Source organism: Coregonus lavaretus (genome assembly GCF_964263955.1).
Source record: "Coregonus lavaretus genome assembly, chromosome: 13".
Lineage (NCBI taxonomy): Eukaryota > Metazoa > Chordata > Actinopteri > Salmoniformes > Salmonidae > Coregonus > Coregonus lavaretus.
In genome coordinates this window covers 45,766,678-45,837,641 of record NC_140000.1, presented here as the reverse complement: position 1 = coordinate 45,837,641, position 70,964 = coordinate 45,766,678, and the positions used below count along the sequence as shown (strand labels likewise).

General features: G+C 44.5%; 6 protein-coding genes and 1 pseudogene across 9 annotated transcripts in view; 4 read left to right on the top strand and 3 right to left on the bottom strand.

Moving 5' to 3' along the window:
• LOC311139412 (netrin-4-like) overlaps positions 1-4,275 on the bottom strand; it is a 32,319-nt gene extending 28,044 nt beyond the window's left edge. The window contains exons 1-2 of the mRNA XM_084174287.1: positions 3,843-4,275; positions 2,543-3,084 (exon numbers count right to left, since the gene is read on the bottom strand). Of these exons, the coding sequence (XP_084030413.1) occupies positions 2,543-3,084; positions 3,843-3,900 (600 nt within the window). The 5' untranslated portion in view covers positions 3,901-4,275. The remainder of the gene's footprint in view (positions 1-2,542; positions 3,085-3,842) is intronic.
• A 12,825-nt stretch (positions 4,276-17,100) lies between these two features.
• Positions 17,101-19,722, top strand: LOC311139670 (small nuclear ribonucleoprotein F). The gene is made up of 4 exons (XM_084174591.1): positions 17,101-17,210; positions 18,276-18,401; positions 18,831-18,895; positions 19,418-19,722. The coding sequence occupies exons 1-4, from the start codon at positions 17,208-17,210 to the stop codon at positions 19,482-19,484; spliced, it is 261 nt and encodes an 86-aa protein (XP_084030717.1). The 5' UTR covers positions 17,101-17,207; the 3' UTR covers positions 19,485-19,722.
• Positions 19,723-19,911: 189 nt separating this feature from the next.
• On the top strand, positions 19,912-23,846 carry LOC311140251 (putative imidazolonepropionase). Its single transcript, XM_084175213.1, has 8 exons — positions 19,912-20,145; positions 20,411-20,517; positions 21,345-21,409; positions 21,694-21,971; positions 22,152-22,377; positions 22,531-22,749; positions 22,908-23,068; positions 23,400-23,846. The coding sequence occupies exons 1-8, from the start codon at positions 20,015-20,017 to the stop codon at positions 23,503-23,505; spliced, it is 1,293 nt and encodes a 430-aa protein (XP_084031339.1). The 5' UTR covers positions 19,912-20,014; the 3' UTR covers positions 23,506-23,846.
• A 1,921-nt stretch (positions 23,847-25,767) lies between these two features.
• LOC311140252 (tetraspanin-9) lies at positions 25,768-30,521 on the bottom strand. Of its 3 annotated transcripts, XM_084175215.1 has the most exons (10): positions 30,292-30,521; positions 29,672-29,720; positions 28,723-28,788; positions 28,400-28,479; positions 28,056-28,247; positions 27,892-27,966; positions 27,667-27,768; positions 27,424-27,555; positions 27,211-27,294; positions 25,768-27,118 (listed from the first exon to the last, which is right to left on the bottom strand). In XM_084175215.1, the coding sequence occupies exons 4-10, from the start codon at positions 28,460-28,462 to the stop codon at positions 27,047-27,049; spliced, it is 720 nt and encodes a 239-aa protein (XP_084031341.1). In that variant the 5' UTR covers positions 28,463-28,479; positions 28,723-28,788; positions 29,672-29,720; positions 30,292-30,521; the 3' UTR covers positions 25,768-27,046. The 3 variants fall into 3 exon arrangements, with proteins under 3 accessions (XP_084031341.1, XP_084031340.1, XP_084031342.1); XM_084175214.1 differs by lacking the exon at positions 28,723-28,788 and having other exon boundaries at positions 30,292-30,520; XM_084175216.1 differs by lacking the exons at positions 28,723-28,788; positions 29,672-29,720.
• A 253-nt stretch (positions 30,522-30,774) lies between these two features.
• Positions 30,775-42,200, bottom strand: LOC311139214 (endosome/lysosome-associated apoptosis and autophagy regulator family member 2-like; the record flags this gene model as incomplete). Its single annotated transcript, XM_084174119.1, has 22 exons — positions 30,775-31,244; positions 31,329-31,491; positions 31,613-31,791; positions 31,960-32,086; positions 32,739-32,840; positions 32,957-33,053; positions 33,288-33,477; positions 33,566-33,739; positions 34,169-34,444; positions 34,580-34,717; positions 35,491-35,593; positions 35,763-35,853; positions 36,105-36,233; positions 36,377-36,557; positions 36,689-36,777; positions 36,861-37,010; positions 37,226-37,331; positions 37,437-37,526; positions 37,837-37,984; positions 38,325-38,514; positions 38,728-38,848; positions 42,096-42,200. The coding sequence occupies 22 exons, from the start codon at positions 42,198-42,200 to the stop codon at positions 31,173-31,175; spliced, it is 3,021 nt and encodes a 1,006-aa protein (XP_084030245.1). The 3' UTR covers positions 30,775-31,172.
• Positions 42,201-45,394: 3,194 nt separating this feature from the next.
• On the top strand, positions 45,395-47,724 carry LOC311140766 (kelch-like protein 42; annotated as a pseudogene). The gene is made up of 3 exons (XR_014615506.1): positions 45,395-46,273; positions 46,561-46,823; positions 46,943-47,724. The product of XR_014615506.1 is annotated as a kelch-like protein 42 (transcript).
• A 12,502-nt stretch (positions 47,725-60,226) lies between these two features.
• The window catches only part of LOC311139622 (nuclear receptor-interacting protein 2-like), a 21,599-nt gene continuing 10,861 nt past the window's right edge, over positions 60,227-70,964 (top strand). The window contains 1 exon segment of the mRNA XM_084174533.1: positions 60,227-60,463. Within this exon segment, the coding sequence (XP_084030659.1) occupies positions 60,308-60,463 (156 nt within the window). The 5' untranslated portion in view covers positions 60,227-60,307.

The window sequence follows — 70,964 nt, the reverse complement described above, 5'->3', positions numbered from 1 at the left end:
CCTGACAGACAGACAGACAGAGAGAGCTGTGTGTGTGCGTGCGCGCCAATGTGTGTGTGTGGCTGTTTGGACGGCTCCCTCCCTAAGGAGGTCACAGTCTCTATAACAACACACACACATTCTTCCAGCCCAGCTGACCTCATAAATAACACAAGGAGCCCTGAGCTCACCAACAGAGAGACTATTTAGACCTCTTCAGCTAGTACCTGAACTCACAAGCCTCTCATGTTTTCCCCCATTCAGACGAACATGTTCAGCTCTCAGCACAAGAGATGACATGCTTTTTAATGTTCATCAGATAAAGGAGGGGGAAAGCTGAGAATACCTGCTCCCTCACTGTATCGCTCCAAGCTAAGACACTCCTCCTCCTCCTTCCTTGTTGCTATCCATCACAGCTAAACACTTATCTGATTGCAGGAGCCCAAACACTTAACACTGACTAAAAACACACACACACGTGTGGATATACGCAAACACCTACACACAGTCACCTACTCGACACATAATTGTTACACCAGTTAAGCTCAAACACTCAATACGTGTCACAAACACAGTCACACAAACATGCACTTGACACATTGAGCTAGTAGGTGAAAGACAGGGTAAGGCATATTTGCGTGTGCACCTTGGCCTCTGTATGAACATAAGGACACAGAGCACAGCTCTCAGCTCCCAGGGTAAAGCATACACACACCGTTCTGTACATGCCTTGCTGTCATCACAAACAGGCCACAGACAGTTGAGCTGTCAGTTGGCATTATGGTTTTACTTAATGATGAACATCACAAGATAAATACAATAGCCATAGCGATAGAGAGAGTGGATGATGGTTTAGTATAGCAGGCTCTGTGATGAGGAGCTGAAAGGACTCTGGAGTCTTGACCCCTCCCCTGACCTTAGGGTCATCAGACAGAGGTTAGAGGGTAAAGGTCATGCTACTATCACAGTGTCTCGCTGCTTCCCTCACACACACAAAAACACACAAGCATTCACACACATACATGCATTGCACACACATCACAACATGACACAAGTATCTTATAGTAGCTGGCTCCCTCAAACAAACACACACACTTTCACATGCTCACAATTGCATGGACACACACACACACACACACCACTCACAGGGGAAGACTGCTTTTGGATGTACGATAAAGCGGGTCATAAAAGATGACAGGATTACATGTAGGGAATCCTACCGGGGGAAAGCCTGTGGAGCAGTGCCATTACAGAGTCAACATGCACTATATCAGGGATCATCAACTAGATTCAGCCGCGGGCCGTTTTTTTCTTAAGTGGATGGTCGGGGGGACGGAACATAATTGGATATAATTTGTAGACTGCAAATTGACAGCAAGAAGCCCAAACAGATATAATGTTTGACTAAAACATAATCATTTCAAACCTTGCTTACATTTGTTTATGATCACGTTGTCTTTCTATTATGTGTGGGAATACTTGGGAAAAGATTTCCAAAATAAAAATCACTTGGAGCTGATTTCCTGTTGTTTTTACAGTCTTCTATGTCCAACCAAAAAACAACAACAACAACAAAAAATATATATATATACTTTTTTTTGTAATTCATGTTCTTTATTTTTCAAAAACGTCCAAATAAAACCACCAAATTCGGCCCGTGGTCCGCCAGTTGGGGAACCCTGCACTACATGATCTCCCTACACTGCCTTGGTAGGAGCTGAAACCCCTCACACACTGTTTCAGTTAGACATCAAGAAGCTGCCAGGGACCCTTTCGTGCCACATAATCCCCACACCCACCTGATAACCACCCTTCTGTAGTAGTAACACTATCCTCCATAGTGCTGCTGCTAGCTTGGGTACTATGGACTACCCTGGCTGTAGAGAGCTGTAGAGAGGTACTGTGTGTGCAGACTGGAGTTCCAGCCCAGCACTAACACACCTGATTAAACTCATCACGGTTTTGATTACATTTACATTTACATTTTAGTCATTTAGCAGACGCTCTTATCCAGAGCGACTTACAGTTAGTGAGTGCATACATAATTTTTTTACTTTTCATACTGGCCCCCCCGTGGGAATCGAACCCACAACCCTGGCGTTGCAAACAACATGCTCTACCAACTGAGCTACATCCCTGCCGGCCATTCCCTCCCCTACCCTGGACGACGCTGGGCCAATTGTGCGCCGCCCCATGGATTAGTACCTGTATTTAGATTAGAGACCCATGACTTAGACACACAGGGGAATATGCAGGTTAGCTTTATGAATGGGGGGAAGTGGAGTGGACACTCCTGTGTGTAGTACAGTAGCCAACATCTATCATCCTTCCTTCCAGCAGTTCATCCGTCCATAAGTAAGGTGCCATGACAGGACACATCCTGGACAGCTAGAGGTGTGAGTCTGAGCTGCTGTCTGGACTAACACCTGGTTCTGTCTCAGACAGTCCTGTCTGTCTGTCTGTCTGCCTCTGTACACACACACACACACACACGCACGCCACACACACATGCACACACGCCACACACACACAAACACACAAGCCCTCCTCAATCCCTCCTTACCTCTCCCCTGGTACAGGGGTAAGCTCCAGAGTATTTGGAGGTGCAGGGGGCCCCGTCCAGCTCTGCCTTTCCCTCCTCCAGTCCAAAGGTAGCGCTACAGTTCCTGGCGTAGTACTGCAATGTCTTCCAGGTCTGCCCGAAGTCCTGCGAGCGCTCCAGTGTCATGGCGGTGGGGCGGGGCGAGCGGAACACCATGATCAGGTGGGTGAAGATGAACTCCGCCTCCAGATCCAGCTGCAGAGTCTCAGACTCCGCTTCCCCCGCCGACTGCCACCAGGTGTTGGGGTGGCGGAAGGAGGAGTCGGCCATGGCTGCAGCCAGGTGGGCCTGCAGGGGGAGGGCCGCGTTGCACTCCCCACACCTGGCCGGGGGGCAGGGCTCTCTGGAGGAGGAGGGGTCAGAGTAGGAGCAGTAGGGCTCGGTGCCCTTGTAGCCACATACGGTCTGGGTCAGGACCCTGCGGCCTAGTACCAGATTGCCCATTCGGGGGTTACACGCCTGGCTCTCACAGTGAGGGGCTACACCCCCTACACGACCCACATCTATAGGAAGGGAGAGAGTACAGGTTATAGGAGGAGGATGAGGAGAAGGAGGAGGAGGGTGAGGGTGTGTGTGTGTGTCGGTGTGTCTGTAATCTAAACTTGAATCTAAAATCTTACAAGAGAGTTAGACAGAACCGGGGTGGCATTGTGCACCTGCTGTTGACTTGAATGCTTCAATGTGGACTTTGACACAGTTAAAGTTTTGGGCAGCTATGGGAGAAGGATGTGCACTCCAGACAAGTTCCAGATGCATTGCACATCGGATTTAAGAACACCCCCTGGGCAACACTGCCATCTTTAAGAGCCATCTCCGCTGCCAACATGCACACAGGGGCTGTTCTGTTCACAACGGGGGTTTCATGTTTTTATGTAACACAACAACTCTGTTTATAATGTGGGCAGGTATTCAAAATCCATTTTTGGCAGTCAACAATGAATGGTAGCTCACAGTAGCCTTCATTGTTATCGGTCTTTTTAGGTTATTACATAGTTATAAAAACATATCGGTATCATTATGCATGATAGATAACATCTCTATGATATCATGAGACACGGGTTTCACCTCCACACAAATAGAATGTTGACCAGAGGTGGTCAACAGATCGGGGCGTGAGGAAATACTTTTGTCACGGTTGCTGCACTTGTCACGCGTATTGTTCGGAGACAGCGGGAACGCTACATTGTTGCACACAATGCATACACTGCCTTTGAATCAAATTCGACTAGGAGCAGGGTTTTTTTAAAGAAAAAGTACAAACCTGCAAGAATACCAGATAGTCCAGTGCAGGTAAAAACAGCAAACAAAGTCCACATCATAGTTCCGACCCAAGAGCAAGTGTTACCAAGAAGAGGTTAGCCAATGAGAGAACTCGAGAGCAGCCCTGTGAATAGGCAACGCGACAGCTCGTTTGAGTTTTACAAGTGGCAAATAGATGCAAAATTTCCTCCGCGAATGTAAAGCCAAGGTTCAAAGCCAATGTAGGCTATACTTTCCCTTTCAACAACAATCAGATATGATCAAAGAAGAACAAAGACCCCAGTTTGACAACACAGCCGGTTCAGACACCCAGGGAAAAGTATTCCATTATGCCGCATTTACTTCTGCAAAAGCCAGGACTGATCTGCGTTCTCTCGTATTCGTCGGGACCTTCTACCTTACAGTTGATTTGCTTGCTAATAGCCTGAAGATATACTGTGAATCTACTATGGAATACTGAGAGAGTGACAGCGGGCTTGCGGCTCCGCCCCGTCTCTTTGCATTTTTCTCTTTAAAGGAACATTCCTGCTAGTCAGGAGCCAGTTAGTGTCAGGTCAGAGCTGGTACACTACTGTCATCCAAACCTCTCCAATCCACAGACACTCATCCGGATTAAAAATTAAGTGCGGTAAAGTTTATTGACACTTTGCGTAAACAAACCAAAGGAACGCAGAATAACAAAGCCCAGGGTCCAGAATTATTGAGGCTCGTGAGCTGAACAGGATTCACATTGGGGGAAATAATTGCCTCCTTTTAGAAAGGAGACTCTAACCACGTTTCCATCCAACCTTTTTATGCGAGTAAAGTAGGCTTATATGTCCGATAAAAAAATTCACAACAGGCCTGATGTCAACTAAACAAAATAGGTTGGATATTTTTGTGTAGGTAAAATGTATTATGCGAGAAATGGAGGTGGAAACGCTTTTATGCGCAAATATTGATATAACTTGGAGTCACGGGATGACATGTTTGTGTAGTCCTTCTACGACTCGGGAAAGCATGGAGATTATTAGGCTACAGATGAAATAAAGTATGATGAACTTCACAGGGTGGTGAAAGTGCAAGGTGATGAGCTTGATCCTACTTTCCAATAAATATTGAGGATCTTATTCTGTTGACTTGATGTTTCCATGCTTGGCTGCCGTTTAACAAATTAAAATAATCTCCCTCTTTTGTCCATAATAATCTCATAATGTAGGCTATACCCACACTGTATCTGCGAGCTGTTGGCTAGAGCGCACATGCCAATACCAGAGTGGGCACATTTGCTATATAACGCAACATGTTTTGTGACATCAGTAGAGTTGAAAATACAATGGAAACCCATTTAACTTGTATTTTTTATTATGTACATGACAATTTAACCGCAACAGTTATTTTTATGTGCACTATGTCATCACACACATACTTTTATCACAAGTTAATATGATGAAAACACATCAAATGCGAATATTTTATTTGTGCAGATTTTAGAATATTCACAAGAAAATCTGTCACCAATTGGATGGAAACCTAGCTAGTGACTCACTTTAAACTAAAGTAACTGCCCAGTGTTTCCAGATTTCTATGAAATATGAGCTATAATTACTTACAATATGAGTGAAATCGTTTTCCTTCCAAGATGTTTAATAAATTATGTTAAAAAGCAACTTTTCTGTGTTGGAATGGTGTGGGCATACCCCAACAACAGAATGGTGTGTGTGTAATGGACATTATAAATATTCACGCAAGTAGACGGCTGATTGGCCAGCTCATCCTAATCTAGAACGCTGATTGGCCAGCTCATCCTCCTCAGGGAGATGACATCATCTTCTATGAGGAAATAGCAAGCATCTGTTTGAGATACAAGTTTGAGGTGGGGGTTTTGAGGAGTTTTTTCTCCAATTTATGCTTTGGCCACAGTAGGACGAGTCAATGCCATGAATATTAACTTCTAAAAGTGAAATTTTCACTGGGCAGTTACTTTAAAATTGTGGAGTTTGGTCACTTGGCTGAATACACTTCTGCATGGGCTATGTTGACAATATGCTACTGATGGCCTATCCCAACAAAATCCCAGATAATTGGAGTGGAATGCAAGCCAACTGAGGTTTATGAACTGATCGGTTTCTGCAGTACCAATTAATTAATGAACTACGCTGCCCTGTGCAGAGCAGTTTATACCAGGGGTTGGCCTTTTAATTCCTAGATTAATTTTTAATAGCCTACCAAAGTCCTGCTTCCCGTTTCCAAAGGACTCTTAAAGGGATACTTTGGGATTTTGGCAAAGAGTTCCCCAGAGTCAGATGAATTTGTGGATACCATTTTTAGGTCTCTGTGTCCATTATGAAGGAAGTTAGAGGTAGTTTTCGAGCCAACTCTTACTAGTGTTAGCGCAATGACTGTAAGTCTATAGGTATCTTCTAGCATGCAGATACCCATAGACTTCTAGTCATTGCACTAATGCTAGTTAGCAAGCTCCACTAGCGCTAGTTAGCAACTTCCTTCAAACTGCACGCTGAGACATAAAAATGGTATCCACGAGTTCATCTAACTCAGGGGAAGTCGATAAAGGGCATTGCCAAAATCCTGAAATATCCCTTTAATAATGACCCCAATAAATCTTATTGTCTAACATTATAGGCCCAATCTCAATAATAATATAACTTCTCATCTTGTCATTAGGCCTATATAAAAGTGTAGTTGGTGACAGTGCTGCTGAGGATATGGGGTTTGATTGTAGCATATTCTCTCTCTGCAATAGGCTACAAACTTCCAAATATTGTGAATTTTGAACTAAATCAATACATGTTGCCCCCGTGTGGTCAGTGCTGGTAATGAGCATTATACAGTAGTACAGTAAAGTCATGGAGCTGCATTGTCCTGCTCTAATTCTTTGACAGGCCCTCAACCTGCCTCATCTTTGCTGCTTTCTGCTTCACCTCAATGAGCCCAGCATGGCTACTCTTCATGGAGCACACCAGAGCAGACATGCTGTCTAATATCTCTCATTCTCTGTCTTGCTGAGAGCTCTAGTTCTCCTGGATCATATGCTGCACTTCTGTTTCCATCTTCCCCATGACTCTTCATCCCTGCACATCTATTACACATTAGACAATGGAACATGTCAGTGTTATCCTAGGTCATGCATGTAGCAGCTCATGATTAGTGATAGTTTAACTATCCTTTAACAGTATAAGAGTTTTCCCATGATACATCCCTAGGTGTATGTCTGTCCATACAACCAGACAGACACACACACACACACACTCACATACACACACTAACACACCTGAACATGCTCACACAAACATTAACAAGAATAGTATAATGACGTAAAGACATCAGTATTTCAGTAATGTAAAGAGGGTTTAGTGTAATTTCAGAGGAATTTCCATTGAAACCATCCCTTGCTGTTGGAAGTGTTACTCATGATCTCAAGTTCAAACTTGCCAAATGGTTTAGTAACAGTCGAATGCTTCAAGACAGAAAAATGGATGAGAGCATCCTCCAGACTGCCAGTGCGTAAAAAGAGAGCCGCCCAGAGTCCAGACAGACCCAGATATGACAGTTTACCTCTATGCCATGAGTTCTTCGTGCAATTCCGGACAAAATGTATTAATTTATTGAAAATAAATAAATAGTTTCTTAAATTGCTGAAAATTATACATTTCAAATAAATATTTTATTTGAAATGAAATTCAGATTTAAAATCTTGTTTCAAATGTTTTTAATTCAGTCACAATGACCTTGGACACCAGTGGTTTCCATTGATGGGTCGCTCCTCCTGGGGCATGACCGAAGACTGGGTTGTGGCTTGAAAACGTTGAATTTGTTTATTTGCTTCGTCACATAGAAATGAGTAAAGCTTTATCTAGGTAGATTACATCCATTGATAGTAAATAAGTCACATCATAGCCCAAATCTTTTTGGGAAGTGGACCGAAGAGCAGTACTTAACACGATAAGCACTCCCCATGCGTTATCATTTGTTGACTTCTGTAACCGTAAAAGCCTGTCACGCCCTGGCCTTGAGAGGCCGGTTGTCTTTAGTTGGTTTGGTCAGGGCGTGAGTTTCTATGTGTATATCTATGGTTAGTTCTAGGTTTATATTTCTATGTTTGGCCGGGTGTGATTCCCAATCAGAGGCAGCTGTCGCTCGTTGTCTCTGATTGGGGATCATACTTAGGTAGCCTGGTTGCCTACCTTAGTTGTGGGATCTTGTTTATGACTCTTGTTTGGCTTGTTTAGTGTAGCCACTGTTGAGCTTCACGTTGCTTTCTGTTGTTTTGTCGTGTGTTTATCAGTTCTAATAAACATGTATGCATACCACGCTGCACCTTGGTCTGACCCGTCTCTCAACGAACGTGACAGAAGATCCCACCTCCAACGGACCAAGCAGCGTGGCCAGGAGGAACAGACATCCTGGACACAGGTGGGGAAAACGTTTTGGACATGGGAGGAGATTTTAGCTGGTAAAGGACCCTGGGCGAGGGAAGAAGCCCAGGAAGGAGAGGATCAACGGCGAGGCCGAAGGTGCCGACGACGAAGGAAGCCCGAGAGACAGCCCCAAGAAAATGTTGGGGGAGGGCACACAGGGTGGTTGGCGGAGCCAGGGTTCAGAGCAGAGCCAACTCCTCGCATTCACGCTAAGAAGCGTGTGACCGTGCAGGCTCCGTGTTATGCGGAGATACGCACTGTGTCGCCAGTGCACATGCACAGTCCAGTGCGTCCTGTGCTAGCGCCACGCACGTGCCGTGCGAAAATGGGCATCCAGCCAGGACGGGTTGTGCCGGCTCAACACTCCTGGTCTCCAGTACGCCTCCTCGGTCCAGCAAATCCTGCGCCGGTTCTACGTACTGTGTCTCCAGTGCGCGTTCACAGCCGAGTGCGTCCTGTGCTAACGCCACGCACATACCGTGCGGAAGTGGGCATCCAGCCAGGACGAGTTGGGCTAGCTCTACGCTCCAGACCTCCAGTGTGCCTCCACAGCCCGGTACGGCCTGTGCCAGTTCCACGCACCAAACCAGTGGTGCGCGTATCCAGTCCAGTACGGCAAGTACCTGCTCCCCGCATCAAACCAGTGGTGCGTGTCGCCAGCCCGGTACGCCCCGTACCTACTCCCCGCACCAAACCAGTGGTGCGCGTATCCAGTCCAGTACGGCCCGTACCTGCTCCCCACACCAAAGCAGTGGTGCGTGTCGCCAGCCCGGTACACCCCGTACCTGCTCCCGCACCAAACCAGTGGTGCGCGTATCCAGTCCGGTACGGCCCGTACCTGCTCCCCGCACCAAACCAGTGGTGCATGTCGCCAGCCCGGTACGCCCCGTACCTACTCCCCGCACCAAACCAGTGGTGCGTGTATCCAGTCCGGTACGGCCCGTACCTGCTCCCCGCATCAAACCAGTGGTGCGTGTCGCCAGCCCGGTACGCCCCGTACCTGCTCCCCGCACCAAACCAGTGGTGCGTGTCGCCAGCCCGGTACGCCCCGTACCTACTCCCCGCACCAAACCAGTGGTGCGTGTATCCAGTCCAGTACGGCCCGTACCTTCTCCCCGCACCAAACCAGTGGTGCGTGTCGCCAGCCCGATACGCCCCGTACCTACTCCCCGCATCAAACCAGTAGTGCGTGTCGCCAGCCCGGTACGCCCCGTACCTGCTCCCCGCACCAAACCAGTGGTGCACGTATCCAGTCCAGTACGGCCCGTACCTGCTCCCCGCATCAAACCAGTGGTGCGTGTCGCCAGCCCGGTACGGCCCGTAACTGCTCCCCGCATCAAACCAGTGGTGCGTGTCGCCAGCCCGGTACACCCCGTACCTGCTCCCCGCACCAAACCAGTGGTCTGTGTATCCAGTCCGGCACGGCCTGTGCCTGTTCCTCGCACCAAACCAGTGGTGCGTGTATCCAGTCCGGCACGACCCATCCCTGCTCCTCGCACCAGACCTGTGGTGTGTGTTCCAAGTCCAGCTCCGGTCAGCTGCTCCACTCCAGAGCCAGAGTAGTCTGCTCCACCGGGGTCTAGTTCAGCTCCGGTCAGCTACTCCACTCCGGAGCCAGAGCAGTCCACTCCACTGGTGCCCAGTCCAGCTCCGGTCAGCGGTTCCACTCCGGAGCCAGGGCAGTCTGCTCCACCGGGGTCCAGTTCAGCTCCAGTCAGCGGCTCCACTCCGGAGCCAGAGTAGTCCGCTCCACCGGTGCCCAGTCCAGCTCCTGTCAGCGGCTCCACTCCGGAGCCAGAGTAGTCCGCTCCAGCGGGGTCCAGTTCAGCTCCGGTCAGCGGCTCCACTCCAGGCCCAGACATCAGCCCCTCTCCAGGGTCGGGGCCTCCCACACCAGGGTCCAGACAGGGCTTGGTGCATCGTGGGAGGAAGGAGAGGGGAAGCATCGCGCCGAGGTTCAGACCGGACCAGGGGTGCAACGGGGAGGCAGTAAGGGAGAGGACGTCACGCCCGGAGCCGGAGCCTCCTCCGAGGCTGAATGCCCACCCGGACCCTCCCCTAATGAGTCAGGTTGGTGTGGCCGGAGTACGCACCTTTGGGGGGGGGGGTACTGTCACGCACTGGCCTTGAGAGGCCGGTTGTCTTTAGCTGGTTTGGTCAGGGCATGAGTTTCTATGTGTATATCTATGGTTAGTTCTAGGTTTATATTTCTATGTTTGGCCGGGTGTGATTCCCAATCAAAGGCAGCTGTCGCTCGTTGTCTCTGATTGGGGATCATACTTAGGTAGCCTGGTTGCCTACCTTAGTTGTGGGATCTTGTTTATGACTCTTGTTTGGATTGTTGTGTGTAGCCATTGTTGAGCTTCACGTTATGTTGCTTTCTGTTGTTTTGTCAAGTGTTTATCAGTTATAATAAACATGTACGCATACCACGCTGCACCTTGGTCTGACCCGTCTCTCAACGAACGTGACAAAGCCTTGGTTTCTTGCACGTTAACATCCTAAGCCTCCTCCCTAAGTTTGAGTTATTCACTGCGTTAGCACACTGCGCCAACCCTGATGTTCTAGCAGTGTCTGAATCCTGACTTATTAAGGCCACCAAAAATTCAGAAATGTCCATCCCTACAACTACAACAGTTTCCGTCTCGATAGAACTGCCAAAGGGGGTTGCAATCTACTGTAAAGATAGCCTGCAGAGCTCTATCGGACTATCCAGGTCTGTGCCCAAACAGTTTGAGCTTCTACTTCTAAAAATGCACCTTTCCAGAAATAAGTCTCTCACTGTTGCCACTTGCTACAGACCCCCCTCAGCCCCAAGCTGTGCCCTGGACACCATATGTGAACTGATTGCCCCCCATCTATCCTCAGAGTTCGTACTGCTTGGTGACCTAAACTGGGATATGCTTAACACCCCGGCCAACCTACAATCTAAACTAGATGCCCTCAATCTCACACAAATTATCAACGAACCTACCAGGTACAACCCTAAATCTGTAAACATGGACACCCTCATAGATATCATCCTGACACATTTACCCTCTAAATACACCTCCGCTGTCTTCAACCAGGATCTCAGCGATCACTGCCTTATTGCCTGCGTCCGTAATGGGTCCACGGTCAAACGACCACCCCTCATCACTGTCAAACGCTCCCTAAAACACTTTAGCGAGCAGGCCATTCTAATTGACCTGGCCCAAGTATCTTGGATGGATATCGATCTCATTCCGTCAGTAGAGGATGCCTGGTTGTTCTTTAAAAGTGCTTTCCTCTCAATCTTAAATAAGCATGCCCCATTCAAAAAATTCAGAACTAAGAACAGATATAGCCCCTGGTTCTCTTCAGACTTGACTGCCCTTGACCAGCACAAAAACATCCTGTGGCGTACTGCATTAGCATCGAACAGCCCCCGCGATATGCAACTTTTCAGGGAAGTCAGGAACCAATATACATAATCAGTTAGGAAAGCAAAGGCTAGCTTTTTCAAACAGAAATGTGCATCCTGTAGCACTAACTCCAAAAAGTTTTGGGACACTGTAAAGTCCCTGTAAACGTCTGAGATCCCCAGAGATTGGAAAGCTGCCGCGGTCATCCCCCTCTTCAAAGGGGGTGACACTCTAGATCCAAACTGTTACAGACCTACAGTGGGGAGAACAAGTATTTGATACACTGCCGATTTTGCAGGTTTTCCTACTTACAAAGCATGTAGAGGTCTGTAATTTTTATCATAGGTACACTTCAACTGTGAGAGACGGAATCTAAAACAAAAATCCAGAAAATCACATTGTATGATTTTTAAGTAATTAATTTGCATTTTATTGCATGACATAAGTATTTGATCACCTACCAACCAGTAAGAATTCCGGCTCTCACAGACCTGTTAGTTTTTCTTTAAGAAGCCCTCCTGTTCTCCACTCATTACCTGCATTAACTGCACCTGTTTGAACTCGTTCCCTGTATAAAAGACACCTGTCCACACACTCAATCAAACAGACTCCAACCTCTCCACAATGGCCAAGACCAGAGAGTTGTGTAAGGACATCAGGGATAAAATTGTAGACCTGCACAAGGCTGGGATGGGCTACAGGACAATAGGCAAGCAGCTTGGTGAGAAGGCAACAACTGTTGGCGCAATTATTAGAAAATGGAAGAAGTTCAAGATGACGGTCAATCACCCTCGGTCTGGGGCTCCATGCAAGATCTCACCTTGTGGGGCATCAATGATCATGAGGAAGGTGAGGGATCAGCCCAGAACTACATGGCAGGACCTGATCAATGACCTGAAGAGAGCTGGGACCACAGTCTCAAAGAAAACCATTAGTAACACACTACGCCGTCATGGATTAAAATCCTGCAGCGCACGCAAGGTCCCCCTGCTCAAACCAGCGCATGTCCAGGCCCATCTGAAGTTTGCCAATGACCATCTGGATGATCCAGAGGAGGAATTGGAGAAGGTCATGTGGTCTGATGAGACAAAAATAGAGCTTTTTGGTCTAAACTCCACTCGCCTTGTTTGGAGGAAGAAGAAGGATGAGTACAACCCCAAGAACACCATGCCAACCGTGAAGCATGGAGGTGGAAACATCATTCTTTGGGGATGCTTTTCTGCAAAGGGGACAGGATGACTGCACCGTATTGAGAGGAGGATGGATGGGGCCATATATTGCGAGATCTTGGCCAACAACCTCCTTCCCTCAGTAAGAGCATTGAAGATGGGTCGTGGCTGGGTCTTCCAGCATGACAACGACCCGAAACACACAGCCAGGGCAACTAAGGAGTGGCTCCGTAAGAAGCATCTCAAGGTCCTGGAGTGGCCTAGCCAGTCTCCAGACCTGAACCCAATAGGACATCTTTGGAGGGAGCTGAAAGTCCGTATTGCCCAGCGACAGCCCCGAAACATGAAGGATCTGGAGAAGGTCTGTATGGAGTAGTGGGCCAAAATCCCTGCTGCAGTGTGTGCAAACCTGGTCAAGACCTACAGGAAACGTATGATCTCTGTAATTGCAAACAAAGGTTTCTGTACCAAATATTAAGTTCTGCTTTTCTGATGTATCAAATACTTATGTCATGCAATAAAATGCAAATTAATTACTTAAAAATCATACAATGTGATTTTCTGGATTTTTGTTTTAGATTCCGTCTCTCACAGTTGAAGTGTACCTATGATAAAAATTACAGACCTCTACATGCTTTGTAAGTAGGAAAACCTGCAAAATCGGCAGTGTATCAAATACTTGTTCTCCCCACTGTATATCCATCCTGCCCTGCCTTTCGAAAGTATTTGAAAGCCAAGTTAACAAACAGATCACCGACCATTTCGAATCCCACCGTACCTTCTCCGCTATGCAATCCGGTTTCCGAGCTGGTCATGGGTACACCTCAGCCACGCTCAAGGTCCTAAATTATATTATAACCGCGATCGATAAAAGACAGTACTGCGCAGCCGTCTTCATCGACCTGGCCAAGTCTTTCGACTCTGTCAACCACCGCATTCTTATTGACAGACTAAATAGCCTTGGTTTCTCTAATGACTGCCTCGCCTGGTTCACCAACTACTTCTCAGATAGAGTTCTGTGGGGTTCTATTTTCTCATAATTGGATCTGTATGTGATGAATAGCTTAGAAGGAATGCATTAATGATAAGCATAGGTTTGTACTATACTGATATAAATTGTTTCACATAACAGGCTGTGATTCATGTGAGGAACGTTAGGGGCTAGGATGAGATAAAACTTGTATTTCTTATAGATAAGACTTGTATTTCTCACAGATACGAACACTGCCTCTTTGTTGTCTGTGAACCGTCCTTGAACGTAGTACAGTGGAATGGTGTCTTTTGGGTGCTAACTCCACAGGTTATTTTGATAGCAACTTATGCCTGGGAACGGTGGAGCGCCAAGGGGTTGGGACCAGCCCGTGCGCCAACGGATTGGCTGAGTAAGTCTAAACCACGCTCAGTCTCTACTCTGATTGGCCAGCAGAGAGTGGGAACTATCTCTGTCAGAGTATTTGAAGAAGAACCTGTAACAATGGATTAGTTCTCTGTCTGCCCTGCGTGGTATTTCAGTGAGCCCGTATACGAACCAACATACTTATCATACATACATTTTGCATTTAATAAATTTAGCTTGGATTGAATATCTCTTGATTATGTTTTCTCGTATTCCAATACCAGATTTGAATTACGCAATTTCTAACAATTGGTGACCTCCGACTGTGATCTGGTAGCGGAACTTCGCTGGAATTCATCCAGCCTATTGGACATCGCTGTTGTCGAACCGTGTTTCACAAAGTGCCCGAGCTTCTAAAACAGGTAAGCAGACACCTATTGTTATGTAACTAAAGTTCTGCACATTGGCTGTATCCAAATTAATTTTGTGAAGCACCTGTTTGATGTAAGTGAACTCTATTACTCTATAAATAACGATTATAGATTACTAATTCGATTTGATAAAATACCATGCAAATGTTTGATAATTGTGATGGTTAAACCCATGGGAGTGCGAGCTATGATAAACTCATAGGGGGTACTTTAAAGTAGATTAGACAGTGCGAGCTATGACTGGAGGCTCATAGGGGGTACTTTAAAGTAGATTAGACAGTGCGAGCTATGACTTAAAACTCATAGGAGGAACTATAAAAAGTTAGACAGTGCGAGTGTTGTCGTATGCATGAGAGTGTGAATGATAAACCTGTATACCTTGATAGAAAACTAATTGGGAATTAAAACGTCTGTGGCTGTCCAAACTGTATAATTTGGGGATAACTGTTGGGTTTGTGGTTGCTTAAACCGTATAACCCGTTAATAACAATTGGGAACATAAAGCTAAAGTGATGAATGACTAGTTTGACTGAACTGAAACGTTTGAGCTGATATGATTGAACTGTGGCGTTTGATGTTTGACATAGCATAACACTGGTTTTGAATAGTTGTGTTGAAGCAATTCGGTTTATTATTTGATTCAATGTTTGATGTTTGACATAGCATAATACTGGTTTTAGGTGCTTGGGTTGAGGCTTTTTGGTTGATTATTTGATGTAACGTTTGATGTTTGACCCTGCAAAATACTGGTTAAACAATTAGACTGAAATAATTCGGTTTATCGTTGAAATATAAACATGCACCAACTTTAACTAATTAGGTGGGAATGATTTGATTTAAATAAATAGACTAAAGTACCTTAAATAACGGCAGAATATTGGAAACACTAACACGAAACACAGCTCCTCAAAAGAGCCTACTCCCAGAGGAGAGGAAGAGAGAGTTGCAAGGGGAGGGGCTGGAGACAGCGAAAGTGTGGCTTTTGGAGCCATGATAGACTGGGAGTTGGCTGGGAACACCACGGGGCGATTGTTTGAGAGGTACCTATAAATGTATAACGATATATACGTATGGGCTTGCTCATATCACATCTGGCTTCAACGCCATACAACACTCCTTCCGTAGCCTCCAACTGCTCTTAAACATTAGTAAAACTAAATGCATGCTCTTCAACCGAACGCTGTTTGCACCCGCCCAACCGACTAGAATCACTGCTCTCGGCGGGTCTGACCTAGAGTATGTGGACAACTACAAATACCTAGGTGTCTGGTTAGACTGTAAACTCTCCTTCTAGACTTACATTAAGCATCTCCAATCAAAAGTTAGATCTAGAATCGGCTTCCTATTTCGCAACAAAGCCTTCTTCACTCATGCTGCCAAACATGCCCTCGTAAAACTGACTATCCTACCGATCCTTGACTTCGGCGATGTCATTTACAAAATAGCCTCCAACACTCTACTCAGCAAATTGGATGTAGTCTATCACAGTGCTATCCGTTTTGTCACCAAAGCCCCATATACTACCTACTCACCATTGTGACCTGTACGCTCTTGTTGGCTGGCCCTCACTACATATTCGTCGCCAAACCCACTGGCTCCAGGTCATCTATAAATCACTGCTAGGCAAATCCCCGTCTTATCTTAGCTCACTGGTCACCATAGCAACACCCACCCGTAGTCTGCGCTCCAGCAGGTATATCTCACTGGTCATCCCCAAAGCCGACACCTCCTTTGGCCGCCATTCCTTCCAGTTCTCTGCTGCCAATGACTGGAACGAAATGCAAAAATCTCTGAAGCTGGAGACTCTTATCTCCCTCACTACCTTTAAGCGTCAGTTGTCAGAGCACCTTACCGATCACTGCACCTTCCACAGCCATTCTGAAATTAGCCCACCCAACTACCTCATCCCCATATTGTTATTTATTTTGCTAATTTGCACCCCAGTATCTCTATTTGCACATCATATTTTGCACATCTATCATTCCAGTGTTAATACGAAATTGTAACTATTTTGCACTATGGCCTATTTATTGCCTTACCTCCATAACTTACTACATTCGCACACACTGTATATATATTTTCTGTTGTATTTTTGACTTTATGTTTTGTTTACCCCGTATGTAACACTGCTTTGCTTTATCTTGGCCAGGTCGCAGTTGTAAATGAGAACTTGTTCTCAACTGGCTTACCTAGTTAAATAAAGGTGAAATAAAAAATAACTGCTTGAGGGCTCTATTGCCCCATACGTGTTCAGTTCACTACACATGTGCAGTCTTTTGAATAAAATGCAACCATTTGAAGATGGACATGGATAAATATTGCAGTTTACTGTCCTTTATTTATCTATAACATTTTCCGTTAAAATATCTGCCGCAATGAGCAATGAACATGGACATTTTAATCATGTCTCATGATTTGCGCCTCTCAGTACACTAGGTGGCGGTATATAAATAATTAGAGCTCTTCATCTCAATCGATGAACCTTTGTTTTGGGTCAAAGTTGAAAGGCTCCAGCTTCCTGGTTTCGGCGGCAATGCGTGCAAGCTAACAAGTCTGGACGTTTTTGTGTCGAAAAGATAGTAAATTACTAAGATATAATAGCGGGAATTGCACAACATTTTGCACAGCAATGGTGAGTGTTGATATTGTTGGTTATAATAAAATTGGCAGGATCTTTTGAAAGAAAAACGGATTAGCAGTTGAGTTGGTACCTTTTTCCAGCAAGCTAACGTTATCCAATTCATTCATTGCAGTTGCAGTGAATGAGCAGCAAATAGAAGTCATGTTGCAGATACAAATCTAATGTGCGTATATCTGAGATGATTGACATCTCATCTTCCCTACACATTAACCTCTTAAGGATCTGACCCTTTTTTCAATTTTCGCCTAAAATGACATACCCAAATCTAACTGCCTGTAGCTCAGGACCTGAAGCAAGGATATGCATATTCTTGATACCATTTGAAAGGAAACACGTTGAAGTTTGTGGAAATGTGAAATTAATGTAGGAGAATATAAGACATTAGATTTTTTAAAAGATAATACAAACCAAAATACATGTTTTCTATTATATTTTTTGTTCCATCATCTTTGAAATGCAAGAGAAAGGCTACAATATAATATTGCAGTTTAGGCACAATTTAGATTTTGCCCACTAGATTGAAGCAGTGTGTGTGCAAAGTTTCAGATTGATCCAGTGAAGCATTGCAATACTGGACTATTTTTGTATCAAGTCTGCCCAAATGTGCCGAATTGGTCAATTGATAAATTTTCAAGTACATAACTATAGAGAAAATACAAAAATGATATGATAATACGTTTACACACTCCCAGGAATGTCATACATGATGGATCATTAGCTTATACACTAACTTTCACACATCTAGAATCTAGATGGCGGGGTGGGTGTGGAGCCAGAGACAGCAGGGGTTCAAACTGTAGAACCCAGTTCCTACATTTTATATAAAAATAATTTTATCAAACAAAACTATGCTACATTTTATCTCTGAAACCCTTAGGATGACAAATCAGAGCAAGATTACTGAATGTAAGTACATTGCTGTTACTTACAACAGTCATGCTAATCACATTAGCACATATTAGCTCAACCGTCCCGTATACGGGACACCGATCCCGTAGAGGTTAAATGATTACCCATAACAATAATCCAACCTTCTTCCCGTTGCTGTGTGTGTAGAGTTTACCTCTGAACCCCAAGCCCTTCCTGAACGGACTGACAGGCAAGCCGGTGATGGTGAAGCTGAAGTGGGGGATGGAGTACAAGGGCTACCTAGTGTCTGTGGACAGCTACATGAACATGCAGGTGAGGGAGCACACCTGGACATAGGTGCTTTTAGCAACGCGGGTGTATTTACATACACTAGCGTTGCTTTCAACTGTATTGGGTTGTATAAAAAAAAAGTCAGTAGGAAGCCAGAAGTTAAAGACCATTCCATTTCAGCTTACTGTGCCGGTGGGCAGGACAGTTGATCATTATGACGGGGGAATTTGAAACAAAATATCTATGGGATGGTATTATTAAAGACTTTCCAAAAGTGGGTCTGTTCTAGACCCACTTCCTCTCTGCTTACCTCATGTCAAAATAAAAGTCCCCCACAAGTTATTCATTTTTTTGTCCACATATGACGCATGTGCAGAATTTATATTTTGCACCTAACCTGGACAGTGTGTGTGGCTGGTGCAGATTAATGCCTATGTACATTTCTCGTGTTTTTGTCATTGGTTTTGACAGTTGGCGAACACAGAAGAGTACGTGGATGGAGCGTTGGCTGGTCACCTTGGAGAAGTACTTGTTAGGTAAATAAGAGCCGTTTTCTGGATTGTCTAAAATGTTGCCTTCTGCCTCTTGTCCTTTAATCCTGAGGTGATCAAGATCGGCCATGACTGCATTTATGAAATACCTAACTCTGTTAGAGCAGTGACCTGGGGTGTATTCATTAGTGTAGACTGTTGCAACAAAAAGCATTTTGCAACAAAAACAAGAGTTTCTTATTGGACAAGTTCAGGTAGGTCCCTCAAAGTCCCATCTCGGCTCGTTTGTTTCGTAGTAAATAATACACAGTTCAAGAAAGGGAGGAGGGAAGGAAGAACGTTTTTCTTGTTGAAATCAGATGTTTTATGCAATAGAATGCAAGTCTATATTCAGATTTTTTTGGGGGTTGGAACTGCAAGTCAACCCTTTCATGAATACCAGTAGAAATGTATTCTCCCTGGACTTCTGTGTCCAGCATACTTATGGTGTGACTGATGCAGGTGTTTCATGGTGGCTGTTCTCAGTGTAATTTTCTTAGATCTAAAGTGCATATTCTCTACCCACAGGTGCAATAATGTTTTATATATTAGAGGAGTAGAGGAAGAAGAGGAGGACGGAGAAATGAAAGAATGATGGAGAGGATGAGACTTGCAACTGAAGATCTGGATGAGTGTTGTGTTTGAATCTTTGTTTTTGCATTTTCACTATGTGGAAAATGGACTCTTGGGAAGCAAGTTAGCTTTATTTGTGTGAAACTTTCAAGGAAACATTTTTTTTTTTTTTTACTGTTTATGATCCAATATGATGTAGCTAATTACATTTATATCACTGTAGAAAAATAAATAAAATAATGGTTATTGTACCCTTTCCTAAACCTGCTGTCTGGTGGTATTATTACAGGTTTGTGAGGGAGCTGATTGATGTGGTGTCTCAACCTTATTAACAAACACTACACATTAAACAGAACCTGTCAATCAATGTACAGTATTCCTAATTTCCAAAGCCCAGCCCCGGACTTGGCTCGTGCACTTTGAACCCATGCTGCCCTCAAATATTTACTTTTCCCCAAACCACTAGAAAGTGACAGCGAGGCAACGTAGAAATAGAGGTGACTTACAAAAATACTTCACATTTTTAAGCTTAATTTCGACGACTATTTCAAAATGTCCAACAAACTTTTGGTAAAGAACGCGAAACAGGTGGTTTTAATTTGCAACAACGGTGAGAAGTTCCTGACGAAGGATGGGATGCAAAGGCTGTGTGTGATTGAGAACAGTAGTTTGGTTATCGGGAGGTAAATTGATTCATTGTATCATTAATGTCCGATTGGGCTGCAGTTTGCAACATTGTTTAATGTTCGATAGTTTGGCTACTAGTTAATGTTTGTTACAATTTGGTTAGAACGAGTTGACAGCGGCTGTCAAACTTCGCAGCGTACGGATTGCCCCAACGTGCTCTGAAAGTTATGTGAAAGCAAAACTTAATTTTGGCTAAACTAAACCAAATGTTATTCCATCGCAAACTATTGATTACAAGAGCTGTGTTTTTTTTTCGTCCAGCGACGGTCTGATAAAGGATATTGGACCAGCGAGCACCATTGATTTCCAATATGCAGGGGTCTCGTTTGATAAAGTCATCGATGCAACTGGCATGTGTGTCATTCCAGGCAAGTATCAGTGCAATACACCACCCTGGACAATAGGGGGCGGTAGATCTAGGCACACAGGTGTAAACATGGTTGTGCTATCTGGGATCCTTAACCCTAACCATAACCCTTTCCTAAACTTAACCCGTACCATTTTAAAATGTCAACTTCAACGGGGAAGGGACGTCCCAAGGATCCCGGATAGCAAGGACCATGTAAACATGCAACCTTGGCCACGTTTATTTGTCAAACGGTGCAGATAGAAATGCCATGAATAGGGCAGACATTATTCTACATGTCAGAGCACAGGAGGTTGGTGGCACATTAATTGGGGAGAACGGGCTTGTGGTAATGGCTGGAGCGGAATCAGTGGAATGGTATCAAACACATGTTTTACATTTACATTTTTAGTCATTTAGCAGACGCTCTTATCCAGAGCGACTTACAGGAGGAATTAGGGTTAAGTGCCTTGCTCAAGGGCACATCGACAGATTTTTCACCTAGTCGGCTCGGGGATTAGAACCAGCGACCTTTCGGTTACTGGCACAACGCTCTTACCCACTAAGCTACCTGCCGCCCATGGTTTCCAGGTGTTCGATGCCATTCCATTTGCTCTGTTCTGGCCATTTATTATGAGCCGTTCTCCACTCAGCAGCCTCCTGTGTGTCACAGAGCCATGTTTGGTCTACAAAGCATATTTTTATTTGAACGTTCCAAAACGTTAGGTCCTGCCGAATGCTCCCCTGTTCTATTGATACAAATATTTGAAACATTGATATAGTGTTCTAGCATGTAGAGAATGAGGTTTTACAGAAATAAAGCTGTGCTCATTGATTATTGTGTTTCAGGATTGGTTGATGCACACACCCACCCCGTATGGGCTGGAGACAGGGTGCATGAATTTGCCATGAAGGTAAATATGACTTCCATGGGTCCCATCCCCTCTCTGCCTCAACAGATTGTAATCTGACTCACCATTTAGAGTAAAAGTAAAGGTTTGTAGGGCTTCATTTACACAAGCAGCCCAATTCTGATATTTTTTCCACTAATTGGTCTTTTGACCAATCACATCAGATCGTTTCACACAAGCTCTTTTTTAGAGCTGATCTGATTGTTCAAAAGACCAATTAATGAAAAAATATCAGAATTAGGCTGCCTGTCAAAATGCAGCCTAGGTAATGCTGTGTGTGCCTACAGTTGGCCGGTGCCACCTACATGGATGTGCACCGTGCCGGAGGAGGGATCCACTTCACAGTGGAGCACACCCGGGCTGCTCTTGCCTCCACCCTGCTGGCCTCTCTGACAGGCAGGCTGGGTCGGATGCAGCGGGCAGGCACCACCTTGGTGGAGTGTAAGAGTGGCTATGGCCTGGAGCTGCAGACAGAGCTGAAGATGCTGGAGGTCATCGAGACGGCCAGACGTACCCTGCCAATCAATATATCGTCTACCTACTGTGGAGCACACGCAGTCCCTAAGTACTGAACACACACACTCTACACCATGCTGTTGAACACCCCCCCCATACTCCTGAACAGACCCACCTCACATCCACCCCGTCATGACCACTGTGTTACATTCACCCATACAGCTAACCCTACTGACTTTCATCCTCATTAGGTGTTATTAAATACCCACCCCTTCTAATTCTTTCCCAGGGGTAAGACTGTTGCCGAGGCGACAACAGACATCCTTCAGGTCCAGTTGCCACAGCTGCGTGAGCGTATGTCAACGGGGGCCCTGAGGGTGGACAACATAGATGTGTTCTGTGAGCAGGGTGTGTTTGACCTGGCCTCCACATCCTCCATCCTGCAGGCCGGCCTGGACATGGGCCTCAACATCAACTTCCACGGAGACGAGCTGCACCCCATGAACTCTGCACAGGTACGCATCATCAACCTGCGCCTCTCTACTGTCACTGTGGTAACAACAGCTGGTTTAGTACCAGTACGTATTATTTAAGTGTCTATGGTACTGTCCATCTCACTTAACCATTCCTGTATTGTGTGTGTGTGTGTTTTTCTCTGGTGGTGCTAGCTGGGGGCAGAGCTCGGTGCCTTGGCTATCAGTCACCTGGAGGAGGTGACAGATGAGGGCATCGCTGCCATGGCGACAGCTAAGACCGCCGCCGTCCTGCTCCCAACCACCGCTTACATCCTGCGGTTACCCCAGCCGCGGGCCCGAGACATGCTGGATGCTGGGGTCATTGTTGCCCTGGGCAGTGACTTCAACCCTAATGCCTACTGTTGCTCTATGGTGGGTGATTGGAGGTGGGAGGAGTAGGGAAGTTAGGGGGGGAAAGATGGAGGGGGCTGTGGGGATAAGGTCAATGAGTTAGTTGGTGGAGAAGGCAAAAAGCCTCTCTGTAGCGATCCCTCTGTCATCATCTCTTGATCCCTGTCTGTCTATCCCAGCCGGTGGTGATGCACCTGGCGTGTGTCAACATGAGGATGTCCATGCCCGAGGCTCTGGCCGCCGCCACCATCAACGCAGCCTACGCCCTGGGACGCTCTCACACGCACGGCTCCCTGGAGGTCAACAAACACGCCGACCTGCTGGTCCTCAACGCACCGCGGTAAAGTTGCTCTCAATAAATACTACTATATTCTAAGAGCTGGCTTCATTTAATGGTTAGACACCACAGTGTATGTTCCAGTTGACAGTTAAGTAATCTAGCTGCTGAAAGGTTATCTTGTAATTGTAGTGAGGACTGTGTATGGCATTGTCTAAAATGTAGTAGCTGTGTGAATGGAACCGGTTGTGTGAGTGAGACTGCCTAAGGTTGTGTTGATTGTGTGAGTGAGACTGCCTAAGGTTGTGTTGATTGTGTGAGTGTGGCTGACACTTTAGTGTAGATGTGTGTGTGTGTGGACTGACAGTGTTGTGTTGATGGTGTTGTCCGGCAGGTGGGAGCATCTCATCTACCAGTTAGGAGGACACCAGGAACTGATTCGCTACGTTGTCATCAGGGGCAACGTCGTCTACAACAACGACAAAACCATGGACTTCTAACTCCAAAATTGGGTTTGGATAACTGACGTTCTTCCCCCAGGCATAGTCACACACGGCCCTGTGGCCTTTGGACAGGGCTGTGTGTGTCTATAAATGGACACAGCTCACAGTCAAGGATTTGTAAATAGACAGTTAATATTAACCTGATATTCTATGTCTTGGTCAGTGGGGTATGTGAGTATGTGCTTTGAACCATGTGGTAACATTTGAGTATGGGCTTTGAACCATTGTTTCTGCAATATCCAAATGACTGTAGGGTTAATATCTAGGAAGTGTTGGTTAAAAAGAATGTGATTAAATGTTGTGCCTTTTTCTTACCATAAATAAAAGTCTCCATTCTTGCTCTGTCATCTATTTGCCCCAATTTAGGTTGGAGACCTTCTGACCCTTGGTTCCTCTCTTTCTTGCTCTGTTAATCTTTCGCCCTTCAGCTCTACACCCCTCCCCTTCTTGTCTCTCTCTGAGGTTGTAGGAGAGTTAGGAAAGCTAACACAGGCGAGGTGAGTGAATCATTTCAGTAGTTATTGAATCATTAGTGAGGAAGCTCAGCCTGTAGTCCCATACAGCTGTTCTATCTGCCAACTCAACTGATCAAGGATACCAGTAGTGTTGCAAAGGGACTGTGCTCAGTGTGATCCAGTGTCTGAGGGTCAGAGAAAGCAGAGACTGCTTTTATAACCTTTGTAGGTTTTGAGGACTGGGAATCATTGTAGTTTGTTTAACCATTGGGGTGGGGTAGACATGGGAGACCGCCAAGTTGAACATTGAGCTAAACGCTTGTGCATTTTTTTGTTTACAGACATGTTTATGTCAAATATATGAAGCGATGTGAGGATTGTGTGAAGGAATTGGTGGCTCAGTGGTAAGGATCTCGCCCTCCAACCATAGGATCCTTGGTTCCAGCCCCGTGCGGCACTGGAGCATGGTTGCGTGAATGGTGTTGCCACTCAAAGATGGTTATGGAGAAAAATCTCCAGAAAAAAAGTGGACACTTAGTATTTAAATGGAGAGTTGCCTATAGTTAAAAATGAAGTGTCCACTCTTTTCGGGAAATGTTCTCCATAACCACTGCTCTGAAGTCGCAGGGCACCCCAGGTTTTAACCACCCCTGCTTATTGCGCCACTGCCCTTGACTCACTGACTAGCAGAGTCCCAAGTAGGCAACCATAAGCCAGAGCCAGCAACTGGGTTTGAACTTACAACCCTGTGCTTATGGGGCAAGATCCTTACGCCTGAGCCACAGACTCCTTCACACTCCCCTCTATGTTTGACATGGAGAATTGTTGAAACGTACATAAAAGCACGAGATGAGGTTTGAACCCATAACGTCTTGGTAGGAGGCAGGGATTTAAGTACTGAGCCACTGACTGCTTCACATTTCTCCCTCTTCTCTTTGTGTAAGGGATAATCAATGAGGCTATGCGTTCTATGGAAAATAATGAACGACGTGGAAGTTATGTTCCACGAGGCGCTAGCGGAGTGGAACTGACCTTCCACAGAGTTACATTATTTTCCAGAGAACGCATAGAGCCCCGAGTTGATTATCCCTTTTATACCATGGCTATAATTTAACACATTTGTCGCTAGAAATGTGTTCAACAGCCGTGGAAGTAGCTAGCAAGTTTTGTAGTTAGCGACAGTAGTTGCCTTGGTAACCAAACAAACAGATTTGCTGGTTTAGCTAACCAAACCATCAGTCCTAGCTTGCTATTATGAAAATCGAATTCAACAATGGCAATAATTTTTTCAATTTGCCCTTTTTTCCCCCTCAAACATATAACATGTGTGTATATTTATAGCCATTGAACTCTAAAATGCAAATATACCGTGTGTTATAGGGAAATAATGCACGCTCTAGAATGCCTTTCAAGCCAATCAGAAATGAGTATTCAATAATGCCATGGTATAATTATTTGATATTGAGTTGCAGATCTTGACTGAAGTGTAAGAGTTAAGGTTTGAACTCACAACTGCAGTGGTGCAAGGTGGAGATTTAACCCCTGAGCCAGACTCCTTCACACTTTTCTTTGTTTGACATTAAGAGTTGCAGAAATCCACACAAGTGTAAGAGTTGAGGTTTAAACCTGCAAACTCAAGGTTATGAGACAGGGGTTCTAACGATTGAGCCACAACCTCTTGCACATTCTCTTGAACATACAACCTCAGAATCATGAGGCAATCGAGGTGGCATTGGCATGTTTCTCCTGGGGCTCACCTGAAGATGATGCTTTAGTAAACAGAATTTGAAAAAACTGCCAGCAATTTGACAGAATAAGCTTAACTTTTATTGAACACATCTCAGTAACACTGGTTTTACAAGAATAAATCCATACAATATATATAACTTCAGTCTGTTTTAAGGATTTCTAAGGCATGGAATCGAACCTCTTGTTCCCTTTACTCTTTTGTGTTCAAGCCATTCTATTCTGGATGACTGAGGGGTGTCTACTCCCACACACACAGCCACACAATCCAACCCCCCTTTCCTCACCCATCCTTAGTCCCCCATAACTGAACTAGAGCCGGGATTCAATCCGACTGCGGGTTGTCGACAACGCAGCTTTTAAAGGGTATTTCCGATTGCGCTATATGCTGCATTTGGGTCGTTCCACAAAATGATAACATTTTGGGTAGTGTAAATTGGTCAAAACAAACAATTTCACATAAGCGGTGTCACATTAAGCGGTAAAAAAAAAAAGTGCCAATAGTGTCTTTAAAGTAACAGGGTTGAGGTTATTTTAAATCAGCCATAAATCCCCTTGTGACAGGGGGAATGGACGCTTGTTGTGCGCAACAGGGAGGGGCAAATGAATGCAAGCTTCACAAAACAATTGAAATTGTTAACATTTCCAGCCAATCTATCAATGGGTAACAGGGATGAAGTATTATACTCGACACGGTCAGTTTTCCACCACAAAACACCAGAAAATGGCCAAAAAGAGTAGAACCAGCTCACCTGCTTTTACACTATGATTTGACTGTTTGTTTTGAAAAATATTTTTAAAGGAATAGTTTCACCATAAAAAAAAAAAGTTATGTTCACGTAACAGGGTTGGCCTTAAAATGAGGGACAGACAAATTAATCGCATGAAATAAATAATCTTCAGAAATGACGTCAAAGCAATAACATAATTAGTTCAACTTTTGAGTATAATTTCAATGATGGTGAAAACATGGAGGAATTTGGGGGTGAAGTTGGTTAAAATCTTCCTAGAAGTCAGAAAAACATAACTAAGGACAATGTCAAAATGCTGATTTTTTATTTATTTTTTGCACTTTATTTATGGTATGACCCAATTACTGTGCATGAGATCTCACACGTTGTCGACAACCCGCGGTCAGATTGAATCCCGGCCAAGAACACTGATTATTAATAGTAAAGATGATCATTAAAAAAACATAATTGCCTTTGTGCACAAAATGATACAAGGGTGTGTAAATAAACACTAAATAAAAAGCTGTTTTGTGACATGCGTGTCTCCTTTTAGAGTATAATTTTGTATAAAAGTAATAGGTCTCAAACCCTGTGTGTGTGTGTGTGTTAAGCTTCATACTTCTTCCCGGATCGGTGGATCTGCTGGTACAAAGTCATGGAGAAGGCCATACCCAGGAGCTGCAGACAGAAGGTCACATCAGTCACACTGCAACAACATCATTACATATACATCTGTATGTCTTCCTGTATGTACACACACCCCCCCTTACCTGTATGACCAGAACACACATGGCGATGGTTCCCAGCAGGTGTTTATTGTCATCCAGCCACTCCTCCACCTTCTCATAGCAACCCTGACAAGAGAGAAACAATCTTGAGAGGTGAAAAAGGACACTCCTACACATGCAGACACACATGGATACACACACTGCCTGATGGAAGGGAGAGATCAGACACACATGTTTAAACTAACACAAACTGACCTGTGTCCAGAACTGGTTGGTGGCATTGCGCCCACAGTCCTGGTAGATATCCTGGCAGCATCGGTCAGGAACCACCTTCTCCTGCAGGGCAGTGTGCCAGTCTGTGTACCCATTCACCCCACAACAATGCCACTGACAGGGAGAAAGAGGAGACAGGGTTATATATTGCACCTCTCCCTTGATGGAATGCTATGCTCTTAGTGTCAGGTTGTATGGTAGCTCATTAGTAGTTAGGTACCATACCTCCGTCTGTATGGTGTTCCAGGCGTTGCGGAGGCCAGCGTTGTTGTCGGTGCTGTACAGAGCAAGTCCCTCTTTCAGGTCCTGTCTGGCGTTCTCACTCACCTGCACACACAGTGGATCATGAGAAATGTAGGCAGAGGCACACAGAGCACTATGGGAACAGGAACCATAGGAGGAAGGATAAACAGGGTTTGAATTGACGGGTGGCTTCTAGAGAAGTCTTACCTTGTCTGTGTATGCGAAGAACAGGATGAGAAGGATCAGCTCCGCCAACAGAATAACCAACAACGTGATGAAAAACTACAGGGAACAATTGAGAGAGGCAGGTGAGGTTGCCAATGTGGCAAGCATTGTATTGTGGTGCATCATGGGTAGTATAGTTCACTCACACTCAGCAGCAGACACTTGTTTTCCTTGATGGCACCCAGGCAACCCAGGAAGCCTGTAACCATGATGACAGCACCCAGGGTGATGATGAGGTTGGCGGCGGAGATGGAGGGGAAGGATGGTGATAGGGTGGCAAAGCTGCCCTGAGACACAGACAACCACACCCCCACACCCAACAAACCACAGCCCCCCAACTGAAAGAGGCAGAATAAAATATAAATAAATGTTTATCTTTACTCTTATCATTATTATACCGTTAGTATAGTATGATTTAATAATAAAATAGAACGCAGAATCAGAAGATCAATGTTTGAAAATTATGTCTATAGTGAGTTTGTTCACCCACCCAGAAGAGCAGGTTGAAAAGGAACAGCATGTATTTGACACAGCAGAGGCAGCCGCGAGCCATGGTGATGCTGTGACGATCTGCAAATAAAAGGGCAGTTTATATATGTAAAACTGTAGAAACCACAAAAGGGCAAAGTAATTTATGACAAGTTTTGTGAAGAATTTGCACGTTTCTGCCTTGCAAATGATCAGCGATCGACTACAATTCAAAGGTGACTGAAAATCTTGATTACTTCAAACACTGCTCTAACTTGTATCATTTTAGGAGTAACAACGGAGTGGATTTCCACAGGTACTGGTAAATAGTAATACTGCACTCACCTCACTTGCGAAACTGTTGTAATTCCTCAAGAAACCACCAGTGCAGCGTTGGCAAAGTAAACAAATCTAAACTGGCAGGTATAGAAGGGTTGGTTGTTTAGCAACAAAACCAACGCTTGCACAACTGTAGGGCAAAACACGCGGGGTTGGCTTTAAAATGTTGACAACATATAAACTGCATTTCGTTTTCAAATGTTTATTGAAAACATAAATACATGTACATAATGAGCACTTGCTGTCTCTCAAATACATCGGTAAAGTTGTTGGTTAGCTTGCGAATTTGGGCCATATTAGCATTGACATCAAATCAGTCAAAACAAAACAAGGTATCAATAACAAAATTAAACGAGCCACGTACGATTCCCCACATGGCACTTGTCATTCTTGCTAGCAATCTGGCCACCCAGAATCACAACACACTGATTTCTGATCCCCATAGAAGCGTGCACATTGTTTTCGTGACATTGTCAGCTAACCAATCTATTAAACCATGTTTTTTTGCTCGTCCCTGTAAAAAAAACTTGGTTGATCTCTTGAGGGATTACAACAGAATAGGGCCTACATTTTCCCAGGTGAGTGTACAATTGACACAAAGATTATGAGCTCCTATCCATCGGTTTGACATTTACTTGTGAAAATATACTCCGCTGTAATTCCTCAACGAAACCACAAGAGGGCAGCGTTTGCACAATGATATAAAAGTGTTTGGGAATGTCGTATATACGAGCACAAAGCCAAAACCTCCAGATAGCCACGGAGAAATAACAGAATGCATTTGAAAAACGAAAGAACATAATGAACAATGTTTTAATTCAGTCACATTTCCTCGGAAAGTGCTGCCCTCTTGTGGTTGTGTTGAGGCATGACAATTGATACTATTTAAACTGGTAAACCGCTCTCATAATTCAGAATGATTGAATGTAATTTCTCTCTCTCGGAATAATTTTACCACTTAGATAAGGAATTGGATGGTGCCTTCGAGCCTTCAGCGGAGGGACCTGTAAGACAAAGTACACACACAACTCTTTCATGTAGGCCTACTGTTGTTCTATGTAGTAGTAGTTCTGTTCTACTGGAAATTCTTTACCGAGCCAATAACATTGTGGTGGGCTCTGAGACACACACACACACATAGAGAGAGAGAGAGAGAAATATACCATCACTTTTAGGCCAAAAACAGAATAATAAATCACAGATTGCACTCCCCCTTAATCATTTTTTCTACATCGCCACCACAGGAAGTGACAATTGGTGAGGAACGAGAAAGAAGCATTGTGTTATGTTAGTGTATGATTCTGATAGTGTTATGATGTAAATTCTGTTCAAAGAAAATGCCATTGTTTAGCAGCCAGGTCCAATGGTTTTGGCCACACTTCGGATTTAATTCGTTGACGTTGTAAACAGATAACTTTGGTCGTGCGTAAATCTAACATAATTTTCAAGCATATATTCTCATAAAAGTTTTAGAAAAGTACGCAGACTGGATTGATGCCCAGACTGCTGGGATGATTTTAGATTTATCCTAAACAGCATGGCCGAAGTATCCAGACCAAAGAGATGATTCCGTACCGTAACTGTACCAGCTCGAGTTCAGCTCATCCTCATTTCAGCCATCCCTTGACTACTGCGACCGAGCTCTATCCGGATTTCCAGCGTAGAATCAGCGATAACGCAAACGTTAACAAATCCGATTGTATTCTTTTTGTAGGCTATATTTAAACTTTCCTGCGGTCGTCGATGATTTGCAGGCGGAGTGTTTTCTCTCAGGAGAGCGGAAACTGGTCTGGAGGCGGGGAATTACGTTACGGAATGGAATTGCAACGAGAGAATGGGACTTCCTGGGAAATAATGGATTTATTTGTGTGCGTGTGTTGTCTTTTTTACTTCATGGTACATTTGAGATGTGAGCAAACTGCTCTAAATCTGCAAGACAGGGTATTCTCAGGAGTATTCCAGGCCCCATTAACTACTGTTGTATAAATAATAATAATAATAATAATAATAATGTGTAGCCTTGCATAACAGAACTGCACACAAATACAAACACGCCCTCAAAGCCAAGTGAGAATTTAATAAAGATAAATCATAACAACATTAATAATGATAAATACTTTGGACATGACTGTACAGATCAACTCCAAATGACAATATGAAATATACAAAAACAGTGACCATTTCTTTCATTTGCAGCCCTTCAATATCCATGGCAATAAGCAGGGTTGTGTTCCCCTGTGTGGTAGGGTCTAGGGTTGGGAGCCAAACCACTTCCCAGTTTCAGTCAGAATCATGGGAACAGGTGCCTTTACAGAGGAAACTGGAGCGGCTGGTGCCACGATGGAGTCCTCAGGAATAAGCAGAGCCCAGGAGACATGAAGAGGAGTGGAACTCAGTGCCAACCCTACCAACTCTCTCTTCTTTCTTTCCCTTTCTCTCTCTCTTCTTTCTTGTCATTACCCCCAGACCCATCTCTCAGACTGGGATGACTTCAGCTGTACCGACTCACTGCTGTCTCCCTCCCTCTGCTGAAGGATAGAGATGCACACAGGGTTAATACACACACACACACACACACAAACACACACACACACACACACACACACAGGTACCTTGTTGGCGATGGCCCTGAGCTTGCCGAGCAGGGAGGGTTTGTGGGAGTAGACCACGTCATCCTCAGGCTCCTCCCCCTCGGCCAAGGCACAGCTATCTGCCGCCGGCAGCTCACACTCCTTATTGGCTGACATCACCAGCCGAGAATACTTATACTCCAGCCTGACAGGGGGCGCCATAGCGACACAGAAACACACAGGACACAGAGATGCAGGAGTCAGGAGCGTTGTACTACATCCTATGGCTAGGATGGTTATTTGATTAACAGGTGTCAGTCAATCACCTCTTGTTCTTCTTCCAGAAATAGCAGGTGAGAGAGATGAGCAGCACAGCTAAGAAGGCCCCGCCCCCTACCCCCACCTTTAGCCATAGGGCGATGGCCTCGCAGGGGGCGGAGCTCTTAGCTGGCAGGGACATGCCTTTGGTGCACAGCTTTGGCTCATTCCACACAGACAGAGTCTCCTACAGAGAGAAAGAGAGAGAGAAGGTGAGAGGGAAGGAGGGAGGAAGTGACGGAGAGAGAGTAGAGAAGAAGAGAGAGTAGGTTCAATTGAAATGCCAAGAAGTGAAAGTAAGAGTAGCATGAGTGTGTTAAAGGAGAGGAAGAGAGAGGGAACAGAGGGTGGTTACCTGGACCCCTCCCTTACAGGCTCCCTCTATCTGGTGATAGTCGTCCTGGGTGCAGCGGGGACAGGCACTTCCACTCTCCCACAGGAAGTGAAACGTACAGCCGTCACACGTACCTGCAGGGCACGCACTGCACGCACACACACACAAACAAACACACGCACACCACACAAACATACACAGGAGCAATGTAGAAGGAGCTAACAAAAATTCACACACAAATAATACAGAAATGTTTTCAGTTCAAATGTTGAGCAGACAGTCAGACAGGTGATGTTGAGCAGATAGTCAAACAGGTGATGTTGAGCAGACAGTCAGACAGGTGATGTTGAGCAGATAGTCAAACAGGTGATGTTGAGCAGACAGTCAGACAGGTGATGTTGAGCAGATAGGTGATGTTGAGCAGACAGTCAGACAGGTGATGTTGAGCAGATAGGTGATGTTGAGCAGACAGTCAGACAGGTGATGTTGAGCAGACAGTCAGACAGGTGATGTTGAGCAGATAGGTGATGTTGAGCAGACAGTCAGACAGGTGATGTTGAGCAGACAGTCAGACAGGTGATGTTGAGCAGATAGGTGATGTTGAGCAGACAGTCAGACAGGTGATGTTGAGCAGACAGTCAGACAGGTGATGTTGAGCAGACAGTCAGACAGGTGATGTTGAGCAGACAGTCAGACAGGTGATATTGAGCAGACAGGTGATGTTGAGCAGACAGACAGGTGATGTTGAGCAGACAGTCAGACAGGTGATGTTGAGCAGACAGTCAGACAGGTGTGTGTACCTGGGAACTGTGAGTTGCCCGCGGTCAGTCTTCTCTGGGTTGCAGCGTATCGTCATGACCGCACTCCGACCACGCTCACAGGATCCAGTCGCCTGAGTAGACCTGAGAAAGAGAGAGCATGATCAAACACACACACTTTCAACCACACTGACTGGTGTTCACTGGAACCATTCAACTATGAATACTGTTCTATGGCGTCTAGCTCTACACTGGCCTACCTGTAGAAGAAGTTGATGTCTGGAATGCCTTTTGAGTTGTCAGAGAAGAGTTCTGGTCTGGCGTTTATTCCGTCTAAAACACTTTCCACTGTCGCTCCTGAGAGAGACAAAAAAAGAAAAAGAAAAAACAACTTTCAAATGAAATGGTTGAAAATAAATCTGTTTTTGTATCAAGAGTATACATTTGTATCAAGAGTATACTTTTGTATCAAGAGTATACTTTTGTATCAAGAGTATACTTTGTGCTTTGCCTATATGACTACTTGTGGTTGTGGCACTGTCCTTTAATCATTATTACAGTAATTAAGGCACTATTCTATTGCCATCTCACCGAGGAAGGTATCAGCCAGACTGATAGACTGGGATGCCAGAGCCGTCCTGAAGCCCCGCCCATCCGCAGGAATGATGGTTGATTGACAGATGAAGCTGTCCACAGAGTTGACGAACTGGGTGGAATCACTCCCCATGTCCTTACTGGCGAGATCGGTGACATTATCTGTGCAGACAGCTGCCATCTTCCCCTGAAACAGAACACACACCGACGACTCTGAGGTATGTGTGTGTTATCTCGTGTCCACACAAGCTGATGTGTGTGTGTGTGTGAGTTACCTGGTGTCCACACAGGCTGACGTTGAAGATGTGGAGATACTTGGTGCCTTTAGAGGTGAAGCTGGGGCCGTTGGTGAGCGAGGCCACGGTGCTCAGAGAGCTCAGGTCAAAGGTCAGGGTGCGGTTGTTCTCCGTATGACTGAAGGAGCAGTCGCTATAGCAACGAGAGTGCTCCTAGGAGGGGGCACAATAGCATCAAGTCAACACACATCACACAACTAGCGGCTCAGGTCAAAGGTCAGGGTGCGGTTGTTCTCCTTGTGACTGAAGGAGCAGTCGCTATAGCAACGAGAGTGCTCCTAGAAGGGGGCACAATAGCATCATGTCAAAACACATCACACAACTAGCGGCTCACATTATACACACATGATAGTACCATGCTAAAAAATACATTCTTATCCAGAGCAGAGACTGTTAACTGTTGATCTGGATGAGAGTAAAAATCATATAAGAATGGCCCTGAGATTTTAGATTAGGTTATGAGGATTTCATGTTATAAAGTGGTTCTAATGATTATAATGGTTACGTAAGGTTCGTTTGTAAGGTTGTAACCTATGGTTGTATGATTATATGAGTTGTGTGTTTGTGTTTGTAATATATGACCTTGTTGCTTTTACTCCCGGGGCCACAGGGCAGACACGCATCCTCGCCATATGTGTGGTGACCAGACAGGTATGTGTTGGGGGGGCACTCCTGGCACCGGTTGGTGTCTCTGTCAATGTAGAACCCAGCTGGGCATGGAATACACGACGACGACCCAGACCGCTGAGAACTCTGAGATAGGAGGGCGCAGGCCCGGCACGCAGATGCCACGCCATCCTGGACGTTTGTCACGCTCACTGAGTAGAGTTTCACCACGTCGCTGATGTACCGACGCACCTAGATACACACACGTAAATATATTATATAGAGTGCAGTATGTGAGTGTGTGTGTGTAGCATGTGTGTGTGCAGTGTCACTGTGTGTGTGTGTGTTTTGTGCATTTTATGTGTGTGTGTGTGTGTGTGTACTCACGTCCTGAGCCTGGTTGGTCCTCTGGAAGGCCCAAGTGTATGATACGGATGCGTTCTTGGTCATGATGTGTGTGTAGGACTGTCTCTCCTTACTGCCCTCCCATGACTCCACCACCGTGGTGCTCTTCCTGTTCACATCCTGCAGGGTGCGACACACACACAGGGTTTATATGGGAGCAGATCACTCTAGTTTACAATTTACACAGTGACGGGTTTATCTGAAATCTCACTGCTTTACGGTGATTTAGTTGTGTATATTGTGTACTGTGATTGGCTGTGTTTGCTCAAATATACTTTGGTTTCATTTGGATACATAGGTTGTTTTAACTGGGTCTACTGCAGGGATTATCAACTAGATTCAGCCGCGGGCCGATGTTTTCTTGAGCGGATGGTCAGAGGGCCGGAACATAATTACACATAATTTGCATAATGCAACTTGACCACAAGAAGCCCAAGCATAATATTTGACTTAAACATATTCATTTCAAACCTTGTGTACATTTGTATGCGAGCACATATATCTCTCTATTATACGTGGGAATACTTGGGAACAGATTTCCGAAATTAAAATCACTTGTAGCTGATTTGCTGATGTTTTTACAGTGTTTTACGTCCAACAACTATATTTTGTATTATTTATTTGGGCTCAGAAGACATGGGGGGGCCGCGGGCCGCCAGTTGGGGAAACCTGTTCTGCTGTATATGGCTTTACTAACAAACATAGATATTAATATGTGTTTATTCAATAGCAGTATGGAAGTAGGTCACTCATGTATTGGCTATGTCATACTGGCTATGTTGGGTTTAATAATATTGATTTACTGGCTAATACACATATTGGCAGTAACATTTCCCTGAGATCCTAGACACACACTCGGGCAGATGCGAATAGTCTGACACACACGTACACACCATCATGAAGTAGAGCTCACAGTCGGCAGAGCAGATTGTCTCGAAGACAAATGTGATCCGGCCAAACTCAGTCCCGGTCATCCCAGCAAGTGATGTTGGTAACCTGACAGAACACACACACACAGTTAACACACACACACACACCGGGCCAATAAAAAATAATATATGCAATGCTTCACAATAATCATAGCCATGTGTTCATTCTGACCACATGACCTGACCAGGAAAACATGTGAGCCCTAACAATATTATACAGTCAAGCCAAGACTAACTTGAAGCCAGGAACATGCAGGTTCAGGATGAGGTAATCGTTATCCGAGCCTCCAGCACCACTGCGGATGTGATCCCCTGCCACCTCCCAGCCTGAACAACAACATATTATTGTGATTGTACATTCTATTAAACACACATCTATATTCCCTACAAACTGAGGGACACCACATATCTATTACACAGTCATCTATGCTCCCATTGGTCAGTGAGACACAGAGTTATTACATATCTAGCAGGATGTCTGTATTATACATTTTTACTATTCACCCATGGACATGTGTATTACAACACATATTACACATCTCTTGACCCTAATCACCCTAGCCATGTTTCTGTCTCACCGTTCATGTCGTCACATTTGGAGTTGCCCACGTTGAAGCAGGAAGTCTTCATGTTGGAAGGGAGGACGTTCCACCATTTATACTCATACCCTAGTACTGGCTCTGTCCCCGCAGGACACTCCTCACACACTGGGACAGACACACACAACCGTCAACAACACATTTCAATATACAGCAATACATGAGTGCTGCACGTGAGTGCTGTTTATGTATATACACATGTGAATATATATATATAGTGTGTGTGTGTGTGTGTGTGTGTGTGTGTGTACCTGAGGTGCCGTCAGAGTGTGTTCCAGGAGGGCAGGGGAAGCAGGTGGAGTCATTGGTGTTGTAGAAACCAGGGTTACAGGGCGGGCAGGCCTCTCTCTCCCCTGTAGGGGGCAGTGCCACAGCGCCCGTCACATTCTCCTCACAGATTCTCGGCTCCACCCACCGGTACATCACCTGCGTCTGTCACCATGGCAACCACAGCAGTTACATGACCACCATAGAGATACTACACACAGAATATGTTTATAAATGAATGTATATGCCCACAGCCTTCTCTCTCTATATGTACAGTATATATGTGTCTGACGTACCTTTCCCTCGCTGTCGCAGGCTGTGTGGATCTGAAAGTAATCCTTCTCTGAACATGGAGGCCTCTCCTTACACTGCGACCATCCCTCATCTGAGGGAAAGAGAGAAAGAGAGAGTGGATATTTTACCTGGCCTCTACTGATACATTTCAATGTGTCTGTGTCTAGTACATACGTGAGTACTGTGTGTCGGGGCAGGGGGTACAGGAAGTGGCTCCCTTGTTAGACGATGTGTTCCTGGGGCAGGGCTGGCAGGAGGATGAGCCAGGGGCGGAACTAAACCAGCCTGGTCGGCACGGGAAACACTCCGAGGTGTAGGCAACACCTAGACACATTAATTCATGAGGATGTCATTTCGCCTGTCGTCTCACACTATGGTCTCATTTGAGCTTCCTAGAGCTAAGAATGGTGAGTTCTGGAGTGGGTAAGAACCTGCGATATTACACTGCCTTGACCAACCACATTACAGATGCATGCAGAATGTGAGCGAGAATATAGGTGAGTGTGAAGGTAGGGAGTAGCGGTACGGGTGGTCTTTACCCTCAATGTGGATGTTCCTGAGCAGCACTGGTTTAACCATCTTCCCTCCGACCAGGATCCCTGTCGTTCTCCAGTACAGTATGTTAGTGCCAGACTTCAGATTCACCTGAGTCACATGTCACACAATATGTTCCACACAGATTATGTTACACACATCACACACACCAATCATATAACACACACGTATCACACACACTGCCTTCCTACTCACCGTGTGTGTGTCCCACTCTCCGTTGGTGGTGAGTTTGATCCACTTCTGATCGTCTGTCTGGGCCATCTCCTGACACTGCTCATTCTGGACCTGAACATGTCACCATGGTAACCACTCAGAATATTGCATCACATGATTATCTCGCTTCCAATCAGCAGCTGATTCTCTTCACCACAGAAAAGCCCTCACTTGCCCACATCTATTAACGTAAAACCCATTGATGTAAAAATAAAACCCATTGATGTACCCATTGATGTACTAAAATATATGAATGTACAATTAAAGTCTTCCCTGCTACCACAAAACAGCCCACTTTTCATCTCTACGTCAACCAGCTAAAAAAAACGGGTAATAAATGAACTGATATAAACTTCAGCAAGGAGGAGAAAGTCAGACTCACGTAGAACTCAAAGAAGATATTGTTGTCAGGGTACTGGTAGCTGAAGGAGACGGAGCCCTGCTTCTCCAGATGCACAGCGTACACCAGAGACACTGTGCACTCATCACGACTAGACTCCAGATACACACCCTGCGGCGTCCACGATGAGCTACAGTACACAGACAGAAAGAGAATACAGCACTATTGTGAGTTTGTGTGTGTGACTGTATGTGTAGGACAGGTGTGTGTAGTATATGTGTGTGTGTGTGTGTTTTGGGTTTTACTATCCTTGTGGGGACCAGACAAATGTTCACCACAGGGGAAAAAGGCTATTGTAGGCTTAGGGTTACAATTAGGGTTAGGGTTAGAATTAGGGTTATGGTTTAGGTTAAGGGTTAGGAGTTAGGGTTAGGGTTAGAGGTTAAGGTTAGGGTTATGGAAAATAGGGTTTTGAATGGGAATCAACTGTTTGGTCTCCAAAAGGATAGTAAAACAGACGTGTGTTTTACCTATTACAGGCCTGACTCTCCTCTCCACTGGGTCCTGGGTCCATGTAAGTGGCCAGGCTGGTGAAGCCGGCAGGGATAGTGTCCCATTGGTCGAAACGCACCCCACTGCCCAGCGAATAGGAGCCGGCCGCACACGGCGTACATTTCTGAGCGGACATCTCTAGGAACTCTCCCGCTGCACACGAGAACACTGACAGACAGAGAGGGAGAGAGGAGGGTCACACATAGACGTCACAGACACATTCACACCTAGACAGTATACATACTCTCTCTGTCTCATGTACGTATGCTGCTACCTTGAACAGGTCTCTAGAAAAATGGATTTTTATCTAAATGAGGCAAACCTGAATAAATAAAGGTGAAATAAAATGCGAATTAAAGCGCGCACACACACACTACTCACAGCAGTCTGTTCCTCTGGTTGGAGTAGGCAGGCCTGAGCAGGTGCCCAGATTGTGGGGGATGGCCACCCTCCATCGAGACCCTGTACTGTCACACTCTGTATACTCATAGTAGTAGTCTGTCTGGAACACACACAAACATCCAGTAGTCATATTAGAGCATGATACACACATTCACTTAGATACACATTCACAGTCACACACACACGTCCCACTTGATAAAACATAATCTAAGACAATCCTAAATCTGCAGTGACAGAACAGGTTGCAAGGATATCATTTTTAGTGACATCTCCTTGTCACTTCTTTGTCAATGTACCAGAACACCAATTCACTCATCATATGCAGTTGTTTTTCAAGACAGAATGCACCAAATTAATCTAACAAGATGCATAGGTGTACTAAACAGCCAACATCAAGTATTATGGAAAGCCAGTGGTAGCACAGGTTGTCATCAGTGAGGCTTGGCAGATAAGCAAAACAAATCAGACGGAAAGAAAAGAAAAGAAAAGAAAGCACCATTTATAATTGACAGAAAGTCACCATCATGGTCTCTGAGCAGCTCTGATGACAGTCACCATCATGGTCTCTGAACAGCTCTGATGACAGAGTCACCATCATGGTCTCTGAGCAGCTCTGATGACTGAGTCACCATCATGGTCTCTGAGCAGCTCTGATGACTGAGTCACCATCATGGTCTCTGAGCAGCTCTGATGACAGAGGCACCATCATGGTCTCTGAGCAGCTCTGATGACTGAGTCACCATCATGGTCTCTGAGCAGCTCTGATGACAGAGGCACCATCATGGTCTCTGAGCAGCTCTGATGACAGAGGCACCATCATGGTCTCTGAGCAGCTCTGATGACTGAGTCACCATCATGGTCTCTGAGCAGCTCTGATGACTGAGTCACCATCATGGTCTCTGAGCAGCTCTGATGACTGAGTCACCATCATGGTCTCTGAGCAGCTCTGATGACTGAGTCACCATCATGGTCTCTGAGCAGCTCTGATGACTGAGTCACCATCATGGTCTCTGAGCAGCTCTGATGACAGAGTCACCATCATGGTCTCTGAGCAGCTCTGATGACTGAGTCACCATCATGGTCTCTGAGCAGCTCTGATGACAGAGTCACCATCATGGTCTCTGAGCAGCTCTGATGACTGAGTCACCATCATGGTCTCTGAGCAGCTCTGATGACAGAGGCACCATCATGGTCTCTGAGCAGCTCTGATGACAGAGTCACCATCATGGTCTCTGAGCAGCTCTGATGACTGAGTCACCATCATGGTCTCTGAGCAGCTCTGATGACAGAGTCAGTGACTGGTGTCTGCTCTGCTGTATGTTAAGTTAATACTCTGTGTTATTACCGCTAATCTTTTGTCTCAGCCATGTGCGTTTGTTCTTCTGTTTGTTTACTACTAAGTAGTAAGACAGTTGTGAACAGGTCACGTCAGGTCAATGACATTATAACTTCTACCTGAAAAAACAGTTCTTCCACACAACCAAACGTGTGTGTGTGTGAGAGAGAGAAAGTGAGAGTGAGAGAGAGAGAGAGAGAGAGAGAGAGAGAGAGAGAGAGAGAGAGAGAGAGAGAGAGAGAGAGAGAGAGAGAGAGAGAGAGAGAGAGAGAGAGAGAGAGAGAGAGAGAGAGAGAGAGAGAGAGAGAGAGAGAGAGAGAGAGAGAGAGAGAGAGAGAGAGAGAGAGAGGGAGAGAGGGAGGATCCCCACAGAGAAAAGAGGAGACTGGATGGTCATCTTGTTTTGGAGGCCATGTTGGTTTGTCTCTAAGCAATCTATCTGCAGCCAATAATGCAACACTTCACTTCCACCACCATGTTGCTCTCAATCCCCATCCTCCCAAACCTCCTGTTCACCCAGCATTGCCATGGCAATCAATCTGCCAGGTCGCAGTTGTAAATGAGAACCTGTTCTCAACTGGCTTACCTGGTTAAATACAGGTGAAAAAAACAAAACAAAAAAAAAAAATTTAAAAATCAGGACCACCGACAAACAGCTCACTGCCACCCAAATAATTATTGCAACCTAAGTGGGTGAGTGTGTGTGTGTTTGTATATACTGACTGTATGTGGTTCTGTTAATGCCAAATGTGTGTGTGTTTGTGTTTGAGAGAAAGAGACAGCAAGAGAGCGAGAGAACGAGAGAGAGAGAGAGAGAGAGAGTTTAAGGCTGTGTGTGGAGTATAGATAAGCCTGAGCTCTTCTGTACAGATCATTATCGCTCTCAAGCTCTAACAAGTATTGTTCCTGCCATTTCCACACAAATATTGGGGACATGGGCACACACATGCATGCAAACACATGCATAACAAACTCTCAAGAGGTGAGGCCATATATCAGCTAGATGAAAGTTAGCTATAGAAACCCCTTAGTTCCCATGCACCATGGCAACCCCTTTCAAGTGGAGTGCACCTGCACCTGCTTTCCCCTGAGTCAACTGGAGTCTGGGGAGGGGCTGATGGGTAAATATTGGTACTGTGGTGAATATGGGGCTTGTGCAGTGGAATTGGAGGTATATAAAAGGGTGTTGAGGTTAATGTGCATCCTTTGTCTCCTGGTGACTCATCATGGTCACCATGGATACAGAGGAGACTATGTGCCACAAGAAGAGATATTTAGTGCCAGTGTGACACATCCATCATCCATGAATCCATCAGCGTGTGTAGATCTGGCAGTGTAACGGGACACACTCTGGGACACAAATCTGACAGCACTCAATCATTTTCAGATCAAATAATATGGAGAAGGCTGGGACATGGAGGGCTTCCAGGTAGCTGTTTTCCTTAGAGAGCTGATATGATAGCCATAATAGATAAATCTAACCGGATAATGTAGTGCCAGGGCCCTTGCTGTTCAGTTGTCAGTCCCTCCTCTGTTTTCCTCTTACTCAGCGGTAATATTACTCCCGCACATCGACGGGAGGCAGCACGGATGAGGATGGATGCCAAGTGATCGGCTCAGTGCGTCGTCATCATATTATGGAGCCTTATATTTTGTCAACATGCTTAGGACTTCAGCCGATCAACACATTTTAAATCCCACCACTAACAAAGAAGGCCTCCATAACATCGTCTATCTCCACGCCATTCCACGCCAATAGGCATTTTATAACAATGATTGGCAGAAGGTTGTAGCCTATAATCCTCTGGTTAATGTTTATTCTTGACCCATATGATAACGTTCGTAACATAAACATGATTAATATGGTTGGGACATAGCCTAGTATAAGATGATTACACATAGTGCGTTCAGTGGCAATGTCATGGCTTGCTTATTTATTGTAATGAAATAAAAGTGTTATAAATAACAGTGTGACAGCCACTGTCGCTTGTGTCGAGCTGCGCGCACTTACCTTATTGCACCGGCGCAGGTCACTGCTCGCGGACACCCATTGCCGAGCGCTGATGATGAATAAAAAACAATTAAGAAAACAGAACCCGCGCGACTGTTCCCTCATCCTTGCTTCGTTTTAAGACAGTCCGTTTAATGCTTCGGATGAAGACCAAACGCAATGACTGTGCGTTATTTAGGTTATGGTGCCTTGTCGTTATGCATGCGCGCGCTTCTCTCCACCCACTCCGTTACGCTGCGATCAGACCCATCAGCCTGTCACAGGCACGCGGCTGTCGTCACTCTGCTAACGCACGGGCTTTTCGTTATCTTAAGACAGATAATTGACAGAAATATGTGTTTTGTTATTAGGTCCACCATCTGTGTGTAGACCTATTACCAACAGTGGTCACTGTTAAAATATATTACCGTTTATTTCCATAAATGATTAGGCGAACGTTAAAAAATCTTACAGCAGCCCAATAACATGGAATGGGGTGAATGGCGGTCAAAATGGGGAGGCTAAATAGGCAGACAGATGGGTCACGCATTGGGTCAAGCAGCAGACCCTGGCACCACACACAACTCTAAATTAAGCACCAGGAAGTTACTGAGCTGCTAACTTGTCAGCTAACAACCACACTAAACCAGTTGTAGGCCTACCTTGATTCTCAAGAGGAGTTGTGCCACATGCAAGATGAGACATCAAAGAAGTAGAATACAAATGACTGGGGAAATACCAGGCATTATTTTTAATTAACTCTGCAACTCTTTCAACTATTGTCTTTTTTCACAACTGCAACCAGTTTGGCAGCAAAACATTAACAACACAGATATATTGATATAGTAAAATAAATGAAAGTGTGTAAAAAAATAAATAAAGGATATTTCGTGCTGAAACCCTTACATAAAGACCAATGGTATTGACTAAGTTTATGGTTAAAATCCTCTTATTTTATTATTTTATATGTGATAAGGCCACACAGAGGGCTAGATATAATTACAGACGCCTGTGATAATCTGAAGTACCCAAAAGGGCCACTAGATGTCCTTTGATAAATGACACAACATCCTTGAAAGTTACCAAAATTCTGGTAGTTTACTGGTAAACTTCGAAAGTTACCAGCAATATACCCTCTCTTTGCAACCCTAACCAGGATACATTTAGGCAGTTTCGCCCTGGAGACATGTATGCCATAGAAATACAATTTCTATGATATGGTACATGGGAGGGAGGTGCCAGATGAGTGTCTGTAGAGGTGCAGCAAGTCACAGTTCCGGGGCAGTGTCTACAACGTATGGACACCTGACAGTCCAGCTCATAGGTCCAATATAGGGTAGACCCGTTGCAGGGGTGGAAATTCTGCTGTTAGTGCCAGTCTGAAGTAGTGGGCTCTGCTATAGTGTCATGTCATCACCCATCCCCCCTCCTATCAACACATTGACACACACACACACACACACCAGCTGCCTGCCCCTATACATGGCCATCCGCATTCTTGTAGAGCGCTATCAGACATTATCTAGACTTGTTCTCCCTCAATGAGTGTTTTTTCCATGGAGCAGAAGGGTGAAGAATGCAGAAAGACTCTCTGTTTTAACTCTCCCCAAAGCCTGCTGTTGCACTAACAGATGCCCCTGAGAAAGAGAAAATTAGAGCGGCAAAATAGTAATGCCAAACAAAAGTATCAGATTCAGCTTCCTACTACTCTACTGTTAAATTGTGATTAAAACATCTATCATTGGTACTCCAAAAGGCCTACTCAGCGAAGTGCAAAACAGTTACATATTTCATCACTGGGTGGCAGTAATGCACCATGCTTGCCTGCAGTCCATATAGCCATTATGCTAACAGTAAAATACTGTATCATACATCATACCCCAATAAACATGTCCCTGTTGGGTAGGCTCAGGCTGAGCCCACCGTGTAGCTCAGTTGGTAGAGCATGGCGCTTGCAACGCCAGGGTTGTGGGTTCGTTTCCCACGGGGGGCCAGTATGAAATGTATGCACTCACTAACTGTAAGTCGCTCTGGATAAGAGCGTCTGCTAAATGACTAAAAATGTAAAAATGTAGATGAGCTGTGTGTCGGGTCCAACAGAGGCTATACACTACAATGTCTTACTTCATTGCAAGTGTATGTTGTTGATAGTTGGAAACTGTTGGTTTCAATTGTGGGAAATTATTATCTTATATTTTAGATGTGGTGTTAGCTTAATAAGAAAGCATTAATGATTAAACATAATAGGTTTGTGCTGTACTGATATAGACTGTTTAATATAACAAGCTGTGATTAATGTGGGGAACTGCTAGGGGGTAGGCTGAGATAAGACTTGTGATTCACACAGACACACACACTGCCTCTTTGTTAAACCGTTCAAGGACATGTGTTCTGCTACAAAGATGTCTGAGGTTACTGACTCGAAACAAGTTGTGGAGATAACAAGTAATGCCTGGCAACAGTGAAGCGCCAAGGGCTGGGACCAGCCTGTGCGCCAACGATAGGCTGAGTAAGTCTAAACCACGCTCAGTCTTTACTCTGATAGGCCTGCTTGGAGCAGGAACTATCTCTGTCAGAGTATTTAAAGAAGAACGTATAACAATGGCTTAGTTCTCTGACTGCCCTGCGTGGTTTTTCAGTGGACCCGTATACGAACATCATATTTACCATTGAAGTGTTTTGCATTAATTAAAATACTAGTCTATTTTAGAAGACATGTATTGACCTCTTTTTGTTCCAATACCAGATTTGAATTGACACAACTTAACACAATGTACCTGGTTCCCTGAATATTTGGTGAAGAAAAGTATGGGAACATGTTGTATTATGGGTGGCTAGTACCCGTCGAGTGCAAGTGCCAGCTGGTGGCAGCAATACATCTTGTACCAATCTGCATGGCATTGTCTTTACACGAAGAAGAAAACGGTGGTTTCCGGTTGAGCAAGGAAGTGACGCAACCCACAGGATCAAAACAGGAAAGATGCTGGCCAATTTCTCCTCAAAAACCAACTGCAGCTTTCTGCAGATTATCTCGACAATGCAAGGAAAGTGTGTTATCCAATATATACATCTTAAAAATGGCCACATGGTACAGCACAGCAAAACATCTTCTTTGGATCTATGCCGAGATAATACCAGCTGTTTTTGAAAGATAAAGGCTAACGTTAGCTAGATTTCCAAGTCACTCTTAGCCTTTTGCTAACTATCTAGCACACTCATAACTGAGTTGAAATTAACCAGGCATCATCCAGACGTATGGGATGAACATTACCATATATAGGCCTGGTTACTGCGGTGCGACTGGAGTTGCAGACCACCCCTGCGCCTGAGAAATGTTAACTGTGACAGGCCGTCATTAACAGATCGAGGCCGGAGGAGGACAGTCAACAAAACCGATCACTTGACAACACTAGCTAGCTAACCCAACCACTAAACATGTCATCTGAACAAATAATCGTAATTGTTATGGATGACAAAACGTACAACGTCAACAAAAGCAAGTTGATAGAAAAAAGCGACTACTTCCGTGCACTGTACAGCTCTGGGATGCGCGAGTCCAGAGAGGATTCAGTGCAACTGCAGGGGCTGAGTGTGCCAGGGCTCGAGCTGGTCCTGGAGTTTATCAACACCTCCAAAGTGAAAGTAGTCAACGAGACCCTGGAAGACCTGATTGAGACTGCTTCTTTTTTGCAAGTAACCTCTATCCTAAAACTCCTTTCGTCTGAAATTCGACAAGAGAATTGTGTGGAACTCTACAGCCTATCTGAGGTATATGGAACTCATGATCTACGCAACGCTTGTCTCAGATACATGAGCTGTCACTACCACCCGATGCTGCGGAGACCAGAGTTCAGCGACTTACCTGCTGCCCTGCGCAACCAGGTTAGAGAGATGCGTATGAAAGGCACGGCCACTCTGGTGGCTATTGGACTCTTCACCTGTCTGGCTCTGGACCTACCAGACCAGGACGAGCCCTGGTCCATGCTGAGGTATGGGGAAGTGGAGCAACGCTGGAAGCCGCTCGCTAACAACCTGCCCTCTGACATGGTCAATGTGAGAGGCTACGGCTCAGCCGTGTTGGACAACTACCTGTTCATTGTCGGTGGGTACAGAATGACCAGCCAAGAGATCTCAGCTGCACACTGCTACAACCCCTGTAGGAATGAATGGAACCAGGTAGCCCCCCTGAACCAGAAGAGGTCAGTACAGGTCAGCTATATGAATAGACCTCTATGCAGTCTGTCCCTGTCTTGAGCTCCAATACTACTGCACTGTTGGAGCTAGGAACACAAGCATTTCACTACACCTGCAATAACATCTGCTAAATGTGTGTATGTGACCAATAAAATTTGATTTGATTTGAATATCCAGTCTGTTCCGATGTCTTGATCTTCAAACTGCTTTGATGCTGAGCCAGCAAACTACATAGGCTACAGTATGTCTCCGTTCTGTAATGTTATTGTATATCCGTCTCTCCTCCGGTCAGGTCCAACTTCAAGCTGCTGGCGGTACGAGGGAAGTTGTATGCAGTGGGAGGCCAGTGTCAGGGCACTGTGGAGTGCTACAGCCCTGAGCAGGACTGGTGGACCTGTGTGTCGTCACTGCCTGACCCCCTGGCAGAGTTCTCTGCCTGCGAGTGCCAGGGCATGATCTACGTCATGGGAGGATACACTGCCAGAGGTTAGTGGGGATGATTTTCATTCCCAGCAGAAGCGAGAATTTTTCTAAAATGTCCAATGTAGACAGACAGTAGACATAAAGAACTGTAGGCTACACAAATAGTGCTTGTCCATTTGACAAAATATCAACTGCTTTTAAAATGATTGTAACAAATGCTGTTATTGTTTCTCTCTGTATCTACTAGACAGGAATACCAACGTGCTCCGCTATTGCCCCTACTCTGACAGTTGGACAGTGTTCCGCTCCTGCTCAGCCCACGTGCGTAAGCAGCAGATGCTCTCGGTGGAAGATACCATCTACCTGGTGGGGGGATACACCCACGAGCTGGAGCCAGGTCCTGGGCGGCGGGCCAGCCAGACGGAGGACATGCTGACGGTACAGTCTTACAACGTGACCACGGGGGAGTGGCTCCACCTGAAGGACAACACCTCCAAGTCGGGCCTGAACCTCACGTGCACGCTGCACAACGACGGCGTCTATATAATGTCGCGTGACGTCAGCCTGCCCACCAGCCTGGAGCACCGCGTCTTCCTCAAGTACAACATCTTCTCAGACGCCTGGGAGGCCTTCAGACGCTTCCCCGCGCTGGGCCAGAATATGCTACTCTGCTCCCTCTATCTGCCCAACGTTCTATGAACTGTGTGGATGGGATGTAGGATGTTTAGTTGATGCCAGTGTTAGTACAGTCCAGAGACTACGTCATATGCCACAAGGGGCTTGTTTGTGCGTGCAGGGCTACATAGTTCCCATGAAGAGAAGTGGTAACGGTAGAGCAGTAGATGGCTGTCATAGGATACAGTATGGCCAAATCTCTGTTGGTGGGGCAAAATATAGAAAGACACAGCTTGTTACATTATTTAAACCTTAAAGTAGCTACAAGCACAGGCAAAGCAACAGTCATGCATTGTGGGTCAATGTCTAAGTTAGCATAGCAGCATTGGCCTACTATCGAGATCCATTTTCGGATTCTTTGATTAGAAGTAGACTTGCAAATTAAAATGATAGATTTGCAAAAATCTTCATCTTAGTGTTCACTACAAACCTTAAACGCTAATGCAAATTAGTAATACATTTAATACATGTCATATTGGATATTGAAGAAAGTTTGTAGCCAAGACATGGCTTTGGTTTTACACTGCCGGTTTTGCAATGGGCGATTGAAGAACTTAAATATAATGCTAAGCTGATGCCGGACCACCATTAATAACTAAACAAATGTCTTAACTCTTGCGTGAGAAGAAAAATTGTAGAATCATGAATGGAAGGGGACTGATGAAGTGGAGTAATTCATTGACTGGATTTAACTTATGAACATTGTTTAGAAAACAAATGCTAAGCTCAGCAGCAGGACAGTTCAATGAAATGAATAAGGAACGTGCCTTCTCCCTCACCTGGGGGATTTTGTACAGATGAACAAGAGTTGAATTGTAAGTGACCAACCAAAACTGTTGTTCTTTCCTTTTTCACTGTTGAATTATCAGGAAAGGGCTTTCATTAGGGTACGTTAAGGAAAAATTGATGAAAGACGATGAGAAATTAGTTTCGGTTTAAAGGTAGACTCAGCGATATGACGTAGATGCAGAAAGTAAACAGCATAGTGGGTCAATTTTCACAACTAAGAGCGTTGAAGCGTGAGGCTCAAGTTCTCAGCTGTTTTGATGCCCTGGCTACCACGCTGTGAACAGTGAAGTGAACCCGTGCACATGCTCAGATACTGTGTGTGACTGTCTGAGAGCGAAGTGTTGCATCTCACTCATCTCAATATCTCCAGTGCTGCTTGTGGCAATGTAATTTTGCTGAGTCTACCTTTAATTAAAGGTGATTACAAACCTTTACTGTGGCGATAGCTTGTGTGAATGCAGTCTTTCTGCTGATAATACAACTATGTTGTTTTGCTTCTAAAGATGTGTTGGAGTTTGTTTAATGTACTGTATATTGTTTTGTCACCCCTGGTTATGTTCTGACAGATGCCTTGGACTTTGACTTAAAAATAATAAAGAAAATATTCAGGGAGTAGGTGTCGTTCTGTTTTATTGTAAAAACATTGAAACCATACATTCAGTGAATGTGCCTTTTTGAAAGTAGGATGCTATGCCTTTTCATCTCTGCAAGTGAAGCTACATACAGTTGAAGTCGGAAGTTTACATACACTTAGGTTGGAGTCATTAAAACTTGTTTTTCAACCACTCCACAAATTTCTTGTTAACAAACTATAGTTTTGGCAATTCGGTTAGGACATCTACTTTGTGCATGACACAAGTAATTTTTCCAACAATTGTTTACAGACAGATTATTTCACTTCTAATTCACTGTATCACAATTCCAGTGGGTCAGAAGTTTACATACACTAAGTTGACTGTGCCTTTAAACAGCTTGGAAAATTCCAGAAAATTATGTCATGGCTTTATAAGCTTCTGATAGGCTAATTGACATCATTTGAGTCAATTGGAGGTGTACCTGTGGATGTATTTCAAGGCATACCTTCAAACTCAGTGCCTCTTTGCTTGACATCATGGGAAAATGAAAAGAAATCAGCCAAGACCTCAGAAAAAAAATGTTAGACCTCCAGAAGTCTGGTTCATCCTTGGGAGCAATTTCCAAATGCCTGAAGGTACCATGTTCATCTATACAAGTACGCAAGTATAAACACCATGGGATCACGCAGCCATCATACCGCTCAGGAAGGAGACGCGTTCTGTCTCCTAGAGATGAATGTACTTTGGTGCGAAAAGTGCAAATCAATCCCAGAACAACAGCAAAGGACCTTGAAGATGATGGAGGAAACAGGTACAAAAGTATCTATATCCACAGTAAAACGAGTCCTATATCGACATAACGTGAAAGGCCGCTCAGCAAGGAAGAAGCCACTGCTCCAAAACCACCATAAAAAAGCCAGACTACGGTTTGCAATTGCACATGGGGACAAAGATCATACTTTTTTGAGAAATATCCTCTGGTCTGATGAAACAAAAATAGAACTGTTTGGCCATAATGACCATCAATATGTTTGGAGGAAAAAGGGGGATGCTTGCAAGCCGAAAAACACCATCCCAACCATGAAGCACGGGGGTGGCAGCATCATGTTGTGGGGGTGCTTTGCTGTAGGAGGGACTGGTGTACTTCACAAAATAGATGGCATCATGAGGAAGGGAAATTATGTGGATATATTGAAGCAACATCTCAAGACATCAGTCAGGAAGTTAAAGCTTGGTCGCAAATGGGTCTTCCAAATGGACAATGACCCCAAGCATACTTCCAAAGTTGTGGCAAAATGGCTTAAGGACAACAAAGTCAAGGTATTGGAGTGGCCATCACAAAGCCCTGACCTCAATCCTATAGAAAATGTGTGGACAGAACTGAAAAAGCGTGTGCGAGCAAGGAGGCCTACAAACCTGACTCAGTTACACCAGCTTTGTCAGGAGGAATGGGTCAAAATTCACCCAACTTATTGTGGGAAGCTTGTGGAAGGCTACCCAAAACGTTTGACCCAAGTTAAACAATTTAAAGGCAATGCTACCAAATACTTATTGAGTGTATGTAAACTTCTGACCCACTGGGAATGTGAGGAAAATAAATAAAAGCTGAAATAAATCATTCTCTCTACAATTATTCTGACATTTCACATTCTTAAAATAAAGTGGTGATCCTAACTGACCTAAGACAGCACATTTTTACTAGGATTAAATGTCAGAAATGTTGAAAAACTGAGTTTTTAAATGTATTTGGCTAAGGTGTATATAAACTTCCGACTTAAACTGTAAAATACTTTGAATCATATCTAAACTTTCATAGTCTGGCCATATTAAGGCCTTAAGGATAATTTAGTTATCTTTCTTCCCCGTCTTTGGTTTGGTCCTCGCTTCTGTACATCCCGGTACTTTGTCCTCTCTTTTCATTGTAGGGGGAACTAACAGCCTTTCTTCCAAAACGATTCCCTTTTTCCCCTTTGTAGGCGGAACTAGTGTCCTCTATTCCTAAATTATTCCTCTCTTCACATTCGTAGGCGGAACTAGTGTCCTCTCTGTCTAAATTATTCATCTCTTCCCATGTGTAGGCGGAACTAGCATCCTCTCTATCTAAACTATTCCCCTTGTCCCATTTGTCGTCCAAACTAGTGACCTCTCTTACAAAACTATTCCCCTCTTCCCTTTTGGAGGCGGGACTAGCTTCCTCTCTTTCTAAACTATTCTCCTCAATCCTTTTGGAGGCGGGACTAGCTTCCTTTCTTCCTGAAGGATCATTTGCCTTGAGGATGTCCACATCGATAGAGAAGACAAACTGCTCGTAAGCAGTGTAATCAGTGATATTACACCTTCCCAGTATATCAGCTGCATCGTCAGTCTGTCTGATTGGGGAGAAAGCCCTTATAAACTCCAGGCCTCCGTAGTTCACAGAGGTCCACTCCTTCCCTGGGAAGTCTGGCACAAAGGACCCGTCACAGAGAAACCAGTCAGTAATCCTGCTGCTCCCGCTATCCCCCTGAGAGCCATGGAGCTGGTCCTCAGGAAGAGACATCTTGGTCAGGGGAATAGTGGAATGTTCCAGAGAGACTCTGTCCAATGTCTGCCTTCTGGGATCCAGGGTTGGTGTAGGTCTAATTGAAACGCTGTAGTCCAGGGGTAGAGGGTCTGTCTGGAGGTGGGCAAGGGGGAGGAGACCTGGGGCATAAGGAAGGCCTGTGAGACGGTAGTGGAGGTATGGGATGCTGAGGGCCACACACTGCAGGTTCTGCTGTGTCAGAGGCTTCTCCGCTGTGTTGGTCAGACGCACAGTCACTGTGTATGTTTCCTTCAAGAAAACTGCCCAATCATGAGACAAAGAATGGAACTATGAAATAGTTTGAAATAACTCGGACCAAAAAAATATAAATTCGTGGCTATTTCAAATTGTACATTTTCAAAATATATTTACCTAAATTGAAACCAGGATCGTCTTCTGCATAGAATGTCAGCTTCATGAGATATTTCTCTGCATAGGGCTGAACCACCTCCATGTCTTGCAGTGAATCAACACTTTGCTTATTTGAATGAAAACAACATTTCTAGACTCTTAGTTTGTAACGTCTCTATGGAAACAATCATTTGGAGATCATTCTGAATTCTATTGGAATGCCCCCCCCCACATTGATAGAATTCTAAAATAGTGGCCATTGAAAAATCTGAAATTCGTCTTCTTCCTTTGAGATTTTAATCTACAACATGTGTGCAACTATGTTTACTAATCTACATAGCTGCAAACCAATGCTAAAAGCACTTTGCAACCCCCACTAAACACATCAATTTAGATTACATTTATCTTAAACTAGATAAACAAAACTAGCCTGGTCTCAGATTTGTTTGTGCTTTTGTCATTTTAGACAATTCCATGAGGAGTTGGCAAGAGAGCAGAAACAGACTGGTGCCCAGGATAAAATAAAACCGTTTTAAATCAAGCATGCAAATTGCAGCGTGTGAGAGTGTACATCTTCAACAAAAACCCATTGAACAATCAACCAGGGTTAATTCAAAAGATCACCAGAAGGTGTCAGTATATCCCTGTCTGAGTATTTAGATTTTCAATACAGTCCATTTCCAATCAATCACCTTGGGAAGTCCAACAGTCCTACTCAATAAAAACCAGTAAACAGGTTAATTGGATATGTGAAAACAATATTTTTCCTGTGCAGGGAGACATCCTCTGTAGCTCAATTGGTAGAGCATGGCGCTTGTAACGCCAGGGTAGTGGGTTCGATCCCCGGGACCACGCATATGTAAAAATATATGCACACATGACTGTAAGTCGCTTTGGATAAAAGCGTCTGCTAAATGGCATATTATTATTTTATGGACATTATACTCTGTTTTGACATATAAATGTTGAGTACATGTAACATGTATGTAACATGAGTACAGTGCCTTGCAAAAGTATTCATCCTCCTTGGCGTTTTTCCTATTTTGTTGCATTACAACCTGTAATTTAAATTGATTTTTATTTGGATTTCATGTAATGGACATACACAAAATAGTCCAAATTGGTGAAGTGGAATGAAAAAAGAAACCCCTAAAAAATCAATTTTAATTCCAGGTTGTAAGGCAACAAAATAGGACAAATGCCAAGGGGGGTGAATACTTTCGCAAGCCACTGTACATTTACATGTATTGAGTAGGCTACATTCATTCTTGCAGCACCAGATAAATGTTGTTTATGACTTAAACAGCTGGAAACCGAGTAACTGGATTTGATTTACCAATGTCCAAGGTCAAAAGCAATGAGTTGCAAAATATATACAGTGGGGAAGAAAAGTATTTAGTCAGCCACCAATTGTGCAAGTTCTCCCACTTAAAAAGATGAGAGAGGCCTGTAATTTTCATCATAGGTACACATCAACTATGACAGACAAAATGAGAGAAAAAAATCCAGAAGATTTATGGCTCTCACAGACCTGTAACTTCTTCTTTAAGAGGCTCCTCTGTCCTCCACTCGTTACCTGTATTAATGGCACCTGTTTGAACTTTTTATCAGTATAAAAGACACCTGTCCACAATCTCAAACAGTCACACTCCAAACTCCACTATGGCCAAGACCAAAGAGCTGTCAAAGGACACCAGAAACAAAATTGTAGACCTGCACCAGCCTGGGAAGACTGAATCTGCAATAGGTAAGCAGCTTGGTTTGAAGAAATCAACTGTGGGAGCAATTATTAGGAAATGGAAGACATACAAGACCACTGATAATCTCCCTCGATCTGGGGCTCCACGCAAGATCTCACCCCGTGGGGTCAAAATGATCACAAGAACGGTGAGCAAAAATCCCAGAACCACACGGGGGGACCTAGTGAATGACCTGCAGAGAGCTGGGACCAAAGTAACAAAGCCTACCATCAGTAACACACTACGCCGCCAGGGACTCAAATCCTGCAGTGCCAGACGTGTCCCCCTGCTTAAGCCAGTACATGTCCAGGCCCGTCTGAAGTTTGCTAGAGTGCATTTGGATGATCCAGAAGAGGATTGGGAGAATGTCATATGGTCAGATGAAACCAAAATAGAACTTTTTGGTAAAAACTCAACTCGTCGTGTTTGGAGGACAAAGAATGCTGAGTTGCATCCAAAGAACACCATACCTACTGTGAAGCATGGGGGTGGAAACATCATGCTTTGGGGCTGTTTTTCTGCAAAGGGACCAGGACGACTGATCCGTGTAAAGGAAAGAATGAATGGGGCCATGTATCGTGAGATTTTGAGTGAAAACCTCCTTCCATCAGCAAGGGCATTGAAGATGAAACGTGGCTGGGTCTTTTAGCATGACAATGATCCCAAACACACCGCCCGGGCAACGAAGGAGTGGCTTTGTAAGAAGCATTTCAAGGTCCTGGAGTGGCCTAGCCAGTCTCCAGATCTCAACCCCATAGAAAATCTTTGGAGGGAGTTGAAAGTCTGTGTTGCCCAGCGACAGCCCCAAAACATCACTGCTCTAGAGGAGATCTGCATGGAGGAATGGGCCAAAATACCAGCAACAGTGTGTGAAAACCTTGTGAAGACTTACAGAAAACGTTTGACCTGTGTCATTGCCAACAAAGGGTATATAACAAAGTATTGAGAAACTTTTGTTATTGACCAAATACTTATTTTCCACCATAATTTGCAAATAAATTCATTAAAAATCCTACAATGTGATTTTCTGGAATTTTTTTCCTCATTTTGTCTGTCATAGTTGACGTGTACCTATGATGAAAATTACAGGCCTCTCTCATCTTTTTAAGTGGGAGAACTTGCACAATTGGTGGCTGACTAAATACTTTTTTCCCCCACTGTATTATCATTTTATTGATACATCAAGGTTCGCTCATTGAGGGATTGATTTGTTCCCTGTTGACAATTATGTATAGATGAGGTTATATATAGATGAGGGGGGTTTTCTTGTGAATATCATGCTGGAGCCTGTTCATTTATTATTGGAGCTTGATTGAGTGGAGATCAATGCTGGTGCAACCACATCAATCACACACCACACCAATCATACACACACCAAATACAGACACCAATCACAGACACCAATCACAGACACCAATCAAAGACACGACCGTAGCATAGGTGCCGGAACCACTGAAAACCCAGGGGAACTAAATGACAACTGATTGGAACTCAGCAAAATACACATACAGTTGAAGTCGGAAGTTTACATAAACTTAGGTTGGAGTCATTAAAACTTGTTTTTCAACCCCTCCACAAATTTCTTGTTAACAAACTATAGTTTTGGAAAGTCGGTTAGGACATCTACTTTGTGCATGCCACAAGTATTTTTCCAACAATTGTTTACAGACAGATTATTTCACTTATAATTCACTGTATCACAATACCAGTGGGTCAGAAGTTTACATACACTAAGTTAGGGGCGGCAGGTAGCTTAGTGGTTAAGAGCGTTGTGCCAGTAACCGAAAGGTCGCTGGTTCTAATCCCCGAGCCAACTAGGTGAAAAATCTGCCGATGTGCCTTTGAGCAAGGCGCTTAACCCTAATTGCTCCTGTAAGTCGCTCTGGATAAGAGCGTCTACTAAAATGTAAATGTAAGTTGACTGTGCCTTTAAACAGCTTGGAAAATTCATGGCTTTAGGAGCTTCTGATAGGCTAATTGACATCATTTGAGTCAATTGGAGGTGTACCTGTGGATGTATTTCAAGGCCTACCTTCAGACTCAGTGCCTCTTTGATTGACATCATGGGAAAATGAAAAGAAATCAGCCAAGACCTCAGAAAAGTAATTGTAGACCTCCACAAGTCTGGTTAATCCTTGGGAGCAATTTCCAAACGCCTGAAGGTACCACGTTCATCTGTACAAACAATAGTACGCCAGTATAAACACCATGGGACCACGCAGCTGTCATACCGCTCAGGAAGGAGACGTGTTCTGTCTCCTAGATTTGAACGTACTTTGGTGTCGAAAAATGCAAATCAATCCCAGAACAACAGCAAAGGACCTTGTGAAGATGCTGGAGGAAACAGGTACAAAAGTATCTAGATCCACAGTAAAACGAGTCCTATATCGACATAACCTGAAAGGCAGCTCAGCAAGGAAGAGGCCACTGCTCCAAAACCGCCATAAAAAAGACAGACTACGGTTTGCAACTGCACATGGGGACAAAAATCGTACTTTTTGGAGAAATGTCCTCTGGTCTGATGAAACAAAAATAGAACTATTTGGCCATAATGACCATCGTTATGTTTGGAGGAAAAAGGGGGATGCTTGCAAGCCGAAGAACACCATCCCAACCATGAAGCACAGGGGTGGCAGCATCATGCTGTGGGGGTGCTTTGCTGCAGGAGGTACTGGTGCACTTCACAAAATAGATGGCATCATGAGGATGGAAAATGATGTGGACATATTGAAGCAACATCTCAAGACATCAGTCAGGAAGTTAAAGTTGGTCGCAAATGGGTCTTCCAAATGGACAATGACCCCAAGCATACTTCCAAAGTTGTGGCAAAATGGCCTAAGGACAACAAAGTCAAGGTATTGGAGTGGCCATCACAAAGTCCTGACCTCAATCCTATAGAAAATTTGTGGGCAGAACTGAAAAAGCGAGTGCGAGCAAGGAGGCCTACAAACCTGACTCAGTTACACCAGCTCTGTCAGGAGGAATGGGCCAAAATTCACCCAACGTATTGTGGGAAGCTTGTGGAAGGCTACCCAAAACGTTTGACCCAAGTTAAACAATTTAAAGGCAATGCTACCAAATACTAATTGAGTGTATGTAAACTTCTGACCCACTGGGAATGTGATGAAAGAAATAAAAGCTGAAATAAATCATTCTCTCTACTATTATTCTGACATTTCACATTCTTAAAATAAAGTGGTGATCCTAACTGACCTAAAACAGGGAATATTTACTAGGATTAAATGTCAGGAATTGTGAAAAACTGAGTTTAAATGTATTTGGCTAAGGTGTATGTAAACTTCCGACTTAAACTGTAAAATACTTTGAATCATATCTAAACGTTCATAGTCTGGCCATATTAAGGCCTTAAGGATAATTTAGTTATCTTTCTTCCCCGTCTTTGGTTTGGTCCTCGCTTCTGTACATCCCGGTACTTTGTCCTCTCTTTTCTTTTGTAGGGGGAACTAACAGCCTTTCTTCCAAAACGATTCCCTTTTCCCCCTTTGTAGGCAGAACTAGTGTCCTCTATTCCTAAATTATTCCTCTCTTCACATTCGAAAAATCGAGTTTAAAAGTACAGTCAGGAAAAAAAGTATTTGATCCCCTGCTGATTCTGTACGTTTGCCCACTGACAAAGACATGATCAGTCTATAACTTTAATGGTAGGTTTATTTGAACAGTGAGAGACAGAATAACAACAACAAAATCCAGAAAAACACATGTCAAAAATGTTATAAATTGATTTGCATTTTAATGAGGGAAATACGTATTTGACCCCTCTGCAAAACATGACAGTACTTGGTGGCAAAACCCTTGTTGGCAATCACAGAGGTCAGACGTTTCTTGTAGTTGGCCACCAGGTTTGCACACATCTCAGGAGGGATTTTGTCCCACTCCTCTTTGCAGATCTTCTCAAAGTCATTAAGGTTTCGAGGCTGACGTTTGGCAACTCGAACCTTCAGCTCCTTCCACAGATTTCCTATGGGATTAAGGTCTGGAGACTGGCTAGGCCATTCCGGGACCTTAATGTGCTTCTTCTTGAGCCACTCCTTTGTTGCCTTGGCTGTGTGTTTTGGGTCATTGTCATGCTGGAATAACCATCCACGACCCATTTTCAATGCCCTGGCTGAGGGAAGGAGGTTCTCACCCAAGATTTGACGGTACATGGCCCCGTCCATCGTCCCTTTGATGCGGTGAAGTTGTCCTGTCCCCTTAGCAGAAAAACACCCCCAAAGCATAATGTTTCCACCTCCATGTTTGACGGTGGGGATGGTGTTCTTGGGGTCATAGGCAGCATTCCTCCTCCTCCAAACACGGCGAGTTGAGTTGATGCCAAAGAGCTCCATTTTGGTCTCATCTGACCACAACACTTTCACCCAGTTCTCCTCTGAATCATTCAGATGTTCATTGGCAAACTTCAGACGGGCCTGTATATGTGCTTTCTTGAGCAGGGGGACCTTGCGGGCGCTGCAGGATTTCAGTCCTTCACGGCGTAGTGTTTTACCAATTGTTTTCTTGGTGACTATGGTCCCAGCTGCCTTGAGATCATTGACAAGATCCTCCCGTGTAGTTCTGGGCTGATTCCTCACAGGTTCTCATGATCATTGCAACTCCACGAGGTGAGATCTTGCATGGAGCCCAAGGCCGAGGGAGATTGACAGTTCTTTTGTGTTTCTTCCATTTGCGAATAATCGCACCAACTGTTGTCACCTTCTCACCAAGCTGCTTGGCGATGGTCTTGTAGCCCATTCCAACCTTGTGTAGGTCTACAATCTTGTCCCTGACATCCTTGGAGAGCTCTTTGGTCTTGGCCATGGTAGAGAGTTTGGAATCTGATTGATTGGTTGCTTCTGTGGACAGGTGTCTTTTATACAGGTAACACACTGATATTAGGAGCACTCCCTTTAAGAGTGTGCTCCTAATCTCAGCTTGTTACCTGTATAAAAGACACCTGGGAGCCAGAAATCTTTCTGATTGAGAGGGGATCAAATACTTATTTCCCTCATTAAAATGCAAATCAATTTATAACATTTTTGACATCAGTTTTTCTGGAGTTTGTTGTTGTTATTCTGTCTCTCACTGTTCAAATAAACCTACCATTAAAATTATAGACTGATCATTTCTTTGTCAGTGGGCAAACGTACAAAATCAGCAGGGGATCAAATACTTTTTTCCCTCACTGTATGTTGCTAAGGTGTATGTAAACTTCCGACTTCAACTGTATAGCTGACAGAGTGGACCCCTCAATGTTTCATCCATCACATAGAACTACTACTGTACAGGAGTTAGAATCTATATTGGTTGACTGCATTATAACATGCTACATATTGGATGTTCTTTAGATGTGGCTTGGTGCATGACTCAAGAACATTCAGGGGAAAGGCTCAAAGGGATCCAAGGGGAGAGACTCTTATCTTTATGTATTTATTCAGGGCAGTATAGCGTCTGATGTGATCATCTCTGATGTTCTATAGCAGCATGAATCAGTATGCACAGTATGTCAGCCATGGCAGTAAGGTATTCAAGCTCTGTGTGTAGAGGCTAGGGTGTTAATAAGAAGGCTGCAGGTTGTCATGCCTTTCTGCTTCTTTGTGTTTCCCCCCACCACGGGGCATTAACCAAGAACATGTGGGTGTCGTGTTTTGAAACTAGGCGAGATGTGTATGTGTGTGTATGTGTGTGTGTGTGTGTGTGTGTGTGTGTGTGTGTGTGTGTGTGTGTGTGTGTGTGTGTGTGTGTGTGTGTGTGTGTGTGTGTGAGTGTGTGATGGAAAGAGGGCTTGAAGCGAGGGGAGGGGAGGGAGAGGGAGAGGGGGTGGGTATATACTCCTCCAGAGAACAGCAATGAGAGAGGAAGAGAGAGAGAGAGAGAGAGAGAGAGAGAGAGAGAGAGAGAGAGAGAGAGAGAGAGAGAGAGAGAGAGAGAGAGAGAGAGAGAGAGAGAGAGAGAGAGAGAGAGAGAGATCAGAGAGAGCAGAGAGAGAGAGAGTAGAGAGAGAGAGAGAGAGAGAGAGAGAGATCAGAGAGAGCAGAGAGAGAGAGTAGAGAGAGAGAGAGTAGAGAGAGAGAGAGTAGAGAGAGAGAGAGAAAGAAAGAGTAGAGAGAGCGAGAGAGTGATCAGAGAGATCAGAGAGAGAGAGAGAGAGCGAGATCAGAGAGAGCAGAGAGAGAGAGTAGAGAGAAAGAGAGAGAGAGAGCGAGAGAGAGAGAGAGAGAGAGAGAGAGAGAGAGAGAGAGAGAAAGAAAGAAAGAGCAGAGAGAGCGAGAGAGTGATCAGAGAGATCAGAGAGAGAGAGGAGAGAGCAGAGAGAGATTAGAGAGAGAGCGAGAGAGCGAGATCAGAGAGAGCAGAGAGAGAGAGTAGAGAGAGAGAGAGAGAGCAGAGAGAAAGCAGAGAGAGAGCAGACAGAGAGAGAGCAGAGAGAGAGAGGCAGTTTGCTCCTGCAGCGCTGCAAGGACAGACTGCACTGACAGAGGAGGGGACACACATACACAGCCCAGCCTGAAGAGAGTCATGCCTACATAACAGGACCATCAGCACACGAATCATTTGTGGACACTTACAACAACACAGAACACAAATAGATGCCAAGGACTAGCACCTCAAAACAACCTCACCCTCACAGAGAGGGAGGTCACAGTTTGAAGGGGGAACAGTTTGAAGACGGACACAGTAAAGGTGAAGGAAGACATTTGTTCTGGAAGAGACCAACTAAAACAGGAATAATCAACAGTAGCATCTACTCGCTGTGATCTAGCTCTTGGAAGTGAAAAGGATAGACTTTACAGTACAGTGCTGCGCTGCTGCTACTGCTACTGCGGTTCCAAACCAGGCTACATCAAACAGAGGTACGCTGAACTGACCAGCTCTGCTCTACACTCTAGCTAGCTGTACTGCACTGACTGACTGGTTGACTGACTGACCATGAGTGAGTCGAAGAAGGGTGATCTGGCTATCCGGGATAAAGCCATCCTCGGCCAGCAGAGGCGTCTGAAGCAGGCCACCCAGTTCACACACAAAGACTCAGCCGACCTCCTGCCCCTGGATGGGCTCAAGAGACTGGGCACCTCCAAAGATCTGGTGAGTGGCTGTCTGAACGTCCCATTGGACTATTCTTATTCTGTTATTGGTGGTACTGTCACTTTGACCGTTAATGGCAGGTCCAATAAATGGGTTGTATTCATTAAGGCACACCGTAGCAAAACGTTTGTTTTCTGTTCCAGAATATTTTATTACAGTGTGCCCTGCTCTTATTGAACAAGTTCAGATAGTCCCTCCCTGTCTCAGTCTGTTTTCTTCTGTTTGCTGCCTAATGAATACGACCCTGGTCAGTGGCTGTCTGAAAGTCCCATTAGATCTCACTCTATTGCTGGTACTGTGTCACTTTGACTCTTAGTGGTGGTGGATAATGGTGGCTAAATGGTGGCTAATGGTGGCTAAATGGTGGCTAATGGTGGCTAAATGGTGTCTAATGGTGTCTAAATGGTGGCTAATGGTGTCTAAATGCATTTTGGATGAGCCTCGGCAGATAGAAGATGTTGAAATGAGCTTATTTGGATAGTTAGTTTGAGAGGCTGTACTATGTTTGCTATCAGCTGCTTGGCATTGTTGGTGCTTTGGGGACCGTTGTGAGACAAGTTGAAAGACATGAATATTGTCACAGTATTTTGTCAACACTGGGGTAAACGGTTGGCTGTATCTAACTGAATGATTTACTAGGTTTAAAATGCTGTGCAAAGTGAATGTACTGAGTCTATGACAAATAAGGAGGACCTTTGATTGACTATGATAATGCTCTGTTCTCTTGATGTTGTCAAAAAGAGTTGAATATCAACACCATATTGATTTTCTATCAAACCTGTGGTATTCTTATCATGGATCTACCATTCACTGTTATCACTGCAACATCAACTGCAATTTCCTTCATCTGAGGAGATGCCTAGAAAAGATGGTAGGCCATGTAACTGCATAGATGATGAAAGATTCAGTACAGTAGATGAGAGGATTGCCTGTCAAACCCTGTTAGAGAACATGGAGCCTCAGAGACACAGTGTTGTCCTCACATGTCTCCTTCCATCAGTACACTAGCTATGAGGTCAGAGGGACAGAACAAACAGAGCTAGGCAAGTTAGATTAAGATGCAGGTACACACCAACACAACCACCCACGCAGCCACCCACCCACGCACACACATTCTTCTAATCAATACATGACACACTGACAGAACACACTGTAAGACAGACTGACAGTCCCTGTTATGAAGTGTCCGTCTGTCCCCCAACATCCTCCCACTTCCTGCTCAATCAGCCCTAACTGCCTCCCTAAGTCCTCTCTCTCCCAGTCCTCCTCTATGGAAACAAGGGCTTCCTGTGATAATGGCTTTAATGCCCCACTGTCAACTCCTGACACAGTCTTCATTAGAAGGCTGCCTCCCAAATTCCCAGAACGCACTCCAAGAATCACAAGAATGACTGGAGCGGAGAGCATCAGAAGTGTGCTGTGTGTGTGTGTGTGTGTGTTTACACTGTCTCTGTGTGTGTGTGTTTACACTGTCTGTGTGTGTGTGAGACTGTGTGTGTGTGACTGTGTGTGTGACTGTGTGTGTCAGTGTGTGTGTGTGTGTGTGTGTGTGTGTGTGTGTGTGTGTGTGTGTGTGTGTGTGTGTGTGTGTGTGTGTGTGTGTGTGTGTGTGTGTGTGTGTGTGTGTGTGTGTGTGTGTGTGTGTGATTACACTGTGTATTTAAAGACAGCTTTCACAGCAGCATCTCCATGACTAACTTCCATCTCTCTCAACCCTCTCACGTTATATTTAAATCTTATAATTAAAAATACATTATATTTCCCATTTCCTCTCAGAGTTGAATTCTCTCACAAGAGCATTGTGGGAGGATAACAAGCTGTTATTTAGAGCTAAATTAAATATTTGTTGGAGCCTGTCTGGTGCTGTGGATTCTATTCACACTGAGAAAAAATGAAATCACTATGCAGTGAGAGAACCTGGAGGTAACCATCTGCTGCATCCCAAATGGCACCCTATTCTCTGGTCAAAAGTAGTGCACTATATACAGTAGGAAATCAGGTGCCATTTGGGATTCATCCATGGTGTCTGACTTGTAAACAAGTGTCTCCATTATTCTGAATACAAACAAGCAATATTCAGGGGCACATTTTATTACAATGGTGACAACAAGAGAGGATGATGGCACTGACACACTTCGGATACATCTTAAGTGTATATTTACAGTTACATGTATAACTTTGCCAAGATATAATGCAGTCAGAGCTGAATCTAATCCTTTCTGCATCACCTCCCAAATGCAGCCCACATCTGCTGAACGGCAGCATTTAATTCAACAACACTACTGGGATAAATCCCTCTTATGCTAATACCAATTATCTGCTCATCGCAAAGAGAAAAGTACTCGCTCTGATACATACCTAATTTGCTAGAAACCCCATTCGATGGAGGAAACAGGCCACAGGGGTTACAGAACGATTTGCATGTCATCTCACAGTGTTACTTCACATTGTAATGGCCTTGGAGCCTGAACGGCAGAACGCCAGAGAGGCAGCCATTGTTACAGCTCCCCCGCCATGCCTCGCTCTCTGTACTGACTGTCAAAAGCAATCATGCTCTGAGTGGAGACATGACTAAAGTGAATTGTAGAAAAGCAGCAGGTGTGTCCCTAAGGTGCATGGGGCTAGTCTGAGATAAAACAGCATCCAACTGACAGGCACCAACAGGGTAGTGATGTCACCTCACAGCTGAATAGACAGACAGTCTGTGTGTATATGTGTGTCTGTCTGTCTATCATTCTGAAATAGTGTTCCTATCTCAAGAATTTTGTGTGTAGTCTCTGTGTATGTGTCTGTCTTTCTGTCTGTCATTCTGAAATAGTGTTCATATTTCAAGAATGCTTTATTATCAGTCTCATGGGTGCTTTCACCTATTAAGGAATTATGAAGCTATTTGTCCTTATTATCAGGTCATTAAAACACAACTATTCCTGGTGTAAAAGCACACATTGAACCACACAGGGCTTTGGATGTAGCCTGGTTTGCAATTCCACTTCAACTGAGGCAGTTATATAAGAGTGAATGTGTTTGGCTGCTCCTCTCTCTCTCTCTCTCTCTCTCTCTCTCTCTCTCTCTCTCTCTCTCTTTCTCTCGCGCTCTCTCGCTCTCTCTCTCTCATATATATCCTAGGCCAGGGAGCAGTGAGCATGAAAAGGGCAAAGGCAACCCATCATTCAAGAGCGCGGAAGGGAAAATCAAAGTGGAGGAGGGTGGGGATAAGAGGGGTAATGGATGAGCGCAGCAGTGGTAGACTGTGGCCACTTTTAGCATAAGTGTTGTTTATACCAGAAAGCCATGAGTACTAGAAAAACAGTGAGGGTAAGGAATAGAGGAGCATCCCTCTCTCCACTTCTCAGTTATACCCCTCCATCTGCTCTGCCTCCCACTCTTTAACTGTGTGTGTGTGAATAAATGTGTGAGTGTATCTGTGTATCCTCTCTCCTGACAGACCCAGTGAGGCCTGTCTAAGTGGGAGGATCCAGGTGTCTCTGTCAGGTCAGAGCCGGGCTGCAGCGTCCGCATGTTCCAGTGTGGAGCAGAATGTAGGGCACCCTCCCTTCCCTTCTGATCACCTCACTGCAGTAAGGAGCTCAGAGGAGTTTGTTACACCACCAGGCTAACAAACCCAGCGGGCATTTCCATCTCCACATCAAGTGTCAATGTCTGGGCTTGAGTGCGTTTGGCCGAGTTCTTCGTTTTAATTGGTGGCAATTATCTCATTAAATTGTTTAGAACGTCCAAGAACAACGACATTAGACCGAGTTCTCTCCCAGTCAATGAGATCCCTTGACATTTCACTAAGAAGTTTGAGAAAAGTGCCCTAACTCTGACTGTGGAGGGCCATGGTGAATTGATTCAGGAGACATCTCAGGAAGGTTCTAGTGATTACCATTAGAACCCAGCACTGAGCCAATTAGCCTGGCTGACGAGAGCTGAGGTGAGCCCCCCTCTGCCTTCAGCCAGGTGAAGACCCTTCTCTCTCTCTATCTCTCTCCCTCCCTCCACCCTCTCTCTCTCCCTATCTGTTTCTCTCTCTCTTCTCTGCACTCTCTCCCCCTCCCCGCTCTCTCTCCCCCACTCTCTCTCCCTCTCTCAGTTGTCAGAGGATTTGATGGGCGGCAGCGTTGGTTCACCCAGAGCTGGTCCGTGCTCCGCAGACAGATAGCCGGCTAAAAATACCTGGGTGAAACAGACAACTAAACAACAGAGGGGGAGAGAGGGAGAGTGAGGGGGAGAGGGAGGGAGAAGCACAGAGACAGAAGGGATGGCAGAAGGAGAGAGAGAGAGAGTAGAAAGAGAGAGACAAGGAGGGGAGGGAGGGAGAGAGAAGAGACGAGCAAGAGAGCAGATGTGTTGCTGGCTGCACCCTGATGGTTTGTGTGACAGGAAGCCAGCGGCTGGGGACCTTGATCAGAATGGGAAAGCAGGCATTAGCAGAGTCACGTGACTTCAGCCATGACAGAGAGAGGAGCCTGTTGCAGTCAGATAATTAGCCCACACTGCAATTAGGCTCTAATCTCTCAGAGAGAGTGAGAGAGAGAAAAGAGAGAGCATCATAGTGACAGTTCTTTCTCTGTCACCGTGACAGAAGATAGAGAGACCGGTTTGAACTGGAACACTGTGGACGTGTTCCGAGGGAGGTCACTGCAGGACGCTCATCAGCAGAATCAGCAGTCTGCAAAATGTATTAAGAACACAGAGGAACAGTGTGTGTTAATGTGTGTGTGTATGTGTGTTTGAGGAGGGCATGAAAAGATGCTAGATGGAATGATAGAATATGACAGACAGACAGATAACAGAGAGAGAAGGACAAGGTCATTGATGATTGATATTCTATAAATGACCCAATTTGTTTTTCCTCTTAACTGATTGTGCCCTGTCTAGTGGTTTGACTGGACTGGTTGACTAACTGGGTGAGTTTGCTTCAATATCTAGTAAATTAGAGTATAAAAAAAAGAAAAAAGAAAAAAAAAAGTCATCTAGCCCACAGAGGAAAACAGTTGGCATTCATCAAGTGTTATACAGTGTTAACAACAAGTTAATATTATATGTCATGCAAAGAAAGGTTTAATTTCAATCTCTACTCCATTCTTTCAGTACCAGAAAGGCTATGGGAAGTTAAACTGTCTTTGTACAGCTAAATGAAAAGATAATTGATTTCTAGAGACCAACTAGGGGAGGGACAGGAAGGGACAGGAACCTTCACATCCTCTGTACATGTGCTTAATGAATGTCGAGGTTGGTTTAACCAACCATCACAAACCACTATTTATAACTCATCCAGTCATCATCTCTGCTGTCTGAAATGAATGATGGCTAACCATGGTATCCTCCAATATAATATAATCTGCATGACTGCTGATAGATGCAGACAAAGATTAGTCTAATTCATAGCAGGGATGCCAATTACAAGTTAGCCACTTGCCAATAAAGACTACCACCCATCAGCATGCATTTACAACCATAAAGGCGTTGTGTTGCATTATATCTGATGTATGACTGCTACCTTATCCCGGGGGGGATTCAATAGGGATAACTCAATATTTAGTGTGACTAATGAAATGAAAGCCTTGTATGAGCTATTTGGCAAAACAAGACAGTTTTACATGTACTCGGATGGCACAAAAGTGCTGAACGTGTCCATTGTGACAGCTGAAATTGAATAAATAATCAACGTTTATCTGCAGTAGCTTGCTTTAGCACTCCATCATGTCTCTGAGGATGTTATGGCTAGAAAAGAGGCTAGACAGATGCAACATATGAGACATTATTATAAACGTTGTCTCCAAACGGTTTATTTTAAAGCCACTTTCATCCCTGTCCCTGAAACCAGACAAAAGACTAAGCACATCCTCCAAAGTGCAGCGCTAGAACAGTGAACTGCATTTGAACTTTAGTAAAAAGCTGGGCACATAATGTATGGCAGTTCACAACCACTCCACACAGGCCGCTTGTTGTGGACAGAGGATCTGCATCCAAACATAATTTCCACAAGCCGAGTCTGACATCGCTGTAGCTGCAGGGCAATCGGAACCTACAACAGCCAGCTGCTTCCTCACTCACATGGACTGGGGGAATTACATTGGGTACGCTGCTGTCAGCTTCAATCTGTTCTGCTCTTTGCCAGTCTGAGGGAAGCACTGAGGAGGGGAAGTATGGTTAATGGAGTTTTTTCTTTCACTGATTAATAATAATGCGATTTAAAGGAGGGTTTTCTCCTTCGAAGGGGAGGCAGGCAACCAGGCAACTTCTACCTCTCTCTCTCGCTCTCTCTCTTTGTCTTTCTCTCTCCTTTTTGTGCCATTTCCTTTCCCCAATCCCTGTTACATGACTGTGGACTAATTAATTAATTAATTAATTAATTAATGCTTGCCAAAGTGTCAAAGAGAAACATGTTTATTTCTTAATTTTTTAAATCTCCTCCCAAGGACCAAACAAAAACTCCATAAATGTAAAAAGCAACATGCTGGGACAGTCAGATAAGCAAATGAAATCAGCAGTACCACAGACTGCGTCTGAAATGGCAGCCTATTAGGATGCCATAGGGCTCTGGTCAAAATAGTGAACAGGGTGCCATTTGTGGACGCACACTGTGACTCCTCCCTCCAGATGAACCTTTAGTGCTTCACCCAGGGAAGCCCATCCATCAGCCAGCCACCCATTTACCTGGGTTCATTCTCTATTTCCCTGCGTGTCTTTCCGTACACACGCTGTTCATTACAGCAGGAAGGAGCGGGGGAATACGTGTTGAAGTACCCTTAATCATTGTCGGATTTAGATAATAAATTAGCTGATGCTGCAGCCTTTGAGAAATGTAAATGAAAAAACATTGCTAAAATTCCACATTTTCTGTGTTGCCTTTGATAAGGCTGGTGCTGATGGAAGATAGAAGGCTGAATGGTGAGGGTCAAACGAGAATGACACACAGTACACTGCTGGTTTTCCAATTACATCTTTGATAAAGGGCTGCGGACATCGAGCTAAAACCAGTCTATTCTCTATGGGTGGGTTCTCTCTCTATGGGTGTTGATATCTGGGAAGGTGAGTGTGAGGTCAAAAGGCTTGATTTCATTGGTTGTCAGTTATGACACACTCAGAAAACACTGTCCACCTTGCTCCAGCACCAGAAGAATGTGAAGATTATAATAATAGATCACTATGATTCAGGCCCGGTCCAAGTGGCCCTGTTGATTGATGTGGAGTGGTGTGGAGCGGACGTCAAGCTGCTCATTGTGAAAAGCCTATTCTGGGGAGGGCTCCTGTGGAGAGGCCATCTTCACAGCTTGTGTCAGAGCTGACTAACACTACTCAGCCTAGCAACTACACAATCAGCTAGAACTGAGGCTGGGTTGGGAGGACAAGGACATACAGACTGGTAGCTTCTAAAGTACTCAGATTAATGGTGTAATGCCCAAACGAGTTGGTTTGGAACAACACAGAAGTATGTTTCTATCTAAGTTCCATGTCCTCAAAGAGAGATCGAATACCTCTCACATCATACCCAGTCTGTTCCTATATCCATAAACCTTGGTTGGACTATGAGGTAGCAACAGCAACAATATACTTTTTGCCTTCGCACTGGTAGACAACAGTGAAGGAGGGGAGAGAGGGAGGCAAAATGGTAGGAGATGTAGGGGCAGAAATAAAGGGATGACAGATAGGACTGGGATGTGTGTATATGAAGAGAGGAATACAGTGTGACCCCTAGGTGACCTCTGGGATGACAAGGTGTGTTGCTGAGAGACAGATGCCAATCAGTGTTGTTGAGCAGAAGGAAAGCCATTCTCTTTTTAATTCTCCCCCTCTCCCTCTCTCTACCCTCCTAAAAGTCTCCCCTCATCTTCATTCATATTGTAAACAGGCAGAGCCAGCAGCAGCTTCCAGCACTGCGTAGAGAATGGTAAATTAGCCCTGCACATTGCACAATACAAAACAATGACGAACAATGCAGTCAAATGAGAAAAGAATGGGACAAAATAACAGCGTGGCTTTTATCCTTCTTCTTCCTCTCAGTCTTGCTCCATCTGTTCCTCAGGCTATGTGGGTATGATTGCACAATCGCAGTATTTAGACAGGAGTCCCTCTGGGGAATTGTGCTCTACGTATATGGTGCAATACAATACAATACTGTGATTACAGGAGCGGGCCATGTAATACTTCATTTATATGCAGAGATCGAAGTATACAAGGTTCCAAGGCTATGAGGTTTTCTAATAACACTTCCATACGGAGGAAATATAAAATCATATGATTTATTATAGAACTATAAAATAACCCTATCAGAGGTGACATTGTATCACTACACAGCAATGAGGCTGTTTGTGCTGTGATGTCCTGAAGCTTCTCTCTGTGATAGTATCTCTTAGAGGATGCACTAGACTACAGACTCAAGGCGTTGTACACAACGGACACCTGCTCATCTACTGAAGGTGTTGAGGAGGTCAAGGGTCATGTCTGTGTAAACTCTCACCAGACACTTCCAGTGTGATACTGAGCCTTTAGAGAAACTGCAATATCTCACAGCACCAGCAGCAGAACACACCTACAGATGTATGATCTTTAATTTTAGCCTACTCTCTAGCTCTAGCAATCTCTCACTTTACAGTAGCCATCGCTCAGAGATTTTGAAATGAATCGTGAACGATGAATAGTGAGTAAGTTACAGACGCACACATATCAAATAACCTCCCCTGTTATTGTAAAGGTGAGAGGTTAGCATGTCTTGAGGGTATGATATTTGTGAGTCTAACTTTCTCACTCATAATTCATTCAGGACTATCCGTAATAATGTAGAAGTGTTTAGAAACATATTCTATTCTTATTTACAATAAAAGTTACTCCAAAATGACTCAATACATTATTTAACATTAATTTCTATTGGGCACAAAATAATCTGAAACACAACCAAAACAAACAGCAAATGCATCCAACAAGTTTGTAGAGTCACAAGCTGATGTAGTCATTGCGTGCTAGGAATATGGGACCAAATACTAACCTTTTGACTACTTTAATACACAAGTGAATTTATCCCAGTACTTTTGGTACCCTAAAATGGGGACTATGTACATTTCTAAAACGATTCCCCAAATATGGATGAAAATACCCTCAAATTAATGCTGACAGTCTGTCTTTTAACCTCATAGTCATTGTATCATTTCAAATACAAAGTGCTGGAGTACAGAGCCAAAACAACAACAAAAAAGTAACTGTCCTGATACTTTTGGAACTCACTAAATATACAGAGCAAACAAGCTTCCTGTTTTTGTTTACCTATTCCTTTGATCATGTGGTTATCACACATATGCAGACTTGCTTCTGTGTGTGTGAGAGAGAGCTATATATGAGAGGGCGAGAGAGAGTGCATATCTACCTGTTTACAGTGTCAATAAGCCCTATAACAGAGAAGCTCTTAGTACAACTGGCCTCTCCAGAGAGTACTCCCTCCCTGATCAATAGAACACCTACCCACAGAGGTCTACAGAAGCCTGATAGGATCTATTGTGTGAGAGCACTGACCAGTCATCACTTTGATGGGCTGACAGGGAGAGCTGGAGGACAGGGTGAAATGACCCAGAAGGAGACTGATATGCTCTGATGTTGTGGTCATTACCTGAAACCTTCAACACCTCAACTGAACTCACATTGAGGCCCCAAAGTTGAGATTTGAGACCAGCAACTGTGTGATACAAGCAGAAAAACGGTTTGGTAGGCTACATACTGTACAGACATGCACAGTGCAGACAAACACATCAAATTGGAGACGCACCTACACACATAAGCATACACACGCTATTTACAGCTAATGATGTGCCTCTGGCATAGAGAGAATGGACGTTTCCATCACGTCAGTAGCAGCACCATTTTTCAGCAGCAGTTATGATATCTGAAATGACTGTCATCCTCCTTCTGGTGCATTGATGCTGTTGGCTTTGCTGGTGTTGGCTGACCTTTTTAATTTTTATTTCACCTTTATTTAACCAGGTAAGCCAGTTGAGAACAAGTTCTCATTTACAACTGTGAACCTTCTGTTCACTTCAAACCACATGGCCTCTTAGAAAAAGTATTTACATCTTTCTCTAAAGTGACTCCCTACTGGAAAACAATTCGATTACCATGAGGCGCTGGAGCTCAAAATTGGATTTACTTTAGATTTATCGCATGAAAACAATTGTTCAACTCAGCCACTGCCCACCAGTTGTTCTGAAATGGTTTAAAATCAAATTTCTTGTTAGTCATCCAGGCAATTATCAAATCATAAAACAACAGTTGCCTTAATGTCTCTATGGAATGGGGTTGGTCTGAGTAAATGGACATGAAAGCTGTACAGAACACTTAGATAGAAATGTATCATATTTACAGAACTCTCTGTCCTGAAGAATATGGAATCATCGTAACATTCTAACATTGAACAGAGACTGCATGAGACTAGCTGGTTCTCTCTTCTCTCTGGTCACTTACCATTTCTGGTCTACTATGCACTACCAATTAAACTAAGGGGCGGGCT

Coding starts and splice junctions, on each gene's coding strand:
- LOC311139670 (XM_084174591.1), top strand. Junction 18,402..18,830: donor ACAGCTACATGAACATGCAG/GTGAGGGAGCAC, acceptor TGGTTTTGACAG/TTGGCGAACACAGAAGAGTA. Junction 18,896..19,417: donor CTTGGAGAAGTACTTGTTAG/GTAAATAAGAGC, acceptor CTCTACCCACAG/GTGCAATAATGTTTTATATA.
- LOC311140251 (XM_084175213.1), top strand. CDS start 20,015: ATGTCCAACAAACTTTTGGTAAAGAACGCGAAACAGGTGGTTTTAATT. Junction 21,410..21,693: donor TGCATGAATTTGCCATGAAG/GTAAATATGACT, acceptor GTGTGCCTACAG/TTGGCCGGTGCCACCTACAT. Junction 23,069..23,399: donor CTGGTCCTCAACGCACCGCG/GTAAAGTTGCTC, acceptor GTTGTCCGGCAG/GTGGGAGCATCTCATCTACC.
- LOC311140252 (XM_084175215.1), bottom strand. CDS start 28,462: ATGGCTCGCGGCTGCCTCTGCTGTGTCAAATACATGCTGTTCCTTTTC. Junction 28,248..28,399: donor TTTTCAACCTGCTCTTCTGG/GTGGGTGAACAA, acceptor TGCCTCTTTCAG/TTGGGGGGCTGTGGTTTGTT. Junction 27,556..27,666: donor GGAACACCATACAGACGGAG/GTATGGTACCTA, acceptor TCTCCCTGTCAG/TGGCATTGTTGTGGGGTGAA.